This window comes from Pongo pygmaeus, chromosome 1, assembly GCF_028885625.2.
Source record: "Pongo pygmaeus isolate AG05252 chromosome 1, NHGRI_mPonPyg2-v2.0_pri, whole genome shotgun sequence".
NCBI classification, from domain to species: domain Eukaryota; kingdom Metazoa; phylum Chordata; class Mammalia; order Primates; family Hominidae; genus Pongo; species Pongo pygmaeus.
Genome location: NC_072373.2, coordinates 139,284,837 through 139,356,925, shown reverse-complemented (window position 1 = coordinate 139,356,925; position 72,089 = coordinate 139,284,837). Strand labels below are relative to the sequence as shown.

At 40.8% G+C, this 72,089-nt stretch overlaps 1 long non-coding RNA gene across 1 annotated transcript; it reads right to left on the bottom strand.

Annotated features, from left to right (window-relative positions):
- Positions 1-36,929: 36,929 nt before the first annotated feature.
- On the bottom strand, positions 36,930-50,545 carry LOC129031103 (uncharacterized). The gene is made up of 3 exons (XR_008500938.2): positions 50,420-50,545; positions 43,335-43,424; positions 36,930-37,354 (listed from the first exon to the last, which is right to left on the bottom strand). It is a non-coding gene; the product is annotated as an uncharacterized LOC129031103 (long non-coding RNA).
- Positions 50,546-72,089: the final 21,544 nt, after the last annotated feature.

Below are 72,089 nucleotides of genomic sequence, written 5' to 3'. Positions count from 1 at the left end.
AAGATGTCTCATGAGGTGGCATTAAGCTTTGGACCAGAACTACATAGTCCCAACTTACAAATAATCGGCTTCTAAGCTTGTTTATACGGTCATTGACGTACTATTGGACTGCGGCCTCAGTTTCTCACTGGCTGTTGGCTGGAGGTCCCCACCACACAGACCTCTCCATAAAGCAGCTTACAAAATGTGGCAACTGGCTTCCTTCAGAGCAAATGAGTGAGAGCGTAAGAAAGGAGTCCCAAGATGGAAGCCACAGTCTTTTTGTAACCTAATTTGGTAAGTGACATCCATCTCCTTTGCTGTATCCTATTTGTTGGAAGTAAGTCAATAAGTCCAACCCAGTGCTCAAGGGGGGCTACCAAGGGTACAAATATCAAAGGCTAAGATCATTGAGTTGCGCCTTAGAGGCTGCCTACTATAGCATTTTCTTCTTGCAAAAGGAAAGGCATGATTCAGCAAATGATTGATAAGCCACAGACCAGTTCCTTGCATTACTCTGTTCTTTTTCTGCCTAGCTTCCTCTTGTCATCATACCATTTTTTTCTTCCTGGTCTAATACTGCTGTTACCAATTAAGTGGCTTCATGTTGGTGAGAAGAACCTAAGATATTTTAAGATTAGAACTTTATGGCCTTGGTTCATCTCATTTGAAATTTGTTGGATTGCTATCCTAATAAATATTTCTCATCCATGGTCATGTCAGGCCACTAGTTGTCCTTCAAAATCCATCTTTTCTATATTTCTGGGCACATGACCATCTAGCTAGCAATTAGGTCTCCCAGCCCTTTGACAGCTAGAAATGACCATGGGCCTAAAGTCTGGGCCAGTGGGATGTGAGAGAAAGAGATGTGTGCAACTTCTGCGTTCTCTCCAACTTAAGAAGGGGCCCATGTGCTGGATTTTGGCTCATCACCCTCTCTACCAGCTGGAAATGGTGACAACTTGAGCAGCCTTGGAAGCCATATGTTGGGGATGGCAGGTCCACCCTGGCTTCATGGGACGGAGCTACCCCTTTAGTCTGAATCAGTCAGATTGTTCCATGAGAGAAAAACAAACCTCTATCTTATCTAAGTCACTGTTTGGGGGCCCTGTTTGTTATTAGCAGTTCAGCTTTTTCTCCGGCTGTTATACTTGACATAAACTAGACAAGGAACCCAAAGACAGAACTGTTTTACTCTCGTTTAAAGTACTGCTTTAGTTGATAGTGGGGGAGGTTATGTGTGTGTGTAAGAGGATGGGGGTGTGTGGGAATGCTATTTGAAAATAGCATTTTCAAATTTGCTGTGAACCTAAAACAGCTCTAAAAAATAATGTTTAATTTGAAACAAAACAAAACAGTTTTTTACTTAGCAAATAGTAAATATTTCATTGATTCATTCATTGACATCATTCAATAAGTATATAAGCACCTACTACTATGTGCCAAATACACCGGGGACATAGTGGTAAATACCATGCTCACATTCTTTATTTTCATGGAACTTTCTCTTTAGGGAAAACAAAGCTAAATAAGCAATTACACATGCAATTAATTAATTGCAATTATGGTAAATGACAAGAAGGAAAGTACAGAGTGCTATGTGGGTATATGAAGAGAAGCCCTAACCTATGAAACTCTAATAGAGATCACGTATTTTTAAAAAACAAAATAATAAATGCTCAATGAAAATAATTTCAAATTGTAATACATTTTAATTTCTTGAAAGAGATGCTCTAAGCAGTAAAAAATAAGAGTTGATATGTGACATTAGCCTCTTTCCTCACCTGTAAAGTTGAAATAAAGGTTTCTCTTCCTATTTCCCTATCTCCATACCAGTTCTTCACATGTATAGCATTTTCCAATAACACTTATGGTGCTGAATCTAGACAAAACAGACTCTTTGACCCCAAGAATAACCTGAATATGTGTGGAAAGGGGCACGTGTATCTGTGTTTCAATGAGACAAAATGGGCCTGAAGGAGAAACAAGGCTCAAACCTAGGAGAGATGAGTTCGAGGTTAATTTGATATTTCATTTTTTGGTGTTGATTTGTTTTATTTTATTTTATTTTATTTTTAAAACACAATCTCTGCCCTCCTGACACTTTGCTAACATACTGACAACTAAAAAGTTAGTTTGTAAAGTGCTTTGGGCCCGTTGGTGGGTAGACAGGCACTAAATCATACATCAGAGGGAAGGCCTCCTGAAGATGAGGACTTGGAACAGTTGAGGTTTCTGTTTGCTGTGACACCAATTGTCCCTTTGCTCCTCTGTAATTCTTTCCCTGTAGAGATAACATGGGAAGCAGGCTGGAAAGTAAATAGAGAAAACTTGAAGCTTTGTACTCATGAGGAATCAGAGGTAGTATTGTGTAGTCAATCAATAAGCACACAGACACTACTTCCAGCCTCCTTGGCTCAAACCCTGGCTCAGACACTTATTAGCTGTGTGAATTTGTTTTATTTTTATTTTATTTTTTTCTTCCCATTTCTTAAGGAGTACAAGCTGTGTGAATTTGAAAGTCACTTAACTTCTCTGTTCTTCAGTTTCCTCATCTGTAAAACACAGGAAATAATAGCACTGACCTTATCAGGTTCTTGTGAGAATTAACGGCGTTTTAGTCCATGTCGCATCCTTAGAATAGGGCCTGCATATGAAAAGTGTCTGTTATTAGCTATTATTATTAATCATAATTGGACAATTTTTTTGTTTGCAGTAGTTAGAAAATTTTAGGTTAGATTAATTTATCAACAAAGTGGGAGAGGGTGGAAGAGGCCACACACACAGGTTAAAAAAAAAAAAGTACAGAAAACAGTTCTTTAAATAATTAGGTGTTTTGTTCTCAGAGAAAACTCAGTTTGTTTCATAAAAGACCCCAAAGCTCTGCCTGGCTTTGCCCTTTCCTGGTCAGAAAAATTAAAGAAAAATGTCACTCTTTGTTTCCGGCTCTTTGTCTTGGTTGAATTTGGACCCCTAAATACAAAGTACAGCTGTGATCCAAGTAAGTTTTTCCACCAAAGCCTACACTCCACTTGCAAATACATCCTTCCTAGTCCATTGTTTTTCCTTCCTCGTTGGAAAGAATTTAAAATCTCATCAAAAGTACCAGGCTTTCCCAGCAAGTCACACATCCCCAAAGCCAGGTTCAATCACACCTCTCGGTGAAAAAGAACCCACTCTGGAAAGAGAGGGACAGCAGCTCCTCAGCACTGCGTAAATTAATATCACAGCTGCCACTTTCATAAGAAAATCAAAACCAGCTTTTCGGTTTGTAAACATACACTTCACAGACCCCACTGTAGGACAGAATGCTCCTAAGTATTCTGAATTTGCAACACCCAGAAAAACCTCCAGAGTGTTACTTATAGCATTTGCTTCATAGGGAGGAGAATTAACGTTTCAGTGGTTTAAGGAACAAACACAGACATAGGAAAGAAAGAAAGCAAATTATTTAATGATTACTTTTTAAAAATATGTCACTGTGCAGAAAAGTGTTTAGAGATATATTCAAGGCCCATGTCACTGTATGACACTTCTTCATTATCACTTCAATAGCAGTGAATCCAGGGGGTGGGAGCACAAATTCTTTCTATTTATGTCTTCCATGTAACACTTCATACAAAAAATAATGACTTTAGTCCTTTAAGCCCCACCCCAATATTGTAGAAAATATTATATTCGTGCCTTAAAACAGTGCTTTTGTGTATCTCAAACATTTGATGCACTGTTTGCAGCAGTAATATTGAATGAGCATTTAACTGTATTTCACCGTTCTTAATGATGATCAATAATATGTTCTTCCCATATTCCGCCTTAAAAAAAAACACTTACAATGGGATAAAATAAAAACACATCAACGGAAAGATTGTCTTCAGTTAGCAATGCTGGGTGAATTTTAAATTTCCCTTTTCACAATGCAGCCATTGCCATGAAACTCTGAGGGCGGATTAATGCTTTTCTGGTACTTCAATGTATCAGAACAGGGATTTGCCGACAACAGCTGCAGCAAATTCCCCTGACTGAGAAGAATTACAAGTATTATCACCTAGATCATTAAACTGGGTTCATAGATTGCAGAATGTCTTCAATCAATTCATCTAAGATAACTTGAAGCCAGCTGGACCCCCTCAGTGAGAACTTGACTTAATTGGCCAATAAGTGGCTGAAAAAGGTGCATACTATTTGATAAAATTACCGAGTGAGCAAGTGATTACAGTTTGGAGAAGCACTGACGGTAGACTGCAGGTCAGCCCTTTTGGGGAGGGCTAAGTTAATGTCCACTATTAAGTGCTGCTGTGAAAAATGGTGGCTTGCATGGAGCTCAGATGGAAAAGAGGATCCAGGTCAGGCTTCAGCTGATGGAGTGGGCAAGAGGCACTCATTTATCATCTCTTTGGCCTCATTTCTGCCTTGGTAATAGTCCCACACTAACCACTCTGCCGTTGCCTGGTTTTCTGTCTCCCTTCCATTTTATTGGCATAACTAAAAATATTGCCCTAGCCAATGAATCCATCTGGAAGGAAAAACCACTTTTTCCTCAATAGTGTCCCAAGGGTCTTTTCCACAGAAAGGTTAAAGAATCAAGAAGTTGAAGAACACGCCATTTATACATACATATCGATAATTATTCTCTTCCTCTAGTGAGGAGAGTGAAGTATTATATTTGCCTATGACATGTGTCTACATATTACTAGAGGAGATTAAGAAAATGGGTAAATCAAAATTAAAATATGTTACCAGCCTGTTGGCAAAAAATATTAAGTGAAAACAACCCTTCACGTTGAAACAAAGGTTTCCTAACGTTTCTTCCATGGCATTTTTTTTTTCCTGCCACTAAACGTTTTAGCCAGTTTGCAAAAAAATAAAACTTTTGACAGATTTAGTTCAAGATTTCAGGTTAACAGACCTGCAACAACACATTGTCACTTGAATTATTGGTGTTAGACAATAATGCTGTATTATGCAGGGGGAAGTCCCAAGATGAAGGTTCCAGTACACAGTGTACTCATTTATTCTTATCCAGAAATCGACCTGTTTCATGGATTTTTACTAAACAACGTAATTTTACTACATAATAAACAGCATTGGGGTTTTCCACAAGCAGAAAGATGGAAAATAATTCAAACTACCTAAGCTACCACACACATTTTAAATCTGCCTGGTCTTCATGAGTTCATCAGCTTGCAAATGCCAATTGCATCTCTAGTATCCCTTCAATTCTATTTGTTAACTTACTTTTGGAAGTAAGGTCAATGGTTCTGAGCTTTGGTTTCCTCATTAGTGTGTCATTTGGGCAGACATACTATGTACTATGGAAGAAGTCGGCCTGCTCCACTCTGGTGCCACAGGCCTTCTTTCCAAGTGGGAAATATACCCACACCTTGGAGCCTCCGCACCTACTGTTCTCTCTACCTGGAAAACTCTTCCTCCAGTCTTCAGGCCTGTGTTCATATGTCACAGAGAGACTTTCCCAGGCAGTCTATGTAAAATGGCTACTCACCAACCTTCCCTGTTTCTTGCCCTGCTTCACCACTATTGATGTCATATCATACATTTAGATTCTTATTTTATATCTGCATCACTAGAATATGAGCTCTGTAAAGATCAGGCCATAGTTGGTCTTGTTCATATCTATATCCCCAGATTATATATGCTCAATATACATGAATGAGTGAATATCTTATCCAAGAGTCACCAAGAATGAAATTCATAGGTTGCCATAAAGACAAGCCAACACATGCTCACCAGAGATATTCCCAAGTAAAAATTTCTTGTTAGGTACCAAGGTAGTTTGAGATCATGTCTAGTATGATTTCATTGCTGTGCAGCTCATCACCCTTCTCAAGATCCATATGTCCCCCAGGGCCCTGCCACAGTCCGGTTTGTTTCTCCTTGAAGCCTTTTCCCACTGCTCTTGCCTTTCATCTCTCCATGCTGTCCCAGCCCTCTCGTATGTCATTGCTCCTCCTCTGGCTCCAGCTTTCATCAGGCTCACTCTTCATTTTCCTTTATAGTTTCATGTCCCCATATGATTTTCCCAATTAATTGAAGACAAGAAATAGGCTCATTGAAGGCAAGAAATGGGCTCCAGATAACCTTTCTCAGTCCTCATTTGTTTCAGTCTTATAAAAGGTACATAGTAAACACATGTAAAATTGGAAGATTTTCAAATAGAAGCCATTGATTTGCATGGCAAAAGCAGCTAACATTTACCTAGAGCCTAGTCAGCCAGGCAATGTGCATCCCGTTTATGGAATAAAACAATTTCATTTAATCCTCCCAGCCACCACAGAGGTAGTTACTATTGTTGCCTCCACCTTACAAATGAGGAACACAAGACCTAGAGAAGTAAAGTGTTTGGATCAGGTGCCATGAAGATGTGGCGTGCACCTGGACTCAAACAAACCCTGGTCTTTCTGCCCCAGAGTCTGAGCTCTTAAGCGTGTCGTTCTGTTGCATTTGTGACTTGCAGCCTTTAGGCTTCTCTGTGAATACATCTTTACTTAGGTCCCAGATCTTTCAAGGACAAATTGAAAGTCAAACATATTCTGCAAGTATATGTTTTAAGTTGTCTTATTTTTATCATAACCATGAACTATTTCCAACTAATGAGAAAGCAAGTCATTTTCAACACAGCAGCTTAGAAATCAACATCTTATGAAACCTCAATCTGCATTGATTTTCTAAATAGCAGAATTTCACCTCCACACCACCAATCTCCTGCTTCTAAAATATTTCTTCAGAGTGATATCGAAGAAAAATAAGGCAGGAGGTAGGGAATCATCTTCACAAGCTTTTTGATGACCACATTGTTGCTCTATCAGCTGTTTGAAATGGAAATCGCCTTCTGGGTGGGAAAGCGAAGTGGAGGTTATAATTTCCACCTCCCATGGTTTATTCCTAGAGTATTTTAGTGAAGAGTTAAATCAGAGAGCACTGGACTGGTGCACACATTTTTCTGTTACCCTGAGATCTTTTGGGTGAAAGGGCAGCACTGAATTAAGCATTTAGTGTATACAAAATCTGTGACCCAGAGCTGGTGTCTGAAAGCATCATTGATAATAGGGCTGGAAGCACATTATATTTTCCTGGTACTTATCTCAGCTTCCCTCGGACAATCTACTCCAGGAGTCATAATTATCCCACTAGGAAAACTGTCCCATTGTCTGATAGTCTTTACTGGCAGGAAGTTTTTCTTGCTCTCTCCATCTGTATCCTTTCTCAGCAGGGCCCATTATTTCTCATTTAATTAGTAGCACTTGATATAAATAGCCCTTTCCTCTTCATTTATGTTGTTTTCATTTAAATCATTACAAAGTACAATGTTCCCACTCCCTGTAGGCACATGTTTTATAGGCTGAGAAAGAGGATTGCAAGCCACAGGCTTCAGTTAATCTTTCAAGCATGACTCCACCTTTTTCAAATGACCAAGGCAGATACCTTTGTGGTGATGATGGACCTTCAGGAACATGGGCAATTACCCTGTTTCCTCTAGGAATGGACACAGATAGGAACTGGCTGGCAGGGAGATGGAGCAAGCTAACCAAACCACCCAATGACACAGTTGTTGATGTGGTCTACTGGAACATCTGCTCTGGGCAGGACTTCAGGCAGGTGCTATAGATACAAGGGTGGATAAGATGCAGGCCTTCCCTCATGGGGCTTGCAGTCTTACAATCTAGACACCACTACAGAAGAGAGGCTTGGGTCAAGGCTCTTGGACAGTGCTGAAAATTTATGTGCATATGAAATTATGGGAGATTTTATTAAAAGACAGATTCTGATTCAGTAGATCTGGGTGGGGCCTTCTTGTTTTAATTGTTAATTATTATGGATATGTAATAGTTGTACATATGATACATGTGATATTTAATACAAGCATACAACATGTAATGATCAAATTAGCATAATTGGGGTATCCACCACATCAAGCATATATCTTTTCTTTGTGTTAGGAACTTTCCAATTCCACTTTTTTTGTTATTTTAAATTATGCAATAAACTATCGTTAACTATAGTCTCCCTATTATGCTACTGGATGCTAGGTCTTATTCCTTCTATCTAACTGTACTTTTGTACTCATTAACCATTGCTCTTTATCCTCTCTCTCCACCACCTTTCCTAGTTCCTGAGAGGTAACTAACCATCATTCTACTCTCTGTCTCCATGAGTTCGATTTTTTTAATCTCCCACATATTAATGAGAACATGGGATATTTGTCTTTGTGTGTCTGGTTTATTTCATTTAATATAGTGTCTTCCAGTTCCATCCCTGTTGTTGAAAATGACAGGATTCCATTCTTTTTTACGGCTGAATAATAGAAAATATGGTACATGGATGATTTCTTTTTTTTCTGGTCTGTCAGATTTCACAGCCTTTTATTTTCCTATTACATTTTAGAGAGTCTGCATTTCTAACACACTCCCAGGTGACATGATGCTGATGTTGCTGCCCCAAGGACCACAGCTTGAGTAGCAAAGAGTCTAGAGAGTGCGATCGAGACTCATCGCGGCATCTTGGCTGCCAAGTGAACGTTTTGCATTTGGGCAGGTTCCTTAGAGAAGTGAAGTTTTACCATCTGGCAAATGGGGCTCTAATATCATGCTGCCAAGTTTTTGTGAAGCCAAATAAGTGTAAAAACATTTGATAAATTTTTATGTGCTGTACATATCTATAGTATTACAAGGAAATTATATTATTGCACTCTGCATTTTTGAACATTTTAAACATTTTTTTTTATTTTTATTTATTTATGTATGTATTTTTGAGACAGAGTCTCATTCTGTCGCCCAGGCTGGAGTGCAGTGGTGCAATCTTGGCTCACTGCAACCTCTGCCTCCTGGGTTCAGGCGATTCTCCTGCCTCAGCCTCCCGAGTAGCTGGGATTACAGGTGCCCGCCATCACACCTGGCTAATTTTTGTATCTTTGGTAGAGACAGGGTTTCACCATGTTGGCCAGGTTGGTCTCAAACTCCTGACCTCAGGTGATCCGCCCACCTCGGCCTCCCAAAGTGCTGGGGTTACAGGTGTGAGCCAGTGCAATCAGCTAAACATGCAGTATCTTTAACCAAAATCTGATGTTACATTGTTTTGAACAGTGATCACTTCCATGTCTCTTAAACCAGACTTTCAAAGCAAATGTTTTTAATTTTAAGACCAGGGGAGTCGTGTTTCCAAGTTAGAATGCCATAGGAAAAGCACATTTCTATGTTTAAAGCACCAGCACATTTTGACTTCACTGTGAAATGTCATGGGCACCAGGCACCATCATAAAATTGTCTTTGGATGGAACTTGAATTTTTTGATACTTTTATTAAAGGACTAGGACATCTATTTGGCTGGGAAATATTGATATTGGGGATAATTTTAAGTACATTAAAATTATGTACTTAAAGTACTTTAAGTACATTAAAGTAAATTTTAAAATGTGGGCACAGTGGCTCACACCTGTAATCCTAACACTTTGGGAGGCCAAGGTGGGAGGATCGCTTGAGGTCAGGAGTTAGAGATCAGCCCGGCCAACGTGGTGAAACCCCATCCCTACTAAAAATACAAAAATTAGTCGGGCATGGTAGTGGGTGTTTGTAATCCCAGCTATTCAGGAGGCTGAGGCAGGAGAATCACTTGAACTCAGGAGGCGGAGGTTGCAGTGAGCTGAGATCGCACCACTACACTCCAGCCTGGGTGACAAAATGAGACTGCATCTCAAAAAAATAATAATAATAATACATTTTAAAGCCTTGGGTTTCTCTGTTATTCAGTGTGGTTATAGGCAAGGGTTTTGGTTTGCAACATATCAGCAGTATAACCTAGGGCAAGTTACTTACCCTCTCTAACTCTAAGTTTCCTATACTGAAAATGAGCACGATAACACTTCCTAATTAAGGATGTTATGAAGATTAAATAAACCAATGCATTAAGGGACTGAGGTACATAGCAAACTAATATCAATGCCTACTTCTCTTTACCAGTGTTTGGAAGAACTAAATCTGGCCTTGTTCTGAGTCAACTGGGATCTTACACACATTCTGGCTCTCCTTAACCAAAAGCCCTGTCCTGGGCCCATTCCCCCTTCTTCTGTGGGTTCCCATTTAGATTGCATGCTGATATTTTAAAAAACCAGGGATATTCCTTTTTTTAGTAAGAAAATAAAGATTTAATAATTCATATTCATTATGATTGCAGTGTTTTCCCTAATTGTTTTTCATGTGGTAAAACACATATAACAAATTACCACCTTAGCCATTTTTAAGCGTACAGGTTAGTGGTATTAAATACATTCATATTATGTGACCATCACCACCATCCATCTCCAAAGCTCTTCTCCTCTTGTTAAATTGAAACTCTGTACCCATTTAACAATAACTCCTCATTTCTCCCTCCCCCTAGACCTGGCAACCATCATTTTACTTTCTATCTCTCTGATTTTCACTGCTTGAAGTACCTCATATAATTGGAATCATACAGCATATGTCTTTTTGTGACTGGCTTATTTTACTTAGTGTAAGGTCATCCAGGTTCATCCATGTTGCAGTACATATCCAAACTTTCTTCATTTTTAAGGCTGAATAAGATTCCATTGCAGGCTGGGCATGGTGACTCATGCCTGTAATCTCAGCACTTTAGGAGGCCGAGGTGGGAGGATCACCTGAGGTCAGGAGTTCAAGACCAGCCTGGCCAACATGGTGAAACCCCGTCTCTACTAAAAATACAAAAATTAGCTGGATGCAGTAGCGCGTGCCTGTAATCCCAGCTACTTGGAAGGCTGAGGCATGAGAATAGCTTGAACTCAGGAGGCAGAGGTTGCAGTGAGCCGAGATCGCACCTCTGCACTCCAGCCTGGGAGACAGAGCGAGACTCCATCCAAAAAAAAAAAAAAAAAAGATTCTGTTGCATGTACAAACCACATTTTGCTTATCCATTCATCTATCAATGGACACTTGGTGATATGGTTTGGGCTGTGTCCCCAACCAAATCTCATCTTTAACTGTAGCTCCCATAATCCCCATGTGTCATGGGAGGGACCAGGTGGGAGGTATTTGGATCATGGAGGTGGGTTTTCCCATGCTGTTCTCATGATAGTGAATAAATGTCACAAGATCTGATGGTTTTATAAAGGGAAGTTCCCCTGCAAATACTCTCTTGCCTGCCACCATGTAAGGGGTGCCTTTGCTCCTCCTTTGCCTTCCACCATGATTGTGAGGCCTCCCCAGCCATGTGGAACTGTGAGTCCATTAAACCTCTTTTTCTTTATAAACTACCCAGTCTCGGTTATGTCTTTATTAGCAGTGTGAGAACAGACTAATACACTTGAGTTGCTCCCACATTTTAGCTATTGTGTATAATACTGCTGGGAACATGGGTGTATACATATCTCTTTGAGATCCTGAACCAGGCTTATTTGAAACCTCAATCTTGAAGAAACTGATCTGGTTAAGAATGAAGATTATTTGTAGTATCCAGAGCTGTACTGTCCATGTGAAAAACTGGTATGAAGATGGAGAAGGGGAAAAAACAAGCTATCGAAACTGTTGAGCATTATTACATATTGGGCACTGTGCTGAACACCATACAAACATTACCTGTGCCCTTAGCTCCACTTTCCAGATGAGGAAACTGAGATTCAATGATGATATGCAACTTCGCCAAGAGCCACGGACAATAATATTTGAACTCACCCACTTAACTCCAAGGTCTGTGATTTTAAAAACAGTTTCATATGCCTCGGTCATGTGATGCTACCTGCCTGTGAAGGAGAAATATCTGTACCCTGCTCCTGCTGCCACTTTGTGCCCAACACACCCTAAGAGGACACCAAGGTCAAAGAGGTCTGCGAGTATCTGCTGCTTCAGTGCCCACCGGCCAGCATGGAGATGGATTAGTTTGTCACTGTGTCTTACCTGTCTGTTGTAGGTCAGGGTTCCCCAGGAAAAAGACTCTGAGATTTGTGCCTAAGAGATTCATCAGGAAGTGCTCTATGGAACAATATCTGTGAGGAATGAGGGATGCAGGAGAAACACCTCACCCAGTCCCACAGGGCACTCTGATACCAGGATGGCCCTTGTGAATTATACCACCTTGAGGCAAGGGAGGAGGCAGACTTTTTGAGACAGGATCATGCTCTGTTGGCCACGCTGCAGTTCAATGATGTGATCATGGCTCACTGCAGCCTCAACCTCCTGGGCTCAAGTGATCCTCCCACCTCTGCCTCCTGAGTAGCTGGAACTAGACATACACCAGCACACCTAGCTAATTTAAAAAAATTTTTTTTGTAGAGACAGGGTCTTGCTATGTTGCCTAGGCTGCGCAGACTGTTAATCTCTCCTATTGACCATATTTCTGCAGGATGCCTGTGGTTGGGGATGGGCGCATGATTTTAATAACCCAAGGAGAGTGACTTAGCTGAGAGCCGTCAGCCATCAAGAACTAGAGGGATGAGTGTGTCAGTCTAAGGGGAACTGGGTGGTCACTACAGCATTCACTACAATAGTCCCTTGCTTCTTGCCCCCTCCTCCTTCCTGGGCATTCTGTCCCATGCAAAGAGGTTAATTCTAGAGATTGGGAATGGGGGGGTTGGCAGTAATCACATCTCCTGGGATGTTGCAAGCTGCATTCAGTCCTCTTCCTATCTGATAAATTATGTGATGGAGGTGGGGACAGGGGAATGGTACCCAGACTCCTGCCAGCTTGGTTGCAGCAGCACAGAAGCACATCTAATCCCAAAGCACCACACTTTAGGCGTTTTATTTGCATCCCTGGGATTTTTCAGTTTAAAAAAAAAAATTCCCTATGTGAGAAAAAAAGGGAGCCAGAAAATAGTCTAAAAGCACATTACCAGGAAATTGTTTCTACTGTGTTTATGACTGTTCTTAATGTTTTATGAATATGCTAAAAAAAAGTGCTCAGGCATATTTCCTTGGGCATTCTAGTTAATTACTTATTCTGAGTGCTTCTACTCCATTCCCTGCAAAATGTGTTGTGCATTAATTCTGATTATGTACAAAAACCCACCTGCAAGGAAAAACTCTGAATCAGTAATGCTGATAAAATGAGCAGCCCTCCTGGGGCTCCACTGAGAAGGAGGATACTGGACAGAATTAGAATCTTGTAGCTAGGGCTATTCATAATGTCATTAACATAAAGGCAATTAAATGAGTTTTTAACCTACAACCCTTTATTGTTATTAATGAACATTAGAAAAACACAGGAGATAAAATTGGTAATTATCTCTGCACCAAGCTATGCAATAATGTGTTTAAATATAAAAACAAAACAAATGATTATTGTTAGTATTTTCAGTAGCAGAAACCCCAGGAGCAGCTCCGTCATATTTAATCACATGGGCCCACACCAAGAGGGTTAATTAAAAGAGGGTTTTTCCTTCTATGTGCCTGGTTTTTCAGTTTAATATGGAATCAACAAACGTAAATGTAAATTTGCAAAATGTCCTGAGCAGTTGTTTCTGCCTGCAGGTTAACCACCTTTACAGAAACACTGACTAATTCCTCCTCCTTCAGGACAATGGTTTATGGCTCCATAACTAAGTTTTTCCTTTCTGAAAAAATTACCTCACAACACTTGCAAAGCCCCTTTCAAGAACAACTGTATAAATCCAGGTTCATTGCCTAAGCTTGCTGTTCAATAAAAATAATTTAAGCATTTGAAGAGACATGTAGATTTAAAAAGTAATAATAAATGAGATCTCAGCACTATGCCATATTCAAAGAGCCTCCAATTTAATTTTTTTCTTTCTTTATGCAAACTCTACAGCCTATAAATAAGCCCCCCTAGATAGAGCTTGTTTATGAGGATACAGCAGCTAATGTATGGTGGAACACCCTGCATCTAATAATAGTTTTCCATTGATTAATGCAGTTTGTATAGCTTACAATTGAAAAAGTTAGTATCACATCCCTTAAAATTTGTTCCAAACTGGCTTTGTTTTCAAAGCCCATCTTTAAGATGATGCATACTTCTAATTTGTCTTTACAGTGGAGCTCAGGGCAAACAATGCCACACAAATGTGACCCTTGGAAACAGATTTTGAACAACTGCCATGTGGCAAAGCTAGTGCTTTTTGTGTTCACTTGATTTTTCTTATATATCCAATTCTACAAAATAATATAATAATAACTGCTGCTTATCTTTTTAAAAAATAAAATAACTGTAGCAACAACAGATTACATTTGTATATTACTTTACAGTTTACAAAACACTTTGAATAACTGAGAGATACAGAGATGAAAATTATGACAACCTACATTCACTTTCATATTTCATAGGCCTACTCTATCTCATACATTGTATTACATAGATTGAGCTTCCCTGCCTATATGCAAACCCCTTAAGGGTTGAAATTGAGCCACAAGTGCCAGGATCAGAATTTAGGTATGGGAAATAAAGGGAAGCAATTTTCTTTTTTAAAAAAAGTTGATTATGCCACCCAAAGCTGCTGGGGCTCAGAATTTAAGGCCAAGGATGAATCCCACCTGGCCAACTATCTGATAGATCATTAGAGGTAAAGTCAAGTTAATCAGCAACAGCATTGATGAGATGCAAGGTGAGCCCCTCAATTCTCTCCCAAGCTGCATTTTAGACGGAAGGAGATACCAGTGTCTGGGGCAGTGGAGTGAGGCAGAGCAGCGGGAATTGCCGTAAGGTGCCACTCCCTTCCGTACCAGCTTGGTGCGCTGTGTCCTGGCTGGACTGAGAGAGCAACGCTGCAGGCAGCCCCAGGAGCACACACAGCTGCCCGGTCTGTTCTACATGGACCCATTGCCAGTGTCAGATAAGTCCACAGTAGTGCTTTTATCTTCTCAGTTGCAGATTATGGTTCTCATAAAAGGCCAAGACACCTTCTCTGTCTGTAGTCCCCCTTTGGCCACTGCCCTGAGCTGGGATCAAGTCACGACACATGGTTCTTCCCTGGGATCTAGGAAAGTCAGGCTGTGAGCAGGGGCCTCGACAGGATGGGTCTCTGTTTATGAAATATCTTTGTGCTGAAACTGTACTTTTAGATGTAGAGCAAGAAGTAAGTGACTTTTCCCTGTAAACTGAGAAAGGTTTCTTCGAACACACAGAGCTTTGGCGTAGGGGGTGGAAGGGGAGAAGTATTCATTAAAGCCATTTGCATTTTCAAGTTCCATTATTCCTGATCCTTCAGAACATGCTGCCCGGCTGGTGCCTCTGCCATGTGGCAGACGCAAGCTCAAGGTCAACCTCCGGCTGTTAGCCAAACAATTGGGATCCGCAGCACACTAAACTTCCCCCTTTCTTGTCACCCTCCCTGGCTATTAACCACCCCTAGGGCACCCTCAGGGGCCGCAAATTTTCTCCTGGCGCCTCCTCTGACTTGTGAAAATTCTAGAGGCCTGTGAGGTGAATGAAGAGCAAGCACAGGGCCATATGCAGTGCCTTTGATGATCTGACATCAGACTGCTGAGGGAGGAGGGACGGTGGCTGGGTGGCTGCTGTATTGTCCACCCTTTGATTTGACTCATTCTGGCTGCCCTGCGTGGCTGCTGCCAGTGGGCTGGCCAGAGAGAAGGTGGCCAAACAGCAGAACAATGGCAGAGCCTTTCACAGCTGGAAAATCATTTTTTAAAGACCTCCAGGAGGCACCAGTTGGTCCCGGCAGCTGATATTTGATCTGGGGAGTGTGGAGCAGCTGATGCCAAAGTAGGAGTCTCCGGCCCCATTCCAACTGCAGGCTGGCTATGGAGCTGCTCGTTCACTCACCTTCCTTCTGCACCAAAAAAGCCTGGGGCATATCTCCATGCTAAATCTTCTGTATTCAAAGACAGAGTCACCTGAGCTCTTCTACCCCTCCCTCACCACCCCACCACACTCATTTCTCACCAAGCTCTCAGAAAGAAAAACAATAAATGCTATTCATAAGACAGATTTCTGCAAGAAAGAATGTCAATTTCACATTCCAGATACTCCAAGAAACAGGAAAATTCTTTGCAAGTGGTCCTGCTTGGACAATTTTGATGGGCTATTTATCTATGCCCATGAAAGTGACACTCATTCACTTAAAAGTGACAGTTGCTTTTCAAAAAATACTAGTTTGAACACAATTTGTCTGGAGTCAGTGCAATTTGGTCTAAGTTTAAATGACTACAATTAAGAGTGTATTATATTTAGAGTAACCATATAGTTAATCATCCAAACTATGACATTTTTTATTTTTTATTTTATTTTATTGAGACGGAGTCTCACTCTGTTGCCCAGACTGGAGTGCAGTGGTGTGATCTTGGCTCACTGCAACCTCCATCTCCTGGTTTCAAGTGATTCTCCTGCCTCAGCCTCCGGAGTAGCTGGGATTACAGGCACCCGCTATCACACCCGGGTAATTTTTGTATTTTTAGTAAAGACAGGGTTTCACCATGTTGACCAGGCTGGTCTCAAATTCCTGACCTCAAGTGATCCACCCACTTCGGTCTCCCAAAGCGCTGGGATTACAGGTGTGAGCCACTGCACCCTGCCCAAACTGTGACAATTTTTAGAGCAAAAGGGGACTATTATTAACTCCAAAACTGGCATAAACTGCATTGTGTACTAGTTAAACTGGGATTTCTGCATCTTCCTATTGTTTTCACATCATCCTCACAATATCCTTTTCAGAGTAAAGAGTCCAGAATCCATAGAGGACAAATCTACTTTCTATTATTAGTCTGATCTTCTCACTTTTAAAAGGGAGAAACACTTGAAGTCTCAAACCACACATCTAACCACTACATAGCAAAATGGGAACAAGCATAAAACTCACATTGTCAGGTTTTGGAAAAAGGACTGAAGTTGGAGTCAGGACGTGTAGTTTAAATCCTAGTATTATGAAAACAGGTCCCAATCCAGACCCCAAGAGAGGGTTCTTGGACCTCGCACAAGAAAGAATCTGGGGCAAGTTCATAGAGTAAAGTGAAGGCAAGTTTATTAAGAAAGTAAAAGAATAAAAGAATGGCTACTCCATAGGCAGAGCAGTGATATGGGCTGCTCAACTGAGTATACTTATAGTTATTTCTTGATTATATGCTAAACAACGGGTGGACTACTCATGAGTTTTCTAGAAAGGGGTGGGGATTTCCCTGGAACTGAGGATTCCTCCTCCTTTTAGACCATATATGGTAACTTCCTGACATTGCCATGACATTTGTAAATTGTCATGGTGCTGGTGGGAGTGTCTTAGCATGCTAATGCATTATAATTAGCATATAATGATCAGCCAGGATGACTAGAAGTCACATTCTTTTTTTTTATTATTTTATTTATTCATTTATTATTTATTTATTTGAGACAGGGTCTTACTCTGTTGCCCAGGCTGGAGTGCAGTGGCACAATCTCGGCTCTCTGCAACCTCCGCCTCCCGGGTTCAAGCAATTCTTCTGCCTCAGCCTCCCAAGTAACTGGGATTACAGGCACTCGCCACCACGCCCAGCTAACAGAAGTCACTTTCATCGCCGTCTTTGTTTTGGTGAGTTTTGGCCAGCTTTTTTACCACATCCTGTTTTATCAGCAGGGTCTTTGTGATCTGTATCTTGTGCCAACCTCCTATCTCATCTTGTGACTAAGAATGCCTGACCTTTTGGGAAGGCAGCCCAGTAGGTCTCATCTTCATTTTACCCAGCCTGTATTCACGATGGAGTCGCTCTGGTTTGAATGCCTCTGACACTAGCTCAGCTGCTCCTGATGCTGCTATAACATCTATTACTACTACTATTACCCCGGTAGTAGCACTATTACTACTAATGCTACTATTACTCCTACTGTTACTATTTCTACTAAGAGCTACTATTTATTGAACACTTACTGTGTACCAGGCACTGTGTTAATTGAAAACCTGTGCAGAGCCTCATAATAGTCTCAATAAGGAGGTTAAACAGGGGTTTACCATATGATAATTAGGTACCTTATAGGCACAATAATCTGTGATATAAGTATTGTTATCATTCTCATTTAAGAGAGGAGGAAACTGAGCCTCTGGAAAGTTGAGTAGGTCTGATACAAAGCTCACATTCTTGACCACTATACCACATTGCCACAAAGAGCTTGCCACCTCTTCTTCCGGCTCCCCAAAGGCATTCTCTCAGTGTTGGCTCTTAAATATTTATATATGCATAACATAAAATTATGTGGCTTCACAAACCTTCAAAAATGTAGAAGGCATGACCAACGATCCACAGTAAAGATGATGTAGGGCAAAATAGCTGAGGATGAAGATCACTAAGATTCGATGTAAATCAGAATCATCAGAACAGACTACAAGGTCCAAATAAATCACGAATGCAGAGGAGTGCCTGGCACTTGGTAGACCTCAGTGGATATCAGTCGAGTGATCTGCCCATCAGATGCTCACAATCCACCTCTGTATCACTGTGCAGCTTCTGCTTAAGCATTTCCAGGGACAGTTTGCTCACTACCCACAAAGGGAAGCCATTTCCTTTTATAGCAGGGATGGTGATTATAAAATATTTTCTTATGCTAAGCCAAAATTCCAACTTCCTGTAATTGCCAGTCTTTGATCTTCGTTGTACTCTTTACATACCTACATAATACATTCTCTGCTCCACATATTTTCCAATACAGAAATATCTCTATTTACCAACAAGTTATAACTTGATACCTGTCCTTGGGTCCATTGGTTTCCAAGTACACAGAGGCAAAGAAGGGTTTCTCTTTGCAGTCTCTGGATGCATTTTCACAAAATAGAAATATGAGTTGATATTTCAAAGCTTTACAACCAAGCATAGTCTCTTCTTTACTGCTAGTTCTGTTGGGCCCCCTTTTCCATTTATAACCTAGCATTATCTTTTTTTTTCACATATGCTTTTCTTTTTTAAAAATATAGTTTTAAGTTCTGGGAAATATGTGGAGGATGTGCAGGTTTGTTACACAGGTAAACATGTGCCATGGTGGTATACCTATCAACTCATCACCTAGGTATTAAGCCCCACATGCCTTAGCTATTTGTCACGATGCTCTCCCTCACCCTGCCCTTTAAACAGGGCCCAGTGTTTGTTGTTCCCCTGCCTGTGTCCATGTGTTCTCATTGTTCAGCTCCCATATATAAGTGAGAGCATGTGGTGTTTGGTTTTCTGTTCCTGTGTTAGTTTGCTGAGGATAATGGCTTCCAGCTCCATCTATGTCCTTGCAAAGGACATGATGTCATTCCTTTTTATGGCTGCATAGTATTCCATGGTGTATATGTAGCACATTTTCTTTATCCAGTCTATTGTTGATGGGCCTTTGGGTTGATTTCATGTCTCTACTATTGTGAATAGTGTTCCAATAAACATATGCATGCATATATCTTTATAATAGAATGATTTATATTCCTTTGGGTATATACTCAGTAATGGGATTGCTGGGTCAAATGGTATTTCTGGTTCTAGAACTTTGAGGAATCACCACACGGTCTTCCACAATGATTGAACTAATTTACATTCCCACTAACAGCATAAAAGCTTTCCTATTTCTCCACAGCCTCACCAGCATTTGTTGTTTCTTGACTTTTAATAATCACCATTCTGACTGGCATGCAATGGTATCTGATTGTGGTCTTCATTTGCATTTCTCTAATGATCAGTGATGTTGAGCTTTCATGTTTGATGGCCACATAAATGTCTTCTTTTGAAAAGTGTCTGTTCTGTTCATGTCCTTTGCCCACCTTTTGATGGGGTTGTTTTTCTCTTGTAAATTTGTTTAAGTTCCTTGTAGATTCTGAATATTAGACCTTTGTCAGATGGATAGATTGCAAAAATTTTCTCCCATTCTGTAGGTTGTCTATTTACTCTGATGATAGTTTCTTTTGCTGTACAGAAGCCCTTTAGTTTAATTAGATCCCATTTGTTAATTTTTGCTTTCGTTGCGGTTGCTTTTGATGTTTTTGTCATGAAATCTTTGCCTGCGCCTATGTCCTGAATGGTATTGCCTGGATTTTCTTCTAGGGTTTTTATAGTATTGGGTTTTACATTTAAGTCTCTTTATTATTATTATTATTATTATTATTATCATTATTATTATCATTATACTTTAAGTTCTGGGGTACATGTGCAGAACGTGCAGGTTTGTTACATAGGTATCCACCTTGAGTTAATTTTTGTGTAAGGTGTAAGAAAGGGGTCCAGTTTCAATTTTCTGCAGATGGCTAGCCAGTTTTTCCAGCACCGTTTATTAAATAGGGAATCATTTCCCTATTGCTTGCTTTTGTCAGTTGTGTCAAAGATCAGATGGTTGTAGACGTGTGGTCTTATTTCTGAGATCTCTATTCTGTTCCGTTGGTCTATGTCCCTGTTTTTGTACCAGTACCATGCTGTTTTGGTTACTGTAGACTTGTATAGTTTGAAATTGGGTAGTGTGATGCCTCCAGTTTTGCTCTTCTTGCTTAGGATTTTATTTGCTACATGGACTCTTTTTTGGTTCCATATGAATTTTAAAGTAGTTTTTTCTAATTCTGTGAAGAATGTCAATGGTAGTTTAATGGAAATACCATTGAATCTATAAATTACTTTGGGTAGTATGGCCATTTTCATGATATTGATTCTTCCTATCCACGAGCATGAAATGTTTTTCCATTTGTTTATGTCCTCTCTTATTTCCTTGAGCAGTGGTTTGTAGTTCTCCTTGAAGAGGTCCTTCACTTCCCTTGTTAGCTGTATTCCTAGGTATTTTATTCTCTTTGTAACAATTGTCAATGGGAGTTCATTCATGATTTGGCTCTCTGCTTGTCTGTTGTTGGTGTATAGGAATGCTTGTGATTTTTGCACATTGATTTTGTATCCTGAGACTTTGCTGAAGTTGCTTATCAGCTTAAGGAGCTTTTGGGTTGAGATAATGGGCTTTTCTAGATGTAGAATCATGTCGTCTGCAAACAGGGACAGTTTGACTTCCTCTCTTCCTATTTGAATACTCTTTATTTCTTATTGCCAGGTTTCTCTTGCCAGTTTGCCCTGGCCAGAACTTCCAATACTATGTTGAATAGGAGTGGTGAGAGAGGGCATCCTTGCCTAGTGCCAGTTTTCAAGGGGAATACTTCCAGCTTTTGCCCGTCTAGTATGATACTAGCTGTGGGTTGGTCATAAATGGCTCTTACTATTTTGAGATATGTTCTATCAATACCTAGTTTATTCAGAGTTTTTAACATGAAGTGATGTTGAATTTTATTGAAGGCCTTTTCTGCATCTATTGAAATAATCATGTGGTTTTTGTCTTTAGTTCCGTTTATGTGATGAATTACATTTATTGATTTGAATATTGTTGAACCAGCCTTGCATCCCAGGGATGAAGCCGATTTGATCATGGTAGATAAGCTTTTTGATGTGCTGCTGGATTTGGTTTGCCAGTATTTTATTGAAAAATTTTGCATCAGTGTTCATCAGGGATATTGGCTTGCAGTTTCCTTTTTTTGTTGTATCTCTGCCGGGTTTTGGTATCAGGATGATGCTGGCTTCATAAAGTGAGCTGGGGAGAAGTCCCTCCTTTTCAATTGTTTGGAATAGTTTCAGAAGAAATGATACCAGCTCTTCTTTGTATGTTTGGTAGAATTCAGCTGTAAATCTATCTGGTCCTGGGTTTTTTTTTGGTTGGCAAGCTATTTATCACTGCTTCAATTTCAGAACTTGTTATTGGTCTATTCAGGGATTCAACTTCTTCCTGGTTTAATCTAGCATTGTGTGTGCAAATCATCTGTTGAGTCACAGAAGCTTCCTTTCCTGTTGATCTCTGTCAGTGTCGTGGAAACCCCTTAGCAGGGTTGGTTATTAATAGTACATAGTTATACTAAGTTAGTACATTATCTGTACTTAGCTCCTCACCATTCATTTTGATGCTGTAGAAAATCAAATGTCCTCCAACTTAGGAACCCTCCATGGCTGGGGACAAACTTTCAATATCAATGTGTTTAACAAACTGAGGCTCAAAGTTCTCAAACTAAATCCTTGGCTTCTACATCATAGTCTTGGAAACCCACTTTCATCCCCTTTTGAAAACTATAATTATATTTGCTCATTTCCAATTTTCCTGGGATGTAGTAGGTTCATAAAAATCCTCAATATTAGTCAATATTCTCCTTTCCATCCTCTTACCAATACTTTAATGAACATCTTATATGTAAAGCTTTTGTTTCTCCATCAAAAAAATTAAAAAGGAGCAGAGAGAAATCAGATCCAGCCTATAGAAAACCACAGGTAATGAAGACCCACTGTAGTAACATTATACGTCTGAATCTGCTAGATATCCATTATGTGAGATATATACATAATATGTATGCTCCAGATTAACTCCGGATTCAGGCAGAATTGGGTTCTGCACATGATCCATTTATCCTTTGACCTCATGAGGTGCCAAAGAGCATTTTATAGATGGAAAAGACAGACCAAGGGAGTCTTGCCCCCACAGCTCCCCAGTTTGTGAATCAGGATTCACGTGTGGCTGGTTCATCCGGTGATTCACCAAACAAATTAAGAAAAATGACCAATGAGCATAGAATTCAGATTTTAACGGATTTAGCACCAAGCATTGTTCTTTTGTATGTGCACACAGAACACACACTCTGTGTCTCAGCATTCTCAGCTCTCCGTTGGTGAGCAGATTCAGGGGTGATTTCTCAGTCTTGGTTACACTCTAGGAAAAATACAGGCAACTTTGATTGTACTATTGATGAAATCCTATTCTATATACAATTCTGGAGTGTTGTACCAGGTCTCCTTCGACTGGAGATGTACAGTGTTGCATTGGTAACCTTTTGGCATTTGAACAATAGGCAAGCATCTGAACACCTATGTCTACATAGATGGTTTTTCATATTGGTTCTTTGAATCTTGATTTAAATTCCTATCCCAGGAACACTATGCAAGAGTCTGGGAGAAGTAATCTTGCATAGCAATGGTGATAAAGTCTCTCTTCAGCCAGGCTTTTTCTTTGGCGTGTGTGTGCGTGTGTGTCCATCCACTTGTGCATGCATTTACTCATGTGTGTACACACATACAAGTACATGCATCTATACACTTGATGGATAATTTTTGAGCACTTACCAAGTGCCAGGCCCAGTGCTAATTTCTGTCAATCAAATTAATATAAAAGATTTTAAAAATCCACAGTGCAGTAAGAAAGACAAATAAACAAGTACTATAAAAGAAATAGAAAGTCTGAGGAATAGGTGTGCACAGACAGGAGAGGGTGTCAGGGAGGGCTTTAATTGAGCTGGGTCTTTAAAGATAAGTAGACATCTGCTAAGTAAATTAAAAGAGAGAGTAGTCCAATCAGAGAAGAGTCCACACAAAGATTTGAAGAGTGTGGCATTTCAGGGGACAGTGGGAGTTTAATGTAGTGTAAGATAAGGCAGACAGCAGTAAGGGGAGGACAATGAAGCTGATGGAAGCAGGAGCACATCTGGAAGGGGCTCGAACATCAGGTCTGAGAGTCTGAGCTTTATTGTGTAGGCATATGAGAGGCTGACTCCATCTGGGCAGTGATCTCGGGTTGCAAATGGTTATGGAAGAGATACCCCTATAAGCTACTCAGGAACATTATATGGAGAAATTATTACATATATTACTAAAGCTACATTGTGCCCCTCAGGGTTCCCCAACATCAGCACTATTGACATTTCGGGCCAGATAATTCTTTGTTGTGGGGGGCTGGCCAGTGCATTGTAGCATGTTCAGCAGCATCCCTGAATGCTCACTAGATGCGAGTGGCTCTCACCCCCGACTTGTGACAACCAAAAATGTCTCTAGGTATTGCCAAATGTCTCCTGGGGACAAAATTGCTCCTCGTTGAGAACCACTGGTGTACTTCTTGTGGTAGGTGCTATGCTAGGAAATTCTTCCAGAGGCAAAGTAGAAGTACAGAGTGAGTTGCAGTGGAAAAAGAAACACTTTAGCATAATCTACAGTGGCTGGGGGCAGTCTGTTCTTCCAGATTCCACTTTGAAGAAATCCAGAATTTTTTTCTGCCATGTAGCCTATACATCCCAGGTAGACTCTATCTTTTGACTGTGTAATTAGGTAATCTTATCCTGCCTGTTGGCCCAGGGCCACATGAGACCAGAGCATCCACTCTGAAGACCACACTTTAGCCAAGTGTATTAGGAAAGTAAAACCTGATATACCCTGGCATCCAGTCAAATAGACTTTGTTGTCACAGGTAATTTTTACACAGGAAGAATACAAAGATCAAGCCTGCTTTCAGGAAAATGAGCAGTGACTGTGAGGCACATGTACTGGAATGAGAAGAGATGAGGGTCAGGCCCAGGAGCTCTAATAAGGAGGCTGCTCCTATTCTCAAGGCAAGAAGTGCTGAAAACTTGACTGAGGAAGTGGCAGTAGGAATGGGAGGAAAGGGCCACCCTAGAGGACAGTTCCACAGTAAAATGACAGAATTTACCAGCCAATCAGATGGGAACAGAGAAGTAGGAGCTGTGCATGACTCCATTCTGTCTGACCTTGGAAACTGGTTGCACTCTAATGCTATTGACCACCTGGAATAGAAAGAGACCAAATTCAATTTGATTCCTGTTGCCTTGTTGATCTATGATAAAATAATTTGCTGAATCATTTTAAGAGTGGCCATTATAGTTACAACTAATTAATAAATCCAGAGCCATTATAATCACCATTAATTCTTACTAACCTCATAGTATCCCATATTAATTCCTTTGGGAATAAAGAACTAGAATATTCATGTCTTGTCCTCTAGAAATTCTGATCAAATTAAAAAGACATGCATTTATTTAAAAATTTAATTATAAAACAAAACAAGACTATCAAAGATGGTCCAAATAAGCAACCCATGTGTTTCTGGTAATGAGTTCTGTGAGTTCAGAAAAGGGCCAGAGTAGAAACACTCACCCGGAGCTTAGTCAGATGGAGGCCAACCTTACGAGTTGACATTAAACAAATATATGGTATGTTCTATCCCTTAGAACTGGGACTCTCAAAATAAGGTCTGGGATCCCTGGGGATATTCCAGACTATTTCACAGGGGTCTGTGAGGGCAAAACTATTTTCAGATCATATCAAGACTTTATTTATCTTTTTCTCTCTCATTCTGACATACGTTTACAGAGCAGTTTTTCAGAGGTCAAGTGATGTGATGACATCCTTATTCTGATAGTGCATGAAACGTGTCCTTTTGTATTGAGTTTTTAAATGTTCCCTGTTTTAGCTTCTAACATGATAAATATATCTATCTATCATCTATCTATCTATCTATCTATCTATCTATCTATCTATCTATCATCTATCTATCTATCTATCTCACATCAGCCCGCTGATATGGTTTGGCTGTGTCTCCACTCAAATCTCACCTTGAATTGTAGCTTCCATAATCCCCACATGTTGTGGGAGGGATCAGGTGGGAGGTAATCGAATCATGGGGTGGGTTTTTCCCCATGCTGGTCTCCTGATAGTGAATAAGTCTCATGAGATCTGATGGTTTTATAAAAGGGCAGTTCTCAGGCAACCTGCAGAATGGCAGAAAATTTTTGCAATCTGCCCATCTGACAAAGGGCTAATATCCACAGTTTACAAAGAACTTAAACAAATTTGCAAGAAAAAATCAAACAACCCCATCAAAAAGTGCGCAAAGGATATGAACCGACACTTCTCAAAAGAAGACATTTATGCAGCCAACAGATACATGAAAAAATGCTCATCATCACTGGTCATTACAGAAATGCAAATCAAAACCACAATGAGATACCATCTCATACCAGTTAGAATGGTGATCATTAAAAAGTCAGGAAACAACAGGTGCTGGAGAGGATGTGGAGAAATAGGAATGCTTTTACACTGTTGGTGGGAGTGTAAACTAGTTCAACCATTGTGGAAGACAGTGTGGTGATTCCTCAAGGATCTAGAACTAGAAATACCATTTGACCCAGCCATCCCATTACTGGGTATATACCCAAAGGATTATAAATCATGCTACTATAAAGACACATGCATGCATATGTTTATTGCGGCACTATTCACAACAGCAAAGACTTGGAACCAACCCAAATGTCCACCAATGATAGACTGGATTAAGAAAATGTGGCACATATACACCATGGAATACTATGCAGCCATAAAAAAGGATGAATTCATGTCCTTTGTAGGGACATGGATGAAGCTGGAAACCATCATTCTGAGCAAACTATCACAAGGACAGAAAACCAAACACCACATGTTCTCACTCATAGGTGGGAATTGAACAATGAGAACACTTGGACACAGGGCGGGGAGCATCACACACCAGGACCTGTCGTGGGGTGGGGGAAGGGGGCAGGGATAGCATTAGGAGAAATACCTAATGTAAATGACGGATTAGTGGGTGCAGCAAACCAACATGGCACATGTATACATATGTAACAAACCTGCATGATGTGCACATGTACCCTAGAACTTAAAGTATAATTTTTTTTAAAAAGGCAGTTATCCTGCACACACTATCTTGCCTGCTGCCATGTAAGATGTCCCTTTGCTATTCCTTTGTCTTCCTTTGATTGTGAGGCCTTTCCAGCCATACAGAACTGTGAATCCATTAAACTTGTTTCCTTTATAAATTATCTAGTTTCAGGTATGTCTTTATTAGCAGCATGAGAACAGACTAATACGCCCACAAAGAGCTCTTTGGAGTCCTCACTAAAATTTTTAGGAGAGTAAAGGGGTCTTTGGATGAAAAAGCTTGGGAACTACTGCCTTAGAAAGACTACTAAAAGGTATGCTTCACTCCAGCTGACCAAGCTGCAGCATGTCACCTCAGTAACCCAATGCTTTGCCCTAGGCCTTTTCATCCTGTTGGCTCCAAATCTCTTCTGTTACTGATAACTTAGCTTCTCTATACATCTGAAGTCACTATTCTGTCTCCTACTGTTGCTTTGTTGCTGATAGAAAATGATTTTTGCTCAATATTTCCTCACCTTGTCTCCTTAATATGAGCTGGTATCCTAGACTTCAAGACCTCAGTCAGAAACGCAGCTCATTTACTTTACCATTCTACAGAGGTACTTATATTAATATTTTTGGAAGTATCTAAATTGAATCAGATTCTATTATCTTTCTAAACAAGATAAAAACCTCACAATAATATGTCTGTCCCCAAAATTATCCACCCCAATTAAAATCCTTGTAATTGTTTAGAATTTTAGTTCTAACTTGTTTTATGTAAAAAATTATTGATAGTATTATAGTTAATATTATTGTACTACCTATTTACATTTAGATTTGGGTATTCAATTTGTGAGAATCTGAGGGTTGTAAGTTTTCAGAGTCTTTGTCTATCTGAAAATATGATTATTTCATCCTCACTCTTAAATAATAATTTGGCTGAGCATTGCAAATAGTATATTTCTGGTTACAACCTTGGGTAATGAGCAAAGTGATTTTCGTTCCTGTTCACAAACATGCAAAAGAGACTTTGGCTTCCTGCTTCATGTGGAGAGCCTAGTCCCAGTTTCCTACCACATGCAGCAGGTGTTAGGTGCCGGTCCCCAAGCTGGTGTTAAGACTCCAACCTTGGTGACCTTATTCACTCTGGGCTCCCCATGTGCTGTGTGCAGCTTCAGTTCTTGGTAACCACTGGGTTTTCCTTTCCATTTGTGATCCATAAAGATTTTCCTTTTTTGTTTTAGATTGTGGCCATGCATTTATATATACATATATATTTAATATTGAATCTATCATTCCTATGTGTTTGGAGAATAGTGATGTTTCTGCGTGTGCTCAACTCACCATCTACAGGTCTAAGCCCATATCCTTATAATGGAGCCAGGGGATATATTTGCCAAGGTCTAGAAATACTCAATCTTTTTGACTTACCAAAGCAAGCACAAAATGCAAAGCACTAATTTAGATTTTGTTAAAGATCTTAAATTAAACCTGGGCAATGCTGCATTTGGATTGGTTATTGCAAATTAAACAGAACTATTTCATTTACATTTATGGTCATGTAGGTTAATTAAAAATTTCTCTTTAGAAATACAGCCCCCAAGACTCTATGTAATTTAAATAGGTTCTACATTCATGCAGAGTGAGAATGGCAGTTTCAATATTTAATTCTTGCTTCATAAACTTTGAAGGCTAAAAACACATCATCCCCAAGTTCTGAACTCTCTTTATGTTGGAAACAACTCACTAAAGGCAACTTGGAGTTGCTAGGTAACTTGGTGTCTGTGGAAAGCTTCTGATAAAATATATTTAAATCAGATTTCCTGGAGTAGATGGGCAAACTGAAGTGGAAAATAAATTCAAATGATTTGATATTGGCTTTTCATGCTAAAACTAAAATCTCCTTGCAGTCAAAGCTCACAGAGATCTTCTTAACTTTAGGGTGGTCTTGCTGCACAGAGCATCACATCTCATTCCCCACAACATGAGGCCATCTGAGCTTTGTGAGCTGAATTACTTTCTAGCAATTGGGAAAGATCCCTAAAGAAGAAACAGTGCATGGAGAAGAGTCTGAATGTGTCTGCTTTCCCCACTTCTTCACTGGGTACAATCCTTTCTCGTAAGTTAATGGACCTGGTTGGGGTGGTCTTGTCTTTAGTTCTCCCAGATCATAATAATAAAATCTAATTATAAAAGTAGGGTTGAGCTGCTGGGAAGTGAATCAGCTAAGCTACAATCCCCTAGTCTCCAATGGCTCAGGCCAGAAACTCAGAAAACAGAAAAAACTGTGGACTTACTCAGTGAATGCACATACTATAAGGTAGCTATAAGCATCACCCAATGATTGAATTGTACTGTTGGAGCTTACATAGGTTGAGAATAAATAGAAGCTGCCAGTTATTTTTTGATATTTTTGTCTGTGACCAGCGGGTACGTTGTGGGACTGGTGGGGGTTATATATAATCTTCTATGAGGAAGACTTCAGGAATCTTTTTCTGAAGGAGAAACTTCAGTCACCCTACAACCCACAAAAGTCACTTCTTTGCTGAAGTCTCTATAATCTTTTAGGGTTGGTGAATTTGTACAAAAATGATACAAAAGGAATCTGGTAGTTAACTTATTAGTTCTGGAACTGATTAGCAAAGAATGCTCAAATTCCTAGAAATGATGCCCCAGAGAAGTGTCATCACCTCTCTAATGACCTGCAAATGCAGATGAAATTAAAAAAGAAAATGATTATTGGCCAGCTCAGTGGCTCACACCTGTAATCCCAGCATTTCAGGAGGCCAAGATGGGAGGATCATTTGAGCCCAGGAGTTCATGACCAGCCTGGGCAACAAAGTGAAACTCCTCCTTTACAAAAAACAATAAAATAAAATAAAAATGAGCTGGGAGTGGTGGCATGCACCTGTAGTCCCAGCCAGCTACTCTGGAGGCTGAGGCGGGAGGATCACTTGAGCCCAGGAAGTTGAGGCTGCAGTGAACCATGATTGCACTACTACACTCCAGCCTGGGCAGCAGAGTGAGACCCTGTCTCAAAAAAAAAAAAAAAAAGAAAGTGATTATCAAACTCCAGCATATGTGTCTCTTGTTACCTCACTGTAAGAAAAGGGCATACCAGGAAGAGGAGACACCCCAGTGAGAAGCAGGCATAAACCAGGATTTCACGTTAGGAAATTGAAGTCAAGGGAAATGGTTCGTGCTAAGTGGCTACTGTCTGGCAGGCAATGTACTAGGTCCTTCAATTGCATCATTTCACTTAACTATTACAGCAGTTACAGAGGGTTTTTTTTTTTTTTTTTCCATTTCACAGGAGAGAAAACTGAGGCCCCAAAGGGCCTACTAATTTAAAAGTGGTCACAGGGCTAATAAATGACAGAGCCAGGATTCAGAAACCTGTCTGCCTGATTTCAAAGCCCAGGCTACTTTGTCAGGAGACTCAGGAACCTTGGGAGGGAGTGGAATCACAGACACTCTCATACGCTGCTAATGGGAGTGTAAATTGGTTCAAATTTTAGCAATATATGTCAAAATGTTAAGTGTATACACCATGAAATTTAGCAAAATAGGCTTGTAAGAATTTATTCGAGACATGCACTTTCACAATTATATATATATGATATATATATCATATATATCAGATATATCAGATATATATCAGATATATATGATATATGTATCATATATATCATATATATCATATATATCATATATATCATATACATAACAAGTACACAATTATATATATGTGTGTTCATATCAGAATGGTTTGTAACAGAAAAATTGAGAATATCTTTAAGTATCCCATTAATCAGGGATTTGTTAGACAATTCCTGGTAAACCACACAATAGAATACTATTTACTCATTAAAAATAATGAGTTAAATCTATATGAACACATGAAAAGATATTCCCAATATTGTTCAATAAAAAAGTAAGTTGCAAAGCAGCAATACTTGTGAGTTGTGTGGAGGGGGTACAATCCCCTTTGAAAAAAGGGGAATATCTGGAAGCATGCCCAACTCACTCTTGTCAATGGTGAACCTGTAGGGAGTAGGGTGGGGGTGTTTCTTGGTCAAGTGGGGAGGGAATCTTTTACTTTTCACTTTGCGACCTTCTAAATTCTCTGATTTTTTTTTCCTAATAAGCAAGTATTACTTTTATAATAAAAGAAAAAATTTAAAGAAGGCCCTTTGAACTCAGAAAATAATGGAAGGTTTTTATTACACAAAAATGAAGTGGGTCAGGATCTGTTGGAGAATAAAGGGAAGGCAGATGATGATTAAGGAGCTAATGATTGCCAAAGGTCATTTATGTCTTCATGCTAATTGCCAAGGCAGATTCACAAAGAACTTTAGCATTGGAGAGGGTGCACCTTGAAGGCAGAAGACCAAAAAGGAAACTCTTCATGATATCTTGGATAACTTGTCAAACCAACGCCCAAATGCTTTGATATTCTCTCAACCCTGTTCAGTGCATGGAATCATCAACACAATTGTTATGTTCATACAAATTATGAGCAAAGGAATACTAGTAGGCAGCTCAGGTAAGAAGAGAAGTATTTTTCCCCAAAAAACTTGGCTGCAGCAAACCATTCCATCCCCAGGATGCCTGGAGTTTGTCAGTGACAGCTGCAGCCCTTTCTGCCTGGAAATATTCTCCTTCTGATGTGGAAGCAGATTGCATTAGCCTGGCTAATCCGGCCATACACTGGAGAAATGACGAAAGGCCCAAGCTACCCATATGTCCTATAGATTCCAAAAGAAGACGAGCTACCAACAGGTTTTTTGCCATTGCTTTTTCTGATAATGTCAACATCGCCATTATTGTTTGATTAGTTTTCTTTGCACTGAGGCTAAAAGGAATTTCTGCTGAGTGTTTCCAAGATGCCTCAGACATCTCTGGGCACTTTTTGCAGGACATAACTGAATACTTTTTGTGGAACTTTCCTTAAAGTCAGTTACTTTGTGCTGCATGAAAATATGATGTATCTGTTTTCCCTTTACTGCCTAGTGTTTCCTATTCTTATAATTTTGTTCTAGTTAGGTTTCCTTTCGCTTTTAAAAAGCCATTGTTTGTACTTTCCCTATTAATAGTAATAGCTCATCTTTACTAGGGCTTATGTTGTACCAGGCACTATTTTAAGTATTTCATGTAAATTAATTAATTGAACCCTCATTATAAATCTATGAAGTAGGCACTGTTTTCATTAGACAAATGAGGAAACTAAAGTGTGAGGAGCTTAAGGAACTTACCCAAGCAGTACAGCCAGGATTCAAAACAGACCTGTCTTACTCCAAAGCATGTTTATTTAGCCATGTACTACACTGTATCACAACAAAGATGGCAGTCTGTCTGTCCTGTGCTTGACTCCACCTCTTCTCCAGGGCATTGTCAATTCACCTTCCTTAACATGGAGGGACTCTACTCAGAATCCTCAGCTCTCCACCAGCCATGGCTCAAGACACCAGCTCCTTTCCTGCCAATTCTAGCTCAATTGATCTCTTCCTTCGCTAACAACTTTTGCCTTTGTTGAGAGCACCATACAATTAGCATACATTTTTAAATACCCTATTATCTAATTAGCTGAAATACATAATTTAACACTTTCTCACAGTCATACCTACCTTCCCAGGTTTTGAAGGTATATCAGACACCTCTTAGGCTTCATCTCATATCCTCTCAACCCACCTTTTTTTCCAACTTTTGCTGCAGCAAGCAGCTATGCCCAGGTATAACCAGATCAGGATCTTGTCTCAGCTGCACTGTGAATCTGTTCCACTCTCTAGCCTGAGCTTTTCTAACCTGAATAGATGTCTGCTGGAATCTCCTGAGCACTCACACATATGCAAACCTAGAATGCAAACGTACACATTCGAGAGAATTAACATTCCCTGGGGCAAAGCTTGACTAATAAAGATAGGATCTGGTAAGTAGAGCTGCCCTCTCTGGCCCTTGGGCAGAAAACTCTGAGTCACATTCAGAGGCCTACAATAATGACCAGCTTTCTAATGTCTGCTTTTATCAGCTTTCTCTATAAGGAAGTATAGGGCCAAGGCATATGGATGGACCTGTGAGGATTTTTTTTAATCCTATGTTAATGTCCATGAGCATCCACCATAGTGAATCAATAGAGCATCAACAACCAAGTAGACAGGATGACTTGTCTTCTGGATGTCAGTGTCTCTCCATGGCCATTCCAGTACTTTTGCAATTGGCTAATTAATGGCATGGCCATGGTGACAGGAGTAGAGACTAGGCATGGACACAACAGTATCAAGTCCTTCTCACCATGGCTGATATAGCTCCTGCCATTGCTCAATATTTTTCCTGCCAGAGGACAGGCTGGCATAGATAAGGCACCATCCTCAGAGATACTAGCCAGGCACTTGGTGGCAAGGTGATGACATCACACCTAATTCCATTATTAGAATTGACACCTAGTTGGATATGGCTTTGCCTTCCCTGATGTCAGTGCTGTTGCTGACACCGCTATCTGAGGAATGTGTTCTTTACTGAAATGGGAATCCACACAACTATGCCTCAGACTAAGGGATCCATTTGATGGTAAGAGGGTTGTGACAATGGGTACATGATCATGGGATTGATTGATCTTACAATGTACTTCTTCATCTAGAGGCAGCCAGCCTAGTAGAATAATGGAACAGCCTAGCTAAGGTGCTAGCTTGGGCATAATACCCTATGGGGTTGAAATGTATACTCCAACATGCAGTATATGCACAGAACAAACAGTGGTGATTCTCTACTAGCTATAATATATGGGTCCAGGAATCAACTGGTGGAAATAAGATTGGTTCTTTTCACCATCATTCTCAATGATCCACTTGTGAAACGTTTATTAAGCAATTGACCCCAATTCCTATGAGGAAATAGGGTTGCTATTACACAATGGAAGCAATAGGGCAGAAGGGAGTATGTCTAGGACCCAGGGATTCAATGGGGCATCTCTTGGTGATAACTCCAATGCCCATTGATAACTGTAAATCGGCAACTGCAGCAACCTCAGCCCACAGGAGCTAACGCAACCCAGTCCCCTTGTGGGTGAAGGTCTGAGTCACTCTTAGATGACTCCTAGGTTGCTGGGAGGCACCCTAGACCAGCTGAGGTGTTGGTAAAGGGTGAGGCAAAACTAGAATAGGGGTGGAAGATGAAGGTGACAAATATTAATTATGGCATTGAGATCAGTTGTAGCGGTGAGGACTGGACCTCATTACATTAACCTTCCTTTATGAAGTCTTGAAGGCTCTGTGAAGAAAAATAAAGCAGAATAGGGAGACGGAGAATAGCAGGATTGGGTGACTATTTAAAGAGTGGTCAAGGAAGCTTTCTCTGATTAGATGACATTTGAGCAGAAACCTAAATGAAGTAAAGGAGCAAGCCATATGAGTACACAGGACAAGAGCATTCCAGAGAGAGAAAGTAGCAGTCTAGATGTTTTGAAGTGAGAGCATGCTTGATGTGTTTGAGGAGGGTAGTGTGGCTGGAAGGGGGCGACACTCCTGTCATCATGGCCATGCCATTAATGAGCCAATTGCAAAAGTACTGGAATGGCCATGGAGAGACACTGACATCCAGAAGACAAGTCATCCTGTCTACTTGGTTGTTGATGCTCTATTGATTCACTATGGTGGATGCTCATGGACATTAACATAGGATTAAAAAAAATCCTCACCCTTTATGCCTATCCTCATAGGTCCATCCATATGCGTTGGCCCTATACTTCCTTATAAAGAAAGCTGATAAAAGCAGACATTAGAAAGCTGGTCATTATTGTAGGCCTCTGAATGTGACTCAGAGTTTTCTGCCCAAGGGCCAGAGAGGGCAGCTCTACTTACCAGATCCTATCTTTATTAGTCAAGCTTTGCCCCAGGGAATGTTAATTCTCTTGAATGTGTAAGTTTGCATTCTAGGAGGGAAGCAGGAAGAGAAGTGATCAGGAAGGTAGCAGGGCTCAAACCATGATGGGCTTTGCAGGTAGAATGAGGACTTTGGGTCCCATTTTGTGTGAGGTAGGGAGCCATCAGTGGATTCTGAGATGATATGATTTATTTTACATTATATAGAGTCCTCTGCTGCTCTGTGGATTGGCTATATGAAGTCAAGGAGGGAGTGCGGGGAGATCAGTTAGGACACTACTGTGGTAGCATGTTTAGATCTCATTTAAGATGGGGTTTCTGGGTGCATAGGGTAAAGGCATGGAGTTGCTGAACATCAGATCTTGGATTAAGAGTGGTATTACTGTTCTTCAGAGTTGACTTTAAGCTACTCCTGAGCAAAAACTAACTCTTCTACTTCTTATAAATCTTTCCTAACGCATAGCACAGCCCGATGGGTGTAGTGGTGAATGCTCAGAAAATGCCTATGATTTTCTCATTTGAACATCTACTTAGTCTGTGCTAAGAATTCATAGAAGCAATCTCTCTACATTAAAACACATAAGTGACATGTGGTTTCCAAGATCAGGCCTATCATTTGAACATAGGTACCCAGACCACGTGCTAGGAAATGTGCTCCTTGCTACACACATACCTTCTCTTTTAATCCTCTTAACAACCCTGGCAGGTGAGGTTATTCTTTACAAGGTACAGGTGGGGTTATTCTGTATAAGTTATTCATACAAGTTTCTGTATGAAGAAACAGAGACTGGGGGTAGAGGTTGAGTAAACTGCCAATGGTCATCAGAGGGTAAGGGACAGAGCTCCGGATCTGAACCAAAAGCTGATTCCAGAGCCCACGCTTAACAACAACTCTGAACTACTCATCCACATTCTTTGGTGGCCTAATCTTATTTTTATGAACTTTCAGATTCTTCTGACTATGAAAAATAACTAACATTAACAGGAAGAGATGATTTTTTAAGCCTCATTTGCCTGGAGGAAAATAACTAAGGTAATGATTCTATTTGTTTATTAAGATGCCTGTTAGAATGATCCTTTTGCTCCTGGAAAATCATTTGGGCCAATGACAAGAATGGGTGGGCATTTTATTCTGAGCTTCTTTGATGATATCTGCTGCAGTTTTCTTGCTGTGTGACTTTTTTCCCCCAGAAAGCCATAGTACTGCCTTATTCCTGCTTTAAAAAATCATTAGTGTAGTTGCATCACAGAAGAAGGAAAAGAAAAAACACGTGTGAGCTGCCCATGAAATAGAGTAGTTTGCCACACATGAGCACAGCCCTTTTCATGTGCTGGCTGTGAGCCTGTCCTCATGCTGGGGTGGAGAAGCTCATTACTGCTCAGAGTAACCAAGAAACAGGGCCTAGCAAAGAGTAGAGGGAGACCAAAGGCCCCGAGTGCTCCCACCAAATTGGATCCTGGAAAGTCTGACACTGGAGCAACTACGAGAGTCACTCATCAGCCACTTGCTTGGGCTTTTTACAATGAAATTGCAGGGATAAAGGAGGCCATTCTGGTGAACTGGAGCATCGCCCAGTATTTCCCAATGGACAGAAGGGTCACAGGGTTTGAGGTCATGTAGAATAACTGATGCAAAAGTAGCAGATACTTGTTTGTCCAGACTGCAAATGCCCAGTTTTAATGTCTTGCTGAATCTGCAGCTCTCCTAGAAGCACAATGAAGTGTCTGCAACTCAGAACACCTTTTGTGCCTTGGACACTGCATGTCCCCTTCACTCCTGCTTTCCACTTCTACCTTCTTGGCCACCCTGCCTGTTTGTTTTGATGAACTTTTGCCACTGGAGTTGGTATGTCCTGCCTAAATGGCATTTCAGCATGGATTTCCCCAGGTGCCTAGCATCCTTGCCTAGATTAACGTGTCAGTGGCATATGGTGCAAATGGGCTGTCGTTCAGTCTCAGAATCAGTTTAAAATATCTGCCAGGCTGCTGACTCCTTTGGCATAATGCCTGTGGCCCCAGTGTTTGAGAAAGGAGAGCAACATTGTCTGAAAATTATTTAGAGTGAATTTTTTCTAAGAGCCAGAATCTGGCTTCCTGTCTTTCCGCATTACTCTGTCTCTCTCTCTCTCTCTCTTTTCTCTCTCTCATTTCTTATCCCTGGTATCTGAGCAAAAGAAAGAAGCCTATGTTCTGATATTGAGTGCCTAGGAGCAGGGAAAATGTTGAGAGCAGCCTTTGTTGTATTGGTTCCTTTATTTATTTATTTATTCATTTATTTATTTTTGAGACAGAGTCTCGTGTCACTCAGGCTGGAGTGTAGTGGTGCGATCTTGGCTCACTGCAACCTCTGCCTCCCAGGTTCCAGCAATTCTCCTGCCTCAACCTCCCAAGTAGCTTGGATTACAGGTGCACACCACCATGCCAGGATAATCTTTTGTATTTTAGTAGAGTCGGGGTTTCACCATGTTGCCCAGGCTGGTCTCAAACTCCTGAGCTCAGGCAATCCACCCACCTCGGCCTCCCAAAGTGCTGGGATTACAGGTGTGAGTCACCACGCCCAGCCATTGCATTGGTTCCTTTGCAGGCTCTTTTTCCATAAAGGGGAGTACGTTGCTTTTCAAACACTGTTGCATTTGATTCTCTTAAAAGCCCTTGTGTAGGTATTAGCTCCATTTTGCAGATAAAAAAATTGAGGCTCAGACAATTTTTAATGTGGTGAAAGCATACTACAAAGAAGTAGAAGAAGTAGAATTCAGACCCAGGTAATCTGACTTCACAGTCCAAAGTCTTTTCACTCTATTAAGTCCATGCATTGACTATCATCTGAACTGATATTGTGCCAACATCCAAGCATCTCTGGGGAAGGAGATCTATTTTTACTGCAGTTCAACAGGCAGAGCTCATAGAAGTCTGCATCTCTGTAAGCATTGTCAGCAAGTGCTCCTGGCTTTTTCTTGTACAAACTCCTCATCATGCTCTTCTCTCAGTGTGTTTAATGGTGGGTCATTGTTACTGTTTAGTTGCCTGATGGGTTTCTGGCTCCTAAATCCAAGTAACGAAGCAGATCCTGCTGTCCCTGGGATTATCCCCTCTTGATGAGTGATGACCTCAGGATTGGAGGCAGCCGACCTGCGGGCAGAGAGAGGGGGATGTCAAAGGTTCCTCCAGCTCAATTTGGATTGTTGAACCAGAATAATCCGGGCAGCAGGGCTCGTGGAATTGGCCTCAACTGGCAATCTTTTTCCAGAACTGTTCTTTCTCAATTTTTGTATTTGAGGTGGAGTGTTTCTGCCAATTTCTCACTTACATCCTCTCTTTTCTGCTGTAGGTATTTGGAAAGCACCCTCACTCTCATCTATTGGCTGGATTCATTGTCTCCACAACACCAAACAATCAGATGGACTCCATTCACCAGCTACTCATTTCCACCTTTATGCTGTACTTTGCTAGAACGTTTCACTTAAAATACCTCCCAGGTCTTTATTCCGTCACCAAAATTCTGTACCTGCTTCAAGGCTCTGTCCAATTCATCACTTTCAAGAAATCTCCAAATGAGTCTATCCAACTAATAGCTTCTTTATTCCAAATTCCTTCCAATGATAACAACAACAGCACTTCTTAAAAAATTTATAATTGCTAATTTAAATAAGTAATATCATGTGGCCCAACATTTAAATGTACACAGGGTGTACAAATAATCAAAGTGAAAAGTAATTTGTGCTCTTGTCCCAGCTCCCTAGCTCCCAGCTCACAGGCACTCTGTGACCAGTTCCTTTTGTCTCCTTCTGAGCCTTCCAGAGATATCTTTATATGTATAAGTATATATACTTTTAAAAAATGCATCAACAATGTATGAGAATTACTGTTAACATATATTAGCAATTATTTAAGAGATGCCATGCTAAGTACTTTACATGTATTATTTCATTGAATCCTCCAACAACTTTATCAGATGGATCCTCATATGATCCATATTTATAAATAAAGAAATAGAGGCTCAGAAAAGTTAAGGAGCTTACCTATGATCACATAGTGACGTAGCAGAGTTGGAATTTGACCCCCGGCTGCCTGACTGCAGAGCCCAAGCTCCTAAACACTGTGCTACTTGCCTTAAAATGACCCTCTGATTGTCTCATATACATATGCATCTGGCTTCCCAGCTAAATCAAAGAGTCTTCAAAAACAAAAGAAGCAGTGTGGGACAGTGGAAAGAACATACACTAGGGAATCAAATCCTGGCTTTGAAACTTACTAGCTATGTGACTACAGGTAAGTTTCTGAAACTCTCTGAATGTCCATGTTCTCATCTGTAAAGTTAGAAAACTGCTAACCTCATTAGCATTAGAGGGAGGGAGGAGTGTTGTGACCATCAGGGGAGATAAAGAATGTAAAGCATCTGACACATTAGAGGTTTGCAGAAATAGTAGTGACTTTCTCAAGAGCTGTGTCTTTTTAAAAATACATTTGCCTGCTTTAGCTACCCTATGCAAGGTAGAAATGTGCATAGGCAATCCTCATGTGATGTTTGACATAATATAAACCTGACCTTTCCAATGGAAAATACCACACAGAAGTCCCTGAAAGTAAATACAAGGCAACAGTCTCTTGTACCTAGGACCCATGGGGCTAGCTCTAGAGGGAATAGTTGGTCATTTGTTGGCTATTCAAAGAAATGTATAGAATAGTATACAAGACTGGCCTAATGGTCGTACATATTGTAAATCTTCACTGGGGTAAACAAGCATAAATGGAATCTAAAGGGGGAAAAAAAAACTGAGGAAACACTGTTAGGAATTTTTTCTGGAATATTCTTCCTCCAGACACCCTCATGGTAACCCTTTCACCTCCTTCTGGTCACCTCCTCAGAGGTCTCTCCTGACCTGCAACCTGTCCCCACTCCCACTTTATTTTTAATTTTTTCATAACACTTTGCACCTGCAATTATATGATATAATTTTCCTGTCTTTTGCATATGTTTTTCATGGTCTGATTCCTCTAGAATGTAAGCTCCCTGAGGGCAGAGGCCTTGTTGTTTTCATTGATATATCCTGAACACTTCAAATAGTGTCTGGCACATAATGCCTGCTCAATAAATACCTATTGGAGGAATAAATTTTTCAGATAAGAAAACTGAGGTTAAGAAACTTAGCCTAGATAATTTTGCTAGTTAACAGCAGAGTTAAGATTAGAACTCAGTTTTTCTGCCTGCCAAACCAGTTGTCTTTCTATTAAATCATATTTTTAAGGATGTAGGAGCATATACGTAGGATTGAGGAAAGATTTGACTATCGAGGAATCCAGAAAAAACTGGAAATGAGTGCATATAGACAAAATAACTGAACCATGAAAGTGACAGTAGGAAAAAAAAAGCCATAGATGTGGGTGGTAATGTTGATTTTCTTCAAAATTTTGTTTAAGTACCTGAGACTCTGCTGTCAGTTTATCTAGTGAAATAAGATTCATGATCAATATGTGGAGATGGAAATTTCAGACCTCATTATACACAAACTGAAGATTATTCCTTTGCTGTCACTGTGGCATTTGACACGCCAGTGAAAACGAAAGGAAATCTGTCTCAGATGCCCCTTTTAGCTTTGACAGATGTGGAAATGCACGAGTTTGGAGAGTTAATTTTTGGTTGGATATTACATGTGAGCATGTCCCAAGATACAGCTAGAGAAACTACCACCATCTTCACAGTTGAGAGCCACAGCCCTAGTGATGCACTGAATTTCAGTCCAGGATGTCTACTCCCATCCCTACTTTGTTCTCTTATCTCGAAAGTAAAAGAGGCACTCTGTCTTTTCCCAGGCTAATCTTCCACCTGAGCTTTTGGTCACATCCCTTTCTCCCATCACTTACCCCTCTTTCTTGAATCTTAAATCTGTCTTTTCCCCATATGTGCAAATATGTTCAAATCTCTTCCATGCTAATGCAAAATTATAAAAATCTTCTAGCAATCTCTTCAATCAGTAACCTATTGATGTAAAAGCAAAGCACCCCAAAACAGCGGTTTCAAACAGAAAGAACTTTATTCACAAGTTGATAAGTCATCTGGGCCAGGCTTGGTTGACTTCAGCTGGGCCCGAAATAGTGACTACACACCCTCATGAGGGTGCAGTCAGCTGGGGGGTCAGCTAGGGCAGGCTGGTCAAGGGCGAGCTCGCTCGCATGCCTGGCAATTAAGCAGGTTATTAGTTATGGTGAAGTGGGTGACTGGGTCACTGATCGCTTATCATCCAGCAATTTAGCTCAGGTTTGTTCTCATGGTTGCTGGGCAGGATTTCAAGTGGTAGAGAGAGAGAGAAAGCAGAAATACAAGACCTCTTGAATTGGCACAAAACCAATTCTTCCTCATTTTATTGGCAAAACCAAGTCACAAGTCCAACCCAGGGGCAAGGAAATAGACTCTACTTTTTGATGGGAGGAGCTGCAAAGTCACATCACAAAGGATGTGGATTCAGGGAGCGATGGAGAATTAGGGTCAGTTTTGTAATAATCCTACAATATCTCTCTTCATCCTTAAGCTTCGGCCTAAGTGTCTCCTTTCCTTCACATCCAAACTTCCAGAAAGGGTCGTTATCACTAGCCTTGGCTACTTCCTTACCAACCAGTCACTCCTCACCCAAGATGACCTCATCTTATTCCCGCCATCTCCCTTTTGATGGAACTACTCTCTTTAAAGACAACAATGGATCAAATATCAAATACTATGAACTTTCAGCTGTCATCTTACTTAACTTCATTGCACAATTTGACCTGTATGGCTATTTTCTCCTGCTTACAACTCTCCTCCCTTAATGCCTGTGTTCACTCTTTACTGTCTCCTCCTACTCCTCTGGCCATTCCTCCTCAGGTCCCTTGGCTGGCTGGTGTCTGTCCTCTGGCTGGTCAATGTTAATGTTTCTGTTGTCTCTTCCCTTTTCTTCCTTCTCATGTTAAATTCTTTCCAGAATCTAATCTAGTTAGGGGAATACCACCTATATTCATCTTTATTCTAACCCCCTTTTAACCCGCAGGTATAAAGTGTCAGTGCCTAATGGATATTGCCATAGGCTCCTCAAACACAACATGTGTCTTCAAATGAACTTAATATCTTTCTTCCAAAATGTGATTCTGTCTTCACTTTCTTTGTTAACAGCTTTTCGATTATTTCATCAAGCTGAAAACAGAGGACTGTCTTTAACTCCTTCTGACCTCGACTTCATACAACCCAAAACATTAAGTCCTATCAATTCTACATCCCAAATATCTCTCAGAGCCACCCCTTCCTCAAGTCCTTGCTGCTGCCTGAGTTTAGACTGTCACCCTCTGTTGCCCAGGCCAATGCAGAGCCTTTCATCTGCTCCCCTGACCCTCTTCTGCAGCCAGAGATCTTCTGAAATGCAAATCTGTTATTCCTTTGCCTTATATGCTTCCAATGGCTCATTTCTGCCAAGATAAAATCTAAACCCTTTGGACAAAAAAAAGTACTCCATCTCATTTTAATAAAAAGAAGTTTTATTATCAGGAAATAGGGGACTCTCATGAAGCAAGAGGTACAGCCAGGCAGCAGGGGAGTTGTCAGGGACAGAGTGCCCCGTGTGCTGGCTCCTCTCTCACTGCCTTCAATATCTTATCTCTGCTTCTTTCTTTGACTTTACCCCATTCTCCTGAAGACTTTCCCACCCTGTCTCTCTCTGCTTGTTCATCAATGCACATGGCCCCCTATACACATTTTTAATCCAAGCCTACCTAACCATCATATCTCTCAGAACAAATTATTGAGAAAGAAAATCTGATTGGCTTAGCTCATGGGCCAAATGCTCAATTGGCTGTGACCATGAAGGGGTGAGGTTATATGGACAAAACGTGACAGCGATGGAGTCCCACATCTTCAGTGGAAGCTGTAGAGAAGAATGTTCTCAGAGAAGACAGTGTGGGCTGGGCAGGCAACTCAGACAGGCCCACTCTATTCCTTAATGTGGCATATGTTATTTTTCTAGTGTCAACTCCCAAGTTTTCTACCACTGCAATGAACTATCCACTCCAAATACACAGAGCTACTTCCCATTCCCTACACACATCATGGTCTTTTTCATATGGTATTCCCAATACCTGCAATATTCTACCCCCCTCAACTCTCCAGAAATCTCCTCCTTATTTTTTATTTATTTTATTTTATTTTATTTTATATTTTTTGAGACGGAGTCTCACTCTGTCACCAGGCTGGAGTGCAGTGGCGCGATCTCGGCTCACTGCAACCTCCACCTCCCGGGTTCAAGCAATTCTCCTGCCTCAGCCTCCTGAGTAGCTGGGACTACAGGCTCGTGCCACAACACACAGCTAATTTTTGTATTTTTAGTAGAGATGGGGTTTCGCCATGTTGGCCAGCATAGTCTCAATCTCTTAACCTCGTGATCCACCCACCTCAGTCTCCCAAAGTCCTCCTTATTTTTTAATATCTGATGTCACCTACACTGTGAAGCCTCCCTTGCTCCTGTTAGTTGCTCTGTCTTCTAGGAATGCTTACCACTTTGCACACTTAGCACTTCCCATTTGCACTCTTAGAATATATATTACACCAAATTGAAATTGTTTGCTCCCTTTGCTAGATTATGGGCTTTTTTAAATTGGCAGGCACCATCCCCAGCATCTGCTATAGTGTTGGGCACATAGAACTGAATGAATTAAAATGTTAAGTGAACAGAGTTTCTGAATCAGTTGTATTAATCCATTCTTGCACTGCTATAAAGAAATACCTGAGGCCAGGTGCAGTGGCTCAAGCCTGTAATCCCAACACTTTGGGAGGCCGAGGTGGGTAGATCACGAGGTCAGGAGTTCGAGACCAGTCTGGCCAACATGGCAAAACCCCATCTCTACTAAAAATACAAAAAAAAAAAAAAATTTAGCCAGGTGTGGTGGCATGCACCTGTAATCCCAGCTACTCAGGAGGCTGAGGCAGGAGAATTGCTTGAACCCGGGAGGCGGAGGTTGCAGTGAGCTGAGATTGCGCCACTGTACTCTATCCTGGGCAGCACAGCAAGACTTCATCTCAAAAAAAAAAAAAAAAGAAAGAAAATATCTGAGACTGGGTAATTTATAATGAAAAGAAGTTTAATTGGCTCACCGTTCTGCAGGCTGTATAGGGAGCATAGCTGGGGAGGCCTCAGGAAACTTCTGTCATGATGGAAGGCGAAGCAGGCACATCTTCACATGGCTGGGGCAGGAGAGAGAGAGAGTGAAGGGGAAGTGCTACACACTTTTAAACAACGAAATCTCGTGAGAACTCACTCACTATCATGAGAACCGCAAGGGGGAAATCCACCCTCAAGACCCAATCCCCTCCCACCAGACCCCTTCTCCAACATTGGGGATACAATTTGACATGAGGCTTGGGCGGGGACAAATCCAAACCATATCACCAGTGGTTCTCAAAGTGTGTTCCTGGATCATTAGCATCAGTATCATCTGAAAACTTGTTAGAAATGCAAATTCCTGGGCCCCTCCACAAACATACTAAATAAAAAAACTTGAAGAGTAGGAGTGGTAGGCACAACTTTGTCCCTTGCCCCCAGATGTCTATGTCCTATTCCCTGGGACCTGTGAGTATGCTATGTTCCATGGCAAAAAGGAATTAAGGTTGCAGATGGAATTAAGATGACTGATCAGCTGATTTTAAAACAAAGAGTTTATCCTGGATTATCCAGGTGGGCCTAATGTTATCAAAAGGGTCCGTAATGGGGAAGAGGGAGATGGAAGGGTCAGAACCAGAAAGATAACATCATGAAAAAGACTTGACCAGCCACTGCTGGCTTTGAGGATGGAAGGGGGGCCACTAGCCAAAGAACGCAGGCGGGTTCTAGAAGCCAGAAAAGGCAAGAAAACAGATTCCCCTAGAGTCTCTAGAAAGGAATATGGGTCTGTCAAAATCTTGACTTTTGTAGAGTGAGACCCACTTTAGACTTCTGACCTCCATATCTGTAAGATAACAAATTGTTGTTGTTTTAAGCCACCCGGTTTGTGGTAATTTGTTACTGCAGCAATAAGATACTAATACAGTAGAGCCCAGCAATCTGTGTTCCGACAAGCCTTCCAGATGATTCTGAAATTTCCTCCCACTGTGCACTGTAGCACCAGGTATTAAGCCAACTACAGTTTTCATCCTTCTTTCTTGTGTTTGCTTGTTTGACTGTCTCTGTATGTTCACCACAGTATCCCTGCCTACTGTTGGCGCTCAGTAGTAATAATAACTGTAGTAGAAGGAGTTGCAGTAGCAGCAGCAGTGAATACTTGTTGAGAATGTCTATGTGTAAAGTGTTATTCTTCTAAGCACTTTACATGACTTAACTCAGTCCTTGTAATAGCCCTGTGAAGTAAGTGATATTACTACCCCATATTTTATAAATGAAGAAACTGATGCCCAGAGAAGAAAAACAACTTTCCCAAGATCCCCTAGCTAGTAAGTGGAACAGCCAGGCCTCAAACTCAGTCTCACTTAGAGTCCCTGCAATGTGGTCTGTAGGTAGGGTACAACATATATTTGATAGGTGAATGAATGAATGAGTGAATGATAAACAATAAGTCAAACTTGAGGACTTTTTATTTTTGTAGATTTCGAGGGTACATGCACAGTTTTGTTACTGGATATAAGTGTAGTGGTGAAGTCTGGGCTTTTAGTGTAACCATCACTCAAGAAGCGTACATTGTACCTGTATTCATCCATTTTCACACTGCTATAAAGATACTACCTGAGACTGTGTCATTTATAAACAAAGGAGGTTTAATTCACTCACATTTCCACATGGCAGGGAACTGGGAGGCCTCAGGAAACTTACAGTCATGGCAGAAGGGGAAGCAGACACCTTCTTCACAAAGCAACAGGAGAGAGAAGTGTGAGCACAGGAAAAACTGCCACTTGCGAATCCATCAGATCTCGTGAGACTCCCTGTCTTGAGAACAGCATGGGGGAAACTGCCTCCATAATCCAATCACTTCCCTCCCTTGACATGTGGGGATTACACATGGGAATTACAACTCAAGATAAGATTTGTGTGGGGACACAGAGCCAAACCATATCAGTGCCCAATAAGTAATTTCTCATCCCGTACTTCCTTGCCACTCTGTCACCTTTTGAAGTCTCCAGTGTCTCTTACTCAACTCTCACTTGAGGACTTTAGAAACTTTGGAAAGGAACAGTTGAGTTCTAAAGGAATATCATCCCAGCACTGATTCAGTGGAGTGGGGAGAAGACACACTCTTCTCTTGTGTGGATGTCAAACAGAGGACACAGAAAAGCAATTAGAACGAGAGTAGAAAGCAGGACTGGCTGAAGATGGCAGAGGATAGGGGTGGACAGGGTAGGAACTGTGCGTGGCTCCCTGGAAAGGGGGCGGGGGCAAGAGGTTTTTTGTTTGTTTGTTTGTTTGTTTGTTGTTTGAGATGGACTCTCGCTCTGTGGCCCAGGCTGGAGTGCAGTGGCACGATCTCGGCTCACTTCAACCTCCACCTCCCAGGTTCAAGCAATTCTCCTGCCTCAGCCTCCCGAGTAGCTGGGATTACAGGTGCACACCACCACGCGTGCACTTGTAATCTAATTTTTTGTATTTTTGGTAGAGACGGGGTTTCACCTTGGCCAGGCTGGTCTCAAACTCCTGACCTCAAGTGATCCACCCGCCTTGGCCTCTCAAAGTGCTAGGATTACAGGCATGAGCCACCCCATGCCTGGCCAGCAAGAGTTGAAGGGTAACAGGAGAGGCAAGGCTGGAACTATGTTCACCACAGTATCGCCAGTTTCTAGTCTAGGCCTGGAATCTCAGAAGCCCAGCGCCTGAATCATCAATATGTCTTTGTTGAGTGAAAGAGAATTTTAGTGTGAAATTGTTCTGGACTCTTCAGACATTTGTTTCAAGGTGTCTGAGGAAGATCTGTGATTAGGTTCAGCAGACCTCTCAGCAGTAATGCAGACACTTTGAGGGGAAAGGCTGACTCAAAAATCAACACACTGGAGGAGCTGGAGGCACGGGCAGCATAGACAGAACGGGTTCTGATAAGTGGTCAAGATCCAGTGTCCAGGGAATGTGGCCATTTCCAGTCAGGGGCCTCGCCGAGCAAGGGAATTCTAGCATTTAATTTAGTGCCCATTGTGAGTCAGCCATGGGACTAGGTGTTTTCCTTCCTTGAGCTCATTCGAGCAAAGTGCCCCAATATGTGAGCTGAGAACAGAAAGAGGAAAACAAGGGAATGGCTCAGAGCCCAGGTTGGCAGACAGGGCCAGGGCCATCTCTCCATAGGGGACAGGTTCAACCTATTGGGTTGGTCCTATGGCAGGGTCCAGGCCCCAAGGAGGAGAACTGCCTTAAACAAAGCAGGGCCATAGGGGTCAAGACAGATGCCAGAAACACAATGAAGGCTAGCTGAAGGCACAGAGCGTAGTCAGAGGCAAGGGGCAGAACTAAGCTTACGGAAGGAGAAATAACCCCGAAGTGCAGTGCATAGGGATGAGGCACTGCAGTCAGGGAGGGAAGAAGCAGAGCTAAAGTTGGGAAATTCCTAAGAGAAATACTCATGATCAGAGTTCCTACAGTTACAAAGCTAAGTAGGTTAGAAAGATTTCTTGACATCAGTGAAAGTGATGGCGAAGAGCCATAGAGTCATGTGCCGTTCCCAGGATGAGTTCTTGACCCACAGAATCTGTGAGCATAATAATACTTGATCGTTTTATGTCACGAAGACTTGAGGTAATTTGTTTCCTCAAATTACAGTTACTTCACCATTACACTTATACCCAGTAACAAAACCGTGCATGTACCCTCTAAATCTATAAAAATAAAAAAGTTAAGTCCTCAAGTTAGACTTATTGTTTATTATTCATTCATTTGTGAATTACACAGTTACCACAGATTTAATTCCTAGAACACCTATTTTCATAAATTTTAGTTTCATTTTCAAGATAAGGTCCCAGTCCAACCTCTTTTTTTTTTTTTTAATGCAGTAGAACTTGGGAAACCCATTTTAAGTGGAATTACATTAAGTGACCTTTTTCTAGTATCAAATTTCCTGCAATACTTTGCAGGGAACACTGTCTCAAACCCCTTGCTCTATGTCCCATGGCAGGTAGAGAGATCAGTGGGCCCAGCTACTGGGAACCCAGGGAAGCCAGGGGAAAATAGATGGGTTTGAGTTAACTGCAAAAGGCTTAGAACTCAGTGCTGCATGGTCCTGGGATGGTGTTGTGGAAAGAGGACCATATTTGGTGCTAGATGGTCCCACTCGATAATTATGTGGTATTGGGAAAGTTACTCTACTTTTCTGAGCCTCAGTTTCCTCAGTTGTATCATGGGGCTACTAATCTTCCCTTCCTGGGCTGTTTTACTGCTCACAGGTGATAATCTATGTAAAGTAGTCACCAATGTTAGTTTCCAACTGAGGATCCCACTCCTACTATGAAATCCACTTTTATTAATGTGAGAAGGATTATTTTTTAAATCATAAAAAACAAAATGAGATAAAGTAATGTTCAAGTTTCACCATTTCACTTCTTTTCTTCTTTTTCAGATCCTTTACCTTATTATTTTACTCCTCCCCATGTGCAGATCCTATTTTGATATCCCTACGCATGGGATAATAAATGGGATTCTTCCTTAGCACCAACTCCATTGAACTGCTTGGAACCCTTGAGAAGAATTCTGACACTGAAACCAGACTCATCACAAAATGGTGCCTTGATCAACTGGTGAGGTCTGCTTAGGAGAGGTGGGTAGCATCACTATTCCCCACTTTTTATCAACTCTGTTATGTCTTTCTCCCAAACACACTCATTGTATTTTCACTTCCCACTCCCCAGAGAAGTCGGATTTTAGAAGCACAGAGCCTAAGTGTAATTTAGGGCTCATATGTCCCTAATGACTTTTTAGCTCTCTCCATGTTAAATATAGTGCTGGGTTGCTGAAGTTCAGACAGGTTAAATTATTTGACCTAGATCACACAGCTAGTAAATATGAAAGCCAAAACTGAAAGCTGATCTCTCCGTTTTGAAGCTAGAGCTCTGTCTTTAGTAGGCTGTCTCCCCTTCAGTGGCAAAAATCTCCCAAAGTAGGCCTGGATCCAAGTGTAACCTAGGGCTTGTTTTGGGGATAGGGATAGAGTTCCCTTTCCTAGAAATGCCACATATAGGAACTACTGACTAGGCCACTAACTTATACTGGGAGAAGCTCAAGTATAGAACATCATCAGCCAGCAGCAGGTGTAGAGAATAGCAGTGAAGGAGCAGTGGTTTGTAGATAGACCAGGTCAGGATCTGCTCACCAGCTGGATAATCTGGAGCAAGTTACTCAACCTTCCTCTTACTCAATTTCCCTGTAAATTAGGACTAAAAAGAACACTATCAACTTCACACAGTCATGTGGGGATCAAGTGGAGAGAATGTTTATGAAGAGCTCAGTACAGGCTGCAGCACACAAGTCCTCAATATGTATCAGTCATAAATCATCCTAAGGAGAGTGTAAGGGGTGTGCTCCTCACTGCACATGGGGGCAGTGTGTGCTAGAATATATAACCTGAATAAAAACACATCTGGAAGAAGTACAGCCAAAGTAATAAAACAATCACATGATAAATGTGTGTATGCTTTTTTTTTTTTTTCACTTGACCAAGGAAGTTCAGGCAATTAATGTTTGAAAGGGAATCTGAAGCAAATGTAATGGAGTCAAGCGTTCCCTCATAATGTCATGTGATCCTGCAGCCACCAGAGCCATTTTGGTTGTGTGAAGAAGACTGTGCCCAAAGTAACTCCTTAAAGCTTTCCTAACAATAGCTCTACCAGCCACGAAAAACCGTTTCCTTCTCCCTTCCTGGAAAGTCACTCCAGTTGTCTCTGAACAGAAACTCTCAAATAAACAACACTGGAGTATAATTAACAATGTTCTTTTCTCAGTTTTCTACTTGGTTGTCCACCTTTGTGGTATTCTACCATGATGAGAATTCGCTGGGTGGAAATACCACACCCCACACCAGGGCCGTGTTTATTTCATTTTCTCCTTCCTCAGAGACAGCCAGCGGAAACTTTCTAGAAAGTAGAATTAGTTTGAAAGCCATCATGCTTCCCTCCAGCACTTTGATGGCCCTAATGTCCTTTTAATGTGGGTTGTTTTTGTGTGAGTGCCTTTGTCCATGAAACTAGAGGAGAAATATTTCTATTTGAAGAGAGTTAGAATCAATTGGCCCAGAAGTCTGAATCTTAGAAGAACTAAGAGACAGTGATATGGACTCTCCAGCCAGGCAGTGACTTGGCAATTCAAAGGACATTTTCTCTTCTCACTGGCATGTCAGTTATCATGGGCTTTCTGCATTATGACATCTTGTTTTCCTTAGTAAAATAAGTCTTTTCATTTGGAATCTTATCTTCCCATTAATTGGTGACAGTGCTATCAGAGCCTCTTTCACAACCAGATAATCTGGGCCATATCCTTATTTCGGTATCAATTCTTGGTGCATTATCCAAGCCACCCAGGAAAGTCAGAATCTGCACCACGTCTGTCCCCAGGTACTTGTGAAAATACATTTAGCCTGTACTACTTCCTCTTAGCTCTCTGTCTTTGATATGGGGTCTCTCTTCTAGCAGGCTTTGTATAAGGCAAAGTCTTTCTGGAGGCATTCTTTGCATTAAAAAAAAGTGTATTATCAGTGAGTATCAATTATAATGAGGCATTTTTAGTGGGGCTTGATAATGTTGGAACCAGGGAACAGTGGCCTCTGAGCTGAGATCCTGGCAGCTGCATTTTATTAACCCAAGTCAGAGTGTTAAGCTGATTTTCAGACTTGATTGACAGAACCCTTTCAGCACAAACCCTGGAAAACTATTAGGAGGAAAGAATCCCATTGAGGCATTCTGCCTGTAATAGTTTTAATGCAGAAATGCATTTGATCAGCAGCACGCTGAGCTCATATCATTTTCAGAGTGAGTAGCAATGTGGTTCCAGTGTCATTTACCACAACCAATTATGGTACTTGCTGACAACATTTAAAACAGATTGGATTAGGAAAAATGTACTCTCAAGATTGTGTTCTCAGAGGCAAAATCCTGGAATTTTCAGTGGATCTCATTCCCTATCTTTTTCATTATAAGACGAAGCTGAAGAAGAAGAACAAAACACTTTTAAGGGTAAAGGATTGAAAGCAAGCATAAAAAGCATGATACAACTGCAGTTCACTGACCCTTCGATTTCTTCAGGACTCTTCCACTGCTGCAAATCTTCTAAATACAAGAGTTGGACAGTCTTTATGCACCAGATACACTTCCCCAAATCACAGTATGCATTTCCCAGCCCTCTTCACCATTCTTATCCCCTGCAAAAAGCAGTAGTTCTAATGAGTAAAAATATCTGTGATATAAACATCAGCTATAAAGTCACTCTTGGGTTCAGAAGGTTCTACTCCATTGGCAATATTGACTGATCTCATGGAGCAACAGAGACATGTCTTTTAGATATTTCATATACTAAGAGGATCAGACAGCTATTGCGATCTTCTGAATTAACCATCCATGAATTTCACTGGAATAGTACACTGGAAGTACTTGCTTAGGAAATCAAATTGTTTTCTTTTTCTGGTTTTTATAATAGCTTTATTGGAGTTATTTGATTATAAAAGTAACAAATGCTTACTGCAAAACAAAAAAACAAACAGAAAACATAGGAGAAAACAATGAAAAATAAAAGCATCTTCCAGAGATAAGCACTGTTGATATTCTGGCCTCACCCAAATGCATATTTAGAAACAAAAATATTATCAGATAACATGTCCTTTTTGCATCCAGCAATATACTGTGAACATTTTTCCGTGTCAATAAATATGGATCTATATTACATATTTAAAGCTGCAGAATGTCATTGTATCATCATTATTTTAACTAATCCTCTTCTGATGAACATTTAGGCTCCCTGCTCCCTTTTGTTCCTCTTTTAAACAATATTGCAATAACATCCCTGTATATTAGTGATCCTCAAGCTTAAATGTGATTAAGAATTATCTGAGGCTCTTTTAAAATATAGATGCATGAGCCTCACATCTTCAATAAGAGAGGCATAAGACCCAGGAATCTGCATTTTATCAAGCACTACAGGCGATATTGATACTGATAGTCCTCAAACTACACATTGAGAAATATCTTTGCAAACTTGTCTAATGATTTCCTTAAGATAAAGTTCTAGAAGTGACCTAGTGAATGCAGTGCAGCATTTCAACAGTCTACCTTGTTTGTAGTTATCTTGGCGATTAAAAAAAGTTTAGATCATTAAGATAGGCATGTACTGTAAGGTAGGAAATATGTTTGAGGCACAAATGAATAGGTTGAGTCTGTTCAAGAGCCCTCAGAATCTGCCCTTCAGATGTCTGTGGGATGCAGACATCCTCCTGCCTTGGCTCTTCCAGCAGAGCCTGGCAATAAGAACTGAGCAGGGATGGGGCGAAGACACAAGGTGAGAGTGAGTTCAACATGCTGGCTGGAGATGTTGGTTCCTGAGAGGAGAGGGTGCCTGCCCTTGCCATTTGCACCGGAAATTGCTACCAATAAGGGGTCACCAAGTAAGACAGCCCCATCCCCAAGCTCACTTGTATAAAATTTGCACTTGACTAACATTCCATTCCCATTTTAGGTTTCTCAGGAATTTGAAAGATGGCAGTAAAAGAACACAGGTATTTCTCCATTTCCAGGATATGAGCATGTTTAAATAAGCATACACATACTCACCCACATGGACAAGGGAGACATATTCCCCAGCTTATAGTCTCCAAACTATAATTGGAAGGAGGACTTCCAATTACAAGCTTCACATAAAGAATAATTTTGCCCATGGCCACAAAATATGAAAATTGTACAAGCAGGACTCCAATTTAAATCATGTTAGGAAAAAAATTTTGTCCTCTATTTTTTCTGGTAAATGTTACGGAAGTAGGATATGCATGCAGGAATGTGTTCAAATCCTAAATTTACAAACTCAACAAAATTTCACAGAGTTAACACAGTGATGTAACCAGCATTTAGATCAGGAAATAGAGCAAGGCCAGGCTCAGTGGCTCATACCTGTAATCTCAGCACTTTGGGAGTCCGAGGCGGGCAGATTACAAGGTCAGGAGTTCGAGACCAGCCCGGCCAGCGTGGTGAAACCCTGTCTCTACTAAAAATACAAAAATTAGCCAGGCATGGTGGCAGGTGCCTGTAATCCCAGCTACTCAGGAGGCTGAGGCAGGAGAATTGCTTGAACCCGGGAGGCGGAGTTTGCAGTGAGCCAAGATCATGCCACTGCACTCCAGCATGGGCAACAGAGCAAGACTCCATCTCAAAAAAAAAAAAAAAAAGAAAAGAAAAGAAAAGAAATAGAGCAATACCCTGATCCCAGAAGTCCCCCGGTGCCTGCTTGCAGTCACTGTTCTCTCCAGGGGAAATCATCATCCTGATTTCTAACTGTTTTCATTGTCCTGACTTATTTTTGAGCTTTATAGAATCATAAGAACTCTTTTCTTTCAAAAATTTTTTGACTAGATTTCACAGATCACTAGCTTAACTCTTTGTATCAGGTGCAGACATTTCTCAATATTGAAGCAGAAATATTCCCCAAAAAGAAATTTTAAAGTATATACTTCAAATAAGTCAGTGTCCATTTGTGCCATTAAAATGGGATGGCTTTGTCAGACCAGCTACTTGGGAGGCTGAGGCCTGGGAGGTTGAGACCACAGTGAGCTGTGATCACACCACCACTGCACTCTAGCCTGGGAGACAGATCAAAACCATATCTCAAAAAAAAAAAAAAGGATGCCTTCATATAAGTTGAGCCCTGAGTCTCTGGGGCCCTTGTGCCTGTCCATAGTAAGGTAATGAGGATCCCAAAAGGCTACTCCCCAGTGTACATGATAGACAACTTGAAAGGCAGTATAATGCAGTGGAAAAAAAGATTAGCTTTGCAACCATAAAGAACTGAGTTCAAATAAAATTGTCTCCACTTACCCAGCCGTATTATCTTCATGAAGTCACATAATCTCTCTGGGGCTCAGCTACTTCTACACCTGTAAAATGGGAGAATATCTCACTCGATTGTTGTGAAAATTAAACAAGATTCCAAATATAAACTACTTGGCATACAATAGATACCTCACAAATGTTCATTCTCTTTCTCCCTTCAGAGACCAAACCCTGATTCTTCATCAGTTTCAGCTCATTGTGTACATGCATTCTAAATAGATACGTTTTCAATGGCAAATATTTGAACCCACTGACTAGCAAGTTTAAAATCATTTGGAAACCAGGTTTGTGATCCAAGGGAATTTAAAGTTGCTGACACAGAGGCTTTTTCAGAACTGAGAAACGTCACCGTTCATCTTTTGGAAACTGGTATGGCTTCATGTCCTTCACATTTTCCACCATGCTGGCCTGGTTGTTTATTTATTAATGATTTCCATCATGAAACCATTGTTATCTCAGCTTCCTGTTATGGCCTAAAAGCACACAAAATCATCATTTTCTAACAAGAGCACAAAGCATCCAAATGCCTGTGCTTCCCGCGACATTTTTGTTTTATTAATAGCCATTATGCCAATCCGTTGATAATGGCCTTTTCAGTGAGACACACACACTGTCGCGTAACGATCGTGTGATTTCTGCATTTTTACCAGTATAAATATTAAAATCTCTGACAGATTGCTAATGAGCTGATGTTGGAATTACAGAGTAGTCTGTTATCATTGGTCCATTCACAGTTTCCTCACCAGCCCATCTGTGCTCGGAACACAGCCACCGTGGAGCATGCAGGCTGGGACAGTTTCTCCATTTACACCTTTTGCCTTCAGAGGCCTCTGGGAAAGCCTGTCCCTAATTAAAGATTTTAGCAAACATATTGCCAGCTTTCTAACACTGTTATTAAACTGCTCTCTTTTGTTAGAAAAGGTGCTGTTTGTCAGCAGTTTGTAGATTTAGATATTTAGTGTGTGTTTCTGTAACCCGGCAAAATATTTATGTTTTTAAAATAATTCAATTAGTATGTTATGCATGTATCTACCTGTATGCACAATAAATACACATGGCACACATGCCATCAAAATCCTGTTTAATTATTCAGACTCACAAGGACAGACAAAGAAACATGGTGTTTCTGTGGACACATGGACTTCTCTACAGAATAAGGTGGATTTGAACATTCTAAGGTTGGGACTATTAAAATAAAATGATCAGATTGAGATCATGGCTCAGGTAATTTGGGGCAAGGGCAAAGTACCTTTCACCTGAAATATTTGTAAAATTAAGTTACACTGAAAAGGATCTGATATTTCTGGCAGAATATGCCTAGTTGAGAAAACAGTGTTCCCTCACCTTAAAGGCTTAACTGTTGGAGACATGGTTCTCAGTCAGTATGGTTGTGATTGAGGCTAGGTGGGGAAGGGTACGTGAGGTCAATGGGGGCGCTTCTGCACGCTCTCTCCCACCCCCACCGTCAAATCTGCCTAGTTGCAAATCACTGCAGCAGAGCTCCAGGGGAAGAGGACAGCTGCCAGATCGGAGAGCCTGCTGCCCCAGGAAAAGGCTCTCAGATCATTAGTCCTGGAAGTGAATTCATCTCACTCTTCCCAGGGTGAGCATACAGAGGGGTGATCCCTCTGGTAGTAAGCCATGTAAGGTTTTACAGACTAAAGCGACCCCCTTAGAAAACCCTGAAGAGCCCGAGGTCTTCACTGTGGAGGCAGGAATAGTAACTCCCAGGGCTTCATCACCTTGGAGCCCAGAAGGTGGCTCTGAATGCTGCTTCAGAGTCATTCCCACCAGTGACACTATGACACTGAGGGACTGTGAGATGCATCTTCCAGTGTGGAAGATTTGTGGCCACTTATTGCTTTGAAATTTTAATGTAAGTTTTGATATTTTGATTTAATCCTTGAATTAAATACAAACAAGTCTGAGGCAATGACACAAATCATACAGCAAAATACATGTTCTGAAAGAATTTGCACACTAGAGAACTACTACACATCCATAAAAACCATACACTCTACCTAACTCCACAGGGTAGCCAACGTTAAGAGCCAGATGACTGGCCCAGGTGCAGGGGAGTGCAGAGGCCAGAGACATCCCTTCTAGTGAGGATGAGTTAAGAAGGTCTCCCAGAGGGTAGAACCAACACTGAACGCTGAAGAATGTGGTTGAGTGACAGGGTAGGGGTGGGGGAAGAGGACATTGTGAGCTGGGAAGATGCTGGGAAAGGACAAGGGATATTTGGGGCACCTTAAATAGGCTGCTTAGGCTAGAGCAGAGGTTTGTGATGGGACCTTGAGAAAGCAAAGGTTTCTAGGGCTGCTCTGTCAAGGCTCAGGATCTGTACTTAATCTTGTTCTTGTTGTTGTCGTTGTTAGTGATTTGTTTTATTTGTTTCCCCTTCCCCCCCTTTTAAATAAACTTTATTTTGTAAAGCAGTTTTAAGGTCACAGCAAAATTGAAGTAGAAAGTATAGAGAGTTCCCATATGCTCCCTGACCTCACATACACACAGCCAGCCTCCCCCATTCTCAATATCCCACACCTGGGTGGTACATTTGTTACAAGTGATGAACCTCCATGGACACATCATTATCATCCAAAGTCCATAGTTTGCATTAGGGTTCACTCTTGATGTTGTACATTCCACGGATTTGGACAAATGTACAATGATATGCATCCACCATTATAATATCATACAGAATAGTTTCACAGCCCTGAAAACCCTCCATGCTTCCCCTATTCATTCCTACCTCTCTCCAACTCCTGGCAACCACTGAGACCTCTATACTGTATCCATAGTTTTGCCTTTTTCAGAATGTCATATAGCTGGAATTATGCAATATGTAACCTTTCAGATTTACTTCTTTCATTTGGTAATATTCATTTAAGGTAACTCCATGTCATTTCATGGCTTGATAGTCATTTCTTTTTAATGCTGAATAATATTCCATTGTCTGGATGTACCACAGTTTATTTATCCATTCACCTACTGAGGGACAACTTGTTGCTTCCATGTTTTGGCAATTATGAATAAGGCTACTATAAATATCTATGTGCAGATTGTAGTGTAAAGGTGATGTCCATTTCTTTTAGAAAACACCAAGGAACTCAATGGCTGGATCATACGGTAGAAGTATGTTTAGTTTTGTAAAAAAACAAAACAACAACAACAACAAAAAAAAACAGGCTGTCTTCCAAATGGCTGTATCATTTTGCACCCCCACCTGCAATGAATGAGAATTCCCATTGTTCTATATATCCTTGCCAGCATTTCGTGTTGTCAGTGTTCTGGATTTTGGCCATTCTAATAGGCATGTAGTGGTATCTCATTGTTGTTTAAATTTGCCTTTCCTCAATGACATGTGATGTGGAGCATCTTTTATTTTGCTTATCTGCCATCTGTGTATCTTCTTTGGCAAGGTGTCTGTTCAAGTGTTTTGTCCATTTTTAAATTAAGTTGTTCATTTTCTCTCTCTTTTGTGTGTGTGTGTGTGTGTGTGTGTGTGTGTGTGTGATACAGAGTCTCGCTCTGTCACCAGGCTGGAGTGCAGTGGCATGATCTCAGCTCACTGCAGCCTCCGCCTCCTGGGTTCAAGTGATTCTCCTGCCTCAGCCTCCTGAGTAGCTGGGACTACAGGCAAGCACCACCATGCCCAGCTAATTTTTGTGTTTTTAGTAGATACCGGGTTTCACCATGTTGGCCAGGATGGTCTTGATCTCTTGACCTCGTGATCTGCCCGCCTCAGCCTCCCAAAGTGCTGGGATTACAGGCATGAGTCACCGCGCCCGGCTGACATTTTTAATTTTAATAAAGTCTAGCTTATTATCTCTTGCATGTATCACGCCTTTGGTATTATATGTAAAAAGTCATTGCTAAACCCAAGGCAATCTATATTTTGTCCCATGTTATCTTCTACATTGTGATTTTTTTCTAATCTGATCCTGAGCTCTCTCTCTTGAGAGTAGCAATAAGCCAAGATAGCCACCCTCTAGGAGAAGGCTGAACAGGAGGAAAGTTAGGTTCAAGTGCTTGTGTCAGGTGAAGCACAATGAGGAATGAGGAATTGAAACCAGAATGCCTAAAATAGAAGAAATGTATTACTTACAGGTACCAGAGAGATTAGGGGTGCTGATAGGAAGTCATCAGGAAATCTGGAGGCAGCAGGGAGCTCAACCATCAGGTGGAGAGTGGGAGAGAAAGAAGACCTGTGGGATTATGCCCTTATTAAGGGCACTAGTCCTTAGGTTTTCCCATGGGAGTTGTGAATTGGCTACTTTAAAGAAAACATAGGCAGGCTGTGTGTGGTGGCTCATGCCTGTAATCCCAGCACTTTGGGAGGCCAAGGTGGGTGGATTGCTTGAACTCAGGAGTTTGGCCACCTAGGCAAAATTGGCAAAGCCCTGTCTCAACAAAAAAAATACAAAAATTAGCCAGGCCAGGGGTGTGCTCCTGTGGTTCCAGCTACTCAGGAGGCTGAGATGGGAGTATCGCTTGAGCCTAGGAGGTTGAGGCTGCAGTGAGCCATAGTCACACCACTGCATTCCAGCCTGGGTGATACAGTGAGACCCTGTCTCAAAAACAAACAAACATGCAAAGTAGGGGATTTTTTCACATAATTCTGGTGTTGACAATTAGGTATTGACATCATAATCAGCAGCTATGGAATGTGTTGGGTTTTGGGTTAATGAGATGAGGAACAAGTGGGCTATGTTAAAAATAACCACACAGAAAAAGTTTTAATGAGGCCAAAGGTGACAGGGTACAACTGGGTTTCAAAGAACTTATGTCAGACCCCGAAAATTGATGCCAATGCAGCAACTATGCTTAACAAATTTATGATATTCTAAGAGTTTTATAGTTTTGTGTTTTATGTTTGGGTCTGTGAGCTGATTTTTGTGAAGGGTGTAAGGTCTGTGTCTAGATTCTTTTTTTTGCATGTGAATGTTTAGCAGTTCCCAAAAAGGCCATCTTTTCTCCATTGTATTGCCTTTGTCAAAGATCAGTTGTCAACGATCAGTTGACTATATTTCTATGGGTCTACTTCTGGGCTCTCTATTCTGTTCCATTGATTTATTTGCCTATTTGTTCACCAATACCACACTGTAGCTTTATGGTAAGTCTTGAAGTCAGGTAGTGTTAGTCTTCTAACTTTGTTCTTCTCTTTCAATACTGTGTTGGTTATTCTGAGTCTTATGCCTCTCCTGTAGAGTCAGTTTGCCAATAACTATATTGCAAACTGTTAGAATGTTGATTGGGTTTGCAGTGAATTTATAGATCATGTTGGGAAGAACTGACATATTGACAATGTTGGTCTTTCTATTCATGAGCATGGAATATCTCTCCATTTGTTTAGTTCTTTGATTTCTTTCATCAGTTTTATAGTTTTTCTTATATAGATCTTGTATATATTTTGTTAGATTTCATTTTGACGGTGCTAATGTAAATGGTATTGTGTTTTTAATTTCAAAGTCCACCATTTCATTGCCAGTATATAGAAAGGCAATTGACTTTTGTATATTAACCTCGTATCCTGCAACCTTACTGCAATACTTATTATCAGGTTAGTGCAAAAGTAATTGCAGTTTCTGCCATGTGGTTTTTGTACCAACCTAATAGTTTTAGGAGTTTTTGGGGTTTTTTTGGTCAATTCTTTTGGATTTTCTACATAAACAATCATGTAATCTGCAAGCAAAGGTAGTTTTCTTTCTTCCTTCCCAATCTATATATATTTAATTTTCTTTCCTTGTTTTATTGCACTAGCTAGGACTTCCAGTGCAATGTTAGAAAGCAGGGATGATTGGGGATACATTTACTTTGTTCCTAATCTGCGTGAGAAAGCTTCTAGTTTCTCCCCATTAAGTATGATGTTAGCTGTAGGTTTTTAATAAATATTCTTCATTAAGTTGAGGAATTTACCCTCTATTCCTAGTCTGATGAATTTATCATGAATTGGTATTGGATTGTCTCAAATGCTTTTTCCACATCTACTGACATTATTAAGTAATTTTTCTTTTTTAGTTTGTCGATGTGATGGATTATATTAATTGATTTTCAAATGTTGAACCAATCTTGCATACCTGGGATAAATCTCACTTGGTCATGATATGTAATTCTTTCGTAAATTATTGGATTCCATTTTGTTAATATTTTATTGAGGATTTTGCATATATGTTCCTGAGACATACTGTTCTGTAGTTTTCTTTTCTCATAATGTCCTTTTCTGATTTTGGTAGTAGAATAATGCAGGCTTCATAGAATGTGTTAGAAAGTGTTCCATCTGATTCTATCTTCTGAAAGAGGTTGTAGATAATTGGTATAATTTTTCCTCAAATGTTTGGTAGAATTCACTAATGAACTCATCTAGACCCAGTGCTTTCTGTTTGGGTATATTATTAATTATTGATTTAATTTAATAGATATAGGCCTATTCAGATTCTCTATTTATTCTTGTGTGAGTTTTAGCAGATTGTATCATTCAAGGAATTATTCTATTTCATGTAAGTTATCAAATTTGTGGGCATGGAGTTGTTCATGATATTCCTTTATTATCCTTTTAAAGTCCATGGGATCTGTAGTGATGTCCCCCAACTTTCATTTCTAATATTAGTAATTTGTGCCCTTTCTCTTTTTTTCTTAGTTATTCTGTTCTAGCCTGGCTTACTGATTCTACTAATCTTTTCAAAGAACCAGTTTTTGGTTTGGTTGATTTTCTCTATTGATATCCTGTTTTTAATTTCATTGATTTCTGATCCAGTTTTTGCAATTTCTTTTCTTCTGATTATTTTAGGTTAAATATGCTCTTCTTTTTTCTAGTATCTAAAGTGGATACTTAGATGATTGATTTTCGACCTTTCTGCTTTTCTTTTTTTAGCTTTTATTTTAGTTTCAGGGATACATGTGCAGGTTGGTTCTGTAGATAAATTGTGTGTTGTGAGGGTTTGATGTACATATTATTTCATCACCCAGGTAAAAAGCATAGAATCCAAGATCCAACAGGTAGTTTATCTTTTTTCTTTTCTAATATCTACATTCAATGCTATAAATTTTCCTCTAAGCACTGTTTTCACTGCATCTCACAAATTTTAATAAGTTGTATTTTCATTTCAATTTCGTTTTATGTATTTTAAATTTAATTTCAATTCATTAAAATATTTTAAAATTTCTCTTGGCCCATTAGTTATTTAGAAATGTATTGTTTAATCTTCAAGTATCAAGCTCAGAGATTCTTTTCTCAGTGTATTCAGTCTACTAGTAAGCCCATTAACAACATTCTTAACTTCTCTTACAGTGTTTTTGTTCTCCAGTATTTTGTAAATCTTTCTTAGAACTTCCATCTCTCTATCCATCTGTTCTTGCATGTTGCCTACTTTTTCTGTCAGATCCCTCAGCACATTAATAGTAGTTGTTTTAAATTTATGGTCTAATTATGTCAACAATCCTGCCACATGAAGGTCTGGTTCTGACACTTGCTGTGTCTCTTCAGATAGTGTTTTGTTGGGTTGTTTTCGGGGGCAGGGGGCGTTAATGGAGGGCTGGGTTTTTTGTTGTTGTTGTTTGCCTTTTAGTATGTCTTGTAATTTTTTTTTTTTAGTCTGGACATAATATACTAGATGAGAGCAACTGCAGTAAATAGACCTTCAGTGATGTAGCAGTAAGGTGTTGGGTGGGGGTGGGGAGTAGGGGGAGGATTCTATAGTCCTATGATTAGGTCTTAGTCTTCTAGTGAGCCTGTGCCTCTAGGTTGTGAACTTCACAAGTAACTCTCAGTTTCCCCCCATATTAGATGAGACAGGGTGGATGGAAGTTGCTGGAGTTAGGTATTTCCCTTTCCCCAGTTTGGTTAGTCTATCAAAACCCCTGATAGGTTAGGATCTGGTAAAGTAATTTCTCTTGAGGGCAGGCCTTGTTAAAGAGAACAGAATGCTCTGGCATACTTCAAGGTGGCCACTGTTTCTCCATCCCCCTGCCAGAAGCATAAGGAGATGTTCCCTGTGAGATCATAGTAGAGCTCCAGGCAGTAAGACTCAAAAAAGTCTGAGGAGCCTCCTAGAGTTTTTAATTCACAGATTTGTCCACACTGAGCTTTTAGTAATTAATCAATTACAGTTCAGGTTTTCCTATCCCAGCATTGGTTTCTATAAAGGTTTCTGCTTGTGGGTTTCTACTTCAGTAAGTTGTCATTCTCTGTATCTGTCTGTCTGTTTCCCCGGTTTTAAGGGCAATGGTTTACCCTGTAACCTCACTTCCTGACAGATCTAAAAAGAATTGTTGATTTTTCAGCTTGGTCAGATTTTTACTTGTTTTTAGGGTGGAGCGGCCACTTCTAAGGTCTTTACATGCCAGACAGGAACCAAAAAAATCTGTACTTCATCTTTAGGCAGCATGGAATTATTAAAAGATGGGTAGATTGGTTAACTGATTGATAGGCTGGATTTTAGCAGAAAGATGACATAATTGAAAGTTATTATGTAATGGATTTTGGAGGCTAGGCAGCTGGGCAGCTCTGCTGTCCTGGTTGGTCTCACAAGTCTGAAGGTTGGCTGGTTGTAAGCTGACCATAGATAGCCAAGGCTGGGGCAACTGGAATGACTTGGATCTGATGAATGAGTCTTTCATCCTACAACAGGCTGGCCTGGACATGTTTTTCTTCATGGTCTTGGGAGAGGACAAGAGTGCAAACAGAAATATACAAGCATTACTTAAAAGCTTCTGTTTATATCATCCATTATCATCCCATTGGCCAAAGCAAGTCACATGGCTGAGCTTAGAATCAAGGGGTAGGAAAATGGATTCCACCTCTTCATAGGAGAACTACGAAGTCATATGGCAAAAGGCAAGGACATAGGAAGGGGTGAAGAATTGGAATGATAAATGCAAATATCTTGATTCAAATCCCAGTTCCTCTAGCTATGTGACCATGAGCAAAGTACCTGGAAACTGGTATAAAAAGAGTGCCTATCTCTTAGCGTCATTGTTTGCATCAAATGAAAAGACCCGTATAAAACACTTAGCATAGTACTTAGCCCACATAGGTAACTATAGGCCATGGGCACTGCATTGCAGTGGCAGAGAGGAGTTGAGATGCATATGGAGGTTGTAGGCCTGTACTAGAGTAATGTTAATATGTTGTTCAGGACAGATTGGAAATCTACATCTGAATGCACCCTGAAATATGATACTGTAACCAGAAGTGAAAAGGTCTAGCCATATTTGGGAGGAATAACAAAGGATGAATCTTCAGGAATAGGTATCCATATTCCTGTATTAGGACAATGGTGGTGCCATTCATTGATGAAAGCAAGGAGAATCAGGAAAGTTGCAGCTTGGGGACAGATGGCTAGATGTCCACTCCATCTGGGTCTCTAGCCTAGTCTCTGGGAGTTTCATGAAAAGGAAGAGCAGAAAGAGTAGCCAATGACTTTTCTTAGCATGACATAAAACAAGGTATTTAATAATCATCCAAACCAGAGTTTTTATTTGGAAAACCTGCTGTTCTATACCATTTCTTCTGTATTAGGAAGGATAATTCTAAATATGAAACAAAACAAAACAAAAACACTTGGAGAGAAGACTGCCCATTAGTCTGGTTTCCAGCAAGACTTTCATCGAGGGCTCTCTGACACTCTTGGCCACAGCCCCATTGGAGAGGTGATTATTCTTTTTCTTTTTCTTTTTTTTTTTCTTTTTTTTTTGAGATGGAGTCTCGCTCTGTCACCAGGCTGGAGTGCTGTGGCACAATCTCAGTTCACTGCAACCTCCGACTCCCTGGTTCAAGTGATTCTCCTGCCTCAGTCTCCTGAGTAGCTGGGATTACAGGCACGCGCCACCACGCTTGGCTATTTTTTGTATTTTAGTAGAGACAGAGCTTCACTATGTTGGCCAGGCTGATCTCGATCTGTTGCCCTCGTGATCCACCCACCTCGGCCTCCCAAAGTGCTGGGATTACAGGCATGAGCCAGCGTGCCTGGCCGATTACTCTTACAATCACAGTAGAACCTGGGCTACAAGGTGCCAGAGGTAAGAGTGATGAAGAAGTTTTTACTCAATCTCATGGCTTCAATTTTTGTAACAACTTTCAGTCTAATGGGTATTCACTTGCACTAGAACAATCCCAAGATGCAACCCTGAGAAAGAATCTCATGGCCCCTTAGCTTAAGCAATTGCCAGCCAAACAAAACAGCAAATTTCCCATGTACAAAGATTTAGTGCAGTGAGACTAGGATAAATAATGAAGGCATTTGTTTATGCCTGCTTACAACATTCCTTGTAGGCAAAAAGGGGAAGAAAACATTATTCCAAGCGTGCAAAGGCAGCCACTGCAGGCTCATCAAAAATATGCATTTGCTTTTGTAGTCAAAGAGTGTGAGTTTGCTCTGCTTCACCTCCTGGCCTGGGCTCCTCTGATAGCTATGTAATTTAAATGAGAAAGTTGTCCTAGGGAGTCATCACATTTCAAAGAAGTGACCCTTTTTGGATGTTCAAAGGATCCTCAGTGTTTGGGTTCACTCCCAGGTGAGGTGATGTCATAGAGTTCTTGAGATGTCATCTAGAGAAACAGACCTTGGAAAGTCTAAACAGAAGTTGTTTACCTTGTCTTTTTGCTTGTTGTGCAAATGGGCCTCAGCTTTGGAGAGAAAACAAGCACATTTCAAGCTCAGTCTAAGTCAAAATTCACCATTGCCGTCAGTCAAACCCTGACAAAAGAGGAGCTTTTGTTCATTCTTGCAGTGACCTGACTTCTACCATGAACTTTGTAACTAGGATGCCCATACATCCTCCAAATTGACCTCAGGCTGGTTGGGCTCAGCTTCACAGGGCAACTTGGGCGAGGCACTTTACTCCCTGTTCTTTCTCCTGAGGGACTGGTTCCTCTGAGTTCTCCCATTTATCCTTCTCCCCCACAACCACGCCAAGGAACTCCTGGTCCTCTTGGGAACAGAACCATTCAGGCAACCGCGCTAGTCACAGTATTGTATTTCAGGCTGCATTCAGACGTAGATTTCCAACCTGTCCTGAACCTCACACATCCTTACACCACCCTAGAGCCACTACTTTCCCAACATGCCCCACTGGCCCATATTGAGTGAGATCTGTTAAGAAAAGTCCCACCAGAGTAACTCTCTAGACAATGCAGTCAAAAAAGACTCCTTCTCCATATAATGTTCAGCCTCCAATAACTGGCTTCTGTCTTCACGGCACAGAGCTTTATGTACTTTCTCAACTGCTCAACTGGAAATACTCTTTCTCTCTTTCACTTGCCAAATTAGGTTTAAAGAGGGGGTGCCTGGTTGCTGGATCGTAGGAGGGTGTTAAATATCTCCACTGCTAGAAATCCAGCTACAGACATTAACGCCTACCTCCTGGCTCAAGAGTGAGTGCTAATGTTCCTGCTGCCAGGACATCTTTCATCCAGGGCCTCTCTCCTAGCCAGCACCCAGCCAGCGCCAGGGCCAGAGGAAGCAAGTCAAACCAGACTGGCATCCTGGCAGTGTTGATCCTCAGTTGGTGAGCACTAAACCAACAATCTCATCTTTTTAATCACTTGCAAAGCACTTTCAAGCAGAAGACAATTCTAAAGACCAAGAAGATATAGTTCATGGGAAGCATTGCTTTTAATAATAATAAATTTGCATAGCACTTCTAATAACAAAGCATTTTTACATAAAAATAACAAAAACTTTTTCTTAAAGGTTTACTTAACATACATTATATTAATTCTTTTTTTTCTTTTTTTTTTTTTTTTTTTGAGATGGAGTCTTATTCTGTCACCCAGGCTGGAGTGCAGTGGCACGATCTCGGTTCACTGCAACCTCCACCTCCCAAATTCAAGCGATTCTCCTGCCTCAGCCTCCTGAGTAGCTGGGACTACAGGCATGTACCACCACACCCAGCTAATTTTTGTATTTTTAGTAAAGATGGGGTTTCGCCATGTTGACCAGGCTGGTCTCGAACTCCTGACCTTGAGTGATCCACCCACCTCGGCATCCCAAAGAGCTGGGATTACAGGCATGAGCCACCACATCTGGCCAACATACATTAATTCTTACGTCAACCTGGAGAGGAAGCAAGCTACTGTTATTCTCATTTTACAGATAACTTAACAGGCTTGGAGAGGGTAAACAGTGGGCACCCATCACACTGCTCTCTGTTCAGCTGCCAAGTCCTTACCCTCAAACCACAGCTCCCTACTGGATTGCTGGATCCTAACAATAACTTTGTGAGAGCACTAGGGCAGGTGCTGTTTTATATACCAGAAATTAGGGCATTTTGACCAAGAACAAAAAGTAGAAGACTTTGATTCAAGCTTAAGTCCAACTGAGTCCCAGATTAATGTACTTTCTACCAGTCCACACTGGCAATGATCACCCTAAGAGAATGGCGTTTTCCCCAAGGCTTCATCATTCAGTTATTCATTCTTCCAAATGACGTATATTTACTAAAGTCTTACTATGTGTCAAGCACTGTGTTGAGTGTAAAATATTTAAAAAATAAAGAATCAAGCATAGAGCTTGCTCTCAAGTTGCTTACATCCAATAGAAGGGATAAGGCAGGTATGAAAGCAACTCTAACATAGGTCAAAGAGCAATCATTGCCATTTCATTTATTATTTATTTATTTATTTTGAGACAGAGTCTTGCTCTTCATTTCATTTATTATTTATTTATTTATTTTGAGACAGAGTCTTGCTCTCGTCCCCCAGGCTGGAGTGCAGTGGTGCGATTTTGGCTCACTGCAACCTTTACTTCCTGGGTTCAAGCAATTCTCCTGCCTCAACCACCCGAGTAGCTGGGATTACAGGCACATGCTACCACACCCGACTAATTTTTATATTTTTAGTAGAGACAGGATTTCGCCATGTTGGCCAGGCTGGTCTTGAACTCCTGACCTCAAGTGATCCGCCTGCCTTGGCCTCCCAAAGTGCTACAATTACAGGCATGAACTACTGCACCCGGCCCTATCATTGCCATTTCAAAAGAGCAGATGATGATAAGTAAAGTTCGAAGGGGGCTGGGCTGATCTCTACACTTCAACATTTCTAAGCTGATCTCTACATTCTAAGCTTATCTCTACACTCCAGCATTTCACTGAAAACCCATGAAGATGTCTTTATCTTCAAAATTCAACGTATTTTACCACAAAAAGAGGAGAAGTTTACAGGAGGAGGAGACTGCTTTAGTCAAACCAGTCATACCCTAGGTAACCAAACAGTTGATGAAGGAAAGTTTCTTACCATCAAAGTAGTCTAGCTAAAAAATGTGAATGAGATGATAGAATTATCACCATTTTGCAATTCTCAAAAAAATAATGGATTTAGGCTATGAAAGTCAACTGTTACTAACATCACAAAAAAAGAGACACAAAGAGAGACAGATGTTATGTGTCTCCTGACAAAAGCATGCAATACCACCTATGAAGCAATCTTGCCAAAAATCCAAATCTGAACTTAATCAAGATTATCAGCCCACAGGAAATAAAGGCAACAGAGAAATCTGTTAAATGATACCACAAGGATACAATAAATAGCATCTAGTATGTGGGAAACTCTACAGGACAAATGAATAAGTTTCTATAGCAAATAAATTACAAGGGGAAAAAAGAATGGGAAGATGAGCCTATAGATTAAGAGACTCAAAAGATACACCTCCCAGCTAGATGCAGGGCTCACGCCTGTAACCCCAGCACTTTGGAAGGCCAAGGCAGGCAGATCACTTGAGGTCAGCTGTTCAAGACCAGCCTGGCCAACATGGTGAAACCCCATCTCTACTAAAAATACAAAAATTAGCCGGGCATGATCACAGGCGCCTGTAATCCCAGCTACTCAGGAGGCTGAGGCAGGAGAATTGCTTGAACCCTGGAGGCGGAGGTGGCAGTGAGCCGAGATCATGCCACAGCACTCCAGCCTTGGTGACAAGACAAGACTCCATCTCGGGGCTGTGGGAGGGGGGTATATATATATATATACCTCCCAATACAATAGGTAAACCTTCTTCGAATCCTGATTCAAACAAACCAAATGTAAGGTGCATACGCACACTGAGGCTTTGGATATGATGAATATCTACACACCTTGCTGACTCCTGACCACTTAAAATTATCTCTTACATGGCCCTTGAAAACCCCAATCAACCAAAATTGGCTGTGACTCAATCAGCCAAGACTTTAAACTTGCTTTTCTGCCATGCCTTAGATTTTAAAATGTCGGGGAAGAGGGGTTTGAGGGAAGCTATATCTTTCTTAAGATATTTTCGTTTTGTTTCTTGGTTTTTTTTGTTTGTTTTTTGTTTTTGAGACAGGGTTTCTCTCTGTCACCCAAGCTGGAGTGCAGTGGTGCCATCTCGGCTCACTGCAACCTCCACTTCCCAGACACAAGCGATCCTCCCACCTCGGCACCCACCCCCCACCCTACCAGTAGCTGGGACCCCAGGTACATGTTACCACACCCAGCTAATTTTTTTGTGTATTTTGTGGATATGAGGTTTTTGTGTCCAGGCTGGTTTCTTAGGCTATTTTTAAACAGTTGTATGCAATCTTTTAAATTATAATTGTAGGCCTGGCATGGTGGCTCACACCTGTAATCCTAGCACTTTGGGAGGCAGAGGTAGGTGGATCACTTGTGCCCAGGAATTCAACACTAGCCTGGCCAACAAAGTGAGACTCTGTCTCTACAAAAAAATTTAAAAATTAGTCAGGTGTAGTGGCATGCACCTATGGTCCCAAATACATGGGAGGCTGAGGCAAGAGGATTGCTTGAGCCTAGGAGGTCGAGGCTGCAGTGAGCTGTGATTGCACCACTGCACTCTGGCCTGGACAATAGAGCAAGACCTTGTCTCATAAATAAATAAGTAAATGCATATTTGTCATTTCCAGTAAGCTAGTAAAAGCTATAGTCATTTTCTAAAAAAACAAAACAAACAAAAACAGTCTTATGTGCTTCAGGAAAACTTCTACTTGGGAGGAAGTCATGCTTTTAATTATTTTTACAGTGAAAAATCCCCAATAAAGTGAGGAGCTTGAGTTCGGGTTTGCCTACAGTTTGAGTTTAGAATCATACGTATTGATTTCCTTCAAGTGGGGCTCACTTGTAGATCCTCAGGGACCAAATCCATCCTTGTCCTTCCTACCTGCTCCTCCACACTAGGAAACCAGAGAGTTCTTAACATCACCCTCAATTCTTGCAGATGCATCCCTGGAGTGTTGGACTTGAAAACCTCCCAGTCCCTTCCATTTGCCCAGTGGCTTTGATACAGGCACCACCAGGGCTGGATCTTTTAGAGAGGCCCCTCAGTTTGGAATGAAAGCCTCCAGCTAACAGCAAGTGCTCACAGGACAACACAAGTGTAGTACTTCACTGCAAAGCATTTTGCATCCTTGAGCACTCAAGAGGTAACCTTAATGAGCACAAAATATTCATCTCTAATAAGAACATGCTGTCATAATCACCCTCCATGTGATAAATATCCTAGAGGTTTTCTCTTTGTTAGGTTAATGCTTTTCCACAAGATAATTTAACCAATTCTCTAAAAAATAATCACACGTTATCAGGCCCCAATATAGTAATATGATGTTGTGGGTTTTTTTTAATGTTTTGAATCTTGCCTTAAACAAATTCCATCCAAATAAATGCTCTCTTTTTTAGGTGGCACCAAAGCTTGTGTTGTTCATTGTAACCAAGCTCGCAGTTGGCTAACTCCTCATCTAACAGTATGTCTTCTGATTTCATTTGAGCAAAATTTATCATCCACAAGCAAAGACAAAAAATGTGTGAATGTCTAAAGCTTATGTAAATTAAGAGGCTATGCACGTTATTCCTAAAAATAGTAGATAATTATAGGCATTTCTTCCCCATACAATAATTATAGGCTTCCTGTCATCTTTTCTATTCTGTATAAGGTCACAGTAGTATTATACAAAATTTACAGTATGTTACAAGTTAAAAACACAATAATTAGCAACTGTGCATCTTCAGCACCAGTGATGAATGTTCACAGTAAAAGTTTTCAAAAAATGCATTATTTGTTTTATGTGGACAGTACACACTTAAATTTAATCATCAACTCCTGCTACCCAATACGCAATATTCTCTCACTGTTATAATGCTATTTGCCAAGTTCATAGTACACCCTAGGGCTGAATTCATCCTTAACGAAGAGACAGGAAGCCAAATCTCTCACCGTCATCTCAACCAGGTGCACCATATTATTTTAAATTTAATAATTCTGTTGAACATATTGAATGATAATGAGCAAGTTTAGAGAAAGTACCAAGGATTATTTTGACCATTATGATCAACATCTGATTCAGGGGAAAAAAATCTTCTCACTAAATAATGTAGGGAGTTCACAGGATTGCTTGCTATGAGTGTTATTTTTTTCCTCCTGCTTGTTTGTATCATTCATTCAAAGGGAAAAATGTTAGGGATATTATACGTCAGTGGATAAAAAAAGTAATTTTACAAAAAAGAGAGTTTATCCTCAGCTCTTAATTATCCATACTAATGGTAACAAAGAGCCACAGATAATACAAAATGACAGGACAGAGCTATCATTTCTGTTTTGCCTAAGGAAAAAGTCAGAGGGCCATATACCTCATTTTACGTTCCCCGGTTCTATCATGCTGTCAAAAATGGTTTAGAAAGGATAAAGAATTAGCAAGAATGGGGCAAGAGAAGGTTCCAGAGGCCCAGAATCCTCAATCACAAACCCCATTTGTGGTTACATGTATCATCTGGTTTGCTCAGTGGTTTCATACCTTGGACTATGAAGGGTTCTTCCCCAGTTTGCCATGCTGGGGCCTAGAAGATCACTGTAAACAGGAATGCTCGCCTCTAGGGCTGTGCCCCTCAAAGGTAATTCAGAACCCAGAGACCAGCATCCCAGCAGGAACTACGAATAGATGAGAGCAACCATTTGGCTTTGTGTTTAAAAACACCTGATTGACTGATGCCCATCTTAGCCATTTCCCTCCTGAGCGGAACAGTATGTATAGAAATTAAGACTATGGACTCCAGAGTCAGACTTTCTTGGTTCAGATCCCAATGCTACTCTTCAAGCTCTATGACCTCAGGTGTAACCTTTTTATGACTCAGTTTTCTCATCTATAAAATGGGGAAACTAATAATTGTGAGCATTAAAAGAATATATAAGTGAGACATATAACCATTGTGTGATTAAATGTCCCTCAGCCACTGAGACTTGCTGTGGCAATTGACCAGACTGCAATCCATTTGGAGCTACTACCTTGGAATCTTCTGCACAACAATGCCAAATCCCCACCGTCATGAAGGCAGTCTCATCTTTTTGCTGCTCAGTCCTTAAGAATAATGTAAAATTTGCCTCAAATTAAGAGCACAAGTTTTGGGATCAGGTAAGTCAACAACACACAAATTTCTCTTCAGCCAGGACCTCCATTCTGAGCTTTCAGCTAACCCATGCAACTGCCTGGTTGACATCTCCCCATGGATGTTTCTCCAGCCCTGCAAACACAACTGAACTCATTATCTTCCTTCACAAACCTGGTTCTCTTGCTCCCCTCCTCAATGAGAGATACCACTAGAAGAGGGTCATCCTTGACCTTCTTTTCCCTAAACTCTGACTGGCATTCAACCCATTAAGAGAAAAGACCCTTACTCATTTCCAGCATGCACTCCTCCCTTCTGCCTTCTCAACCATCTCCATGTCCATCTGGGGAAAAAAAAAAAAGCTGAACCCACAGCTCTAGAAAAGCTGACCCCACAGCTCTAGAATCAGAGCTCATGACTTGAGCTAAGTCAATCAGAGAATTCCATCTTTCTAGCTTCAATAATTTGCTCAGAAATGTGCATGAGATTTAAATTGGTCCAATTAGAGTGAGACTTGAGACTTTTGTTGAGAATGCTGGAACAAAGATGCTTTCTTTCAAATAGGTTGAAAAGAAAGAAGCATGTAGCCTTGGAGCCACTGGCAGCTACCTTGGGAGCATGGAGCATGGGGGAAGTCTCTTTAAGATAAAACACATATGGCAGAAGGTAAAATAGAGAGCCAAACAGAAAGCAGTCCCCTCGAGAGTTTACTGAGCTTTGCCTGAGCCCAGCCTCATCTCTACATATTGCAGTTATATAAGCCAGTAAGTCAGTACTTTTAAATCAGTTTCTACTACTTACAATTGAAAGCATTCCAAATGACTCCATCCATAGGTCTACCTACTAAATATTTCTAGAATGTGTTCACTTCCATCTCCTCCACCACCACCCTGGTCCAAACTACCACTATTTTCTACCTGAATTATTGCAATAGACTCATAATTAGTCCTCTTGCTTCCTTAGGTGTACCCCTTCCCACTCCATTCTATTCAAGTAGTCAGCATAATCTTTAAAAATATTTCAATATGATTAAATTGCTTCCCAGCATAAAGTCCTCTAATGACTTCTTGTTGGGATTAGGATAAAGTCCAAACCCTAACAAAGCCTTCCAGGCCCAATGTGACTTGGTCCCTTTCCCTCTTCTTCATCCTCTACTTCATCGTATCCAGGATGTGAGGATGTGTGAGTCCCTCTTGGTCTTGAAACTCCACATACAATTACCTTTTCGCAGTTCTTTTGGTGAAGACACACCATGTTCTTTTGTGCCTTAGGTCTTTTGTACACGCTGTTCCATTCACCTAGGCCACCCTCTCCCCCAGCCTACGACCACATCTTTCCAAGACCCTTTTGCCTACCTCACCCTTTGGATCTCGGTGGTGTTCTGCACAGAAGCCTCCAACAATAGGTCCCCTTGTCACATGCTCCTACTCCCCTCTGTGTCTCCCTCTCACAGCAGCATCACACTTCTAATTACTTATTTAACCATCTGCTTCCTCCACATCTGTCTCCTTCAATGGTATATCATC